The following is a 67,444-nucleotide window of genomic DNA, read 5'->3' on the forward strand; positions in this document are numbered from 1 at the left end:
AGGTATTTCTATTCAAATAACATGACATCATGCTCCTCATACAATATTATAGAAGGTATTGAAATGAAATTCATAATAATTCCAGTTCGCCCATGTCATTCTCCCACTGCTGTGTTGCTGCTTTCAACATCTTAATACTGTGGTCTTGATTTAAAATTCAATCATTAAGCACGAGATGTGTATGCACTGCTAAAATCCAAAAAGGAACTTTTCTGGATTTCTTATCATTTAAATATATAATTGCATGTTGAAGCGGGAACCTCAAGGGCCTAAAATGGTTTATGTTCATCGCCTGATCATAAATTAATATGCCCAATGTTCATTACGAATTGAAATGAAAGGGTGAACCTCACATCAATACACCAGACGTCTTCATCATATTATGAGCCTCTGAATTTATTTTCGTCCGAAGTTGGAATCTTGCTTTTCCAGAGGCCCCCAGTAGGATTAAGAATGGCGTCGAGAGACCAAAAACAATGGTCGATTTTTCAAATAGATTCTCTTGCCAATGCATTTTTTTGGGTCATGGGGCAATAGTCAAAAGGGGCTTTGCAACAAAAGAAAAAGGTGTGTTCGGTGTCCTCAAATGAATAGTTTGTTTCAAAATTTTCAATTGTTCAAGGGGACAAGAAATGGAATTTATGGAACCGGGCGGAAATTCACTGAGCGCATGATGCATGGATGCAATGCAACGCTCCCCTGGCCGTAAAGATTTGAGACAAGAATGACTTTATTCGTGACAGGATCAGAAGGTCGTAGAGTTGCATGTATAGGATACAAAAATCTGGAAGCTTGTGACGAGGCATCGCATTGATAACGCAAATGAAGGTTAGGATTTCAGGGATTTTTAATATCTGTGTTTCCCGTATTGGCATGAGCATGGAACGTGCAGGGAAATGATGGCTAGGTGCAAAGGTCGGACAAGTGAAGAAGCTTGCCTTCCAAAAGTATCGGCTTCAGATTCCATCCCATAAAAAAACAAAAAAGTTTAGCTTTAACAGGAAAACGCTACAGCTATTGCGCAATTCTCTCAAAAACATGTGAAGAAAAGCCCTGAATTATCGCGCACGCACTCTCTTTGCATTTAAATGTTAGGGGACATGCTGTATATTCCCTTTGTAATCTGAAGTTAATTTCAACCTTCTTCTTCTGTTACTAATCCGGAGGCTCATCAGCAGCCAAAAAACTGTGACCTGTAACTATCGGAAGCTCGATGTATTATTGAGTTATTTTTTCAAAGGAGAGATTCCAATTTCCAACGGTGGTATGATTTCAGAAATTCATTTCATTTCCATTTTAAAATCAAAAAAGAAAATGGAAGAGACTACAAGAGAAATAGAAGAAATCATAAAATTCATAATATTCAGCGTCATCTGATGAATCAGGATTTGGTCCAGTGTCGCTTTCGAAAAGAAAACGAAGAAGTCACATATATAGTAAAGCCGTGGTCTCTTGAAAAGGAAGGCCGGAGTATGTGTCAGCCTTCGGAGCGTTTGAGTCGTTGACGTTCGGTTGCCAATCACGAAGGGCGGCTTCAATCGGGAGCTGTGTGCAGACTGTGACAGTTAAAATGGGATTGGCGTGAGCAGACGGGTGTCCTCTCTCTTCGCACTCGTGCCTTCATCAGCGAACCCAAATTAAATCCAAAATCCTGAATCTTCTGAGCCCGACTGCGATCCCGATCCCATTCACACTCTGCTATCTAGGTTAATTAAGAAGGTTTTATATTCGAGTAAAAGACTTCACCTTGTGTCGTGCGATGGGTTCGGGTCCCACCACTGCCCGTCTACCAGCTTTGTTTGTAGGGATCTTCCGTCTTTTCTTCGCAATCTAGTGGATTTTAGTGTTACATTAGCGTGTTTGGTCTGTGCCGCTGAATCTGGGATATTTGGGGAATGGGCTCCAAGCCATGGCTGTACCCGGCTCCGACTTATCGAACTCTAAGTGCCCACTGGGATACCGATGAAGATGCCCCCGGTCCCCGAACCGGCCACACACTCACCGCCGTTGCCGCCACCAAGACGCACGGCCCCCGCCTTATCTTATTCGGGGGCGCCACCGCCATTGAAGGAGGCTCTTCCTCAACTCCCGGCATTCGTACTAATACTAATTCTACTGCAAACCCTTCTCTCCCCCCCCCCAATCCGCTCATACCTAAATTCTGCTTCTTTTTGTTTGTTTGCTATGTCCTGTAGGATTAGCGGGAGTCACAAATTCAGTTCATTCCTACGACGTTGCCACGAAAAAATGGACGAGGTGATTCCCATTTTCAATCTTAAATTTTTGAACTTTGCTTCTCCTATGTCATTTCTCGTTGGTGGTTGAATTGTTATTGAAGTGACGGTTTTTGCTGTTTCGAATGTTCAGAATAAGACCCGCTGGCGAGCCGCCCTCTCCTCGGGCTGCCCATGCTGCTGCTGCTGTTGGAACTATGGTTGTTTTCCAGGTAACGTAGAACTGAATCGGGGGACTTCTGTTGTGGAAAATTCGATGATGGTGGGTTTTGGATAGTATAATGATCTAATTAATTGATGGTGCATGGCTAGGGCGGGATAGGTCCCGCGGGGCATTCAACCGATGATCTCTATGTGCTTGACTTGACCAATGATAAATTCAAGTGGCACAGGTGAGCTTGATTAACCAAGCTTTTTCCTTCATAATGTTCCCAGTTTGGCGAAATTGTAGTTTTAGTCAATCTTGCCATTGACGTTAATGTAGAGTCGTTGTGCAAGGGCAAGGACCTGGGCCTCGCTACGGTCATGTGATGGACTTGGTTGCTCAAAGATATCTTGTCACTGTCACCGGAAATGACGGTGAGTGCTACTCAGACTTGATTATCATCTTGGCTGTTTATATTTTCTTATTGAAAATTAAAATTGGAAATTACTGTTAAACCATTGAATAGACAAAAATGCAAGATGTTGTAACTTAGATATGAATGGCAGACACTATTGCTTGTGAGAGATCAGCTTGTAGGTTGCCCGTTGTTCAGGGTTCTTTTTGTTAACATTAAAGAGTTCTGATAGCAGAATCAGTTTCTGATTCAGTCTATCAAAGTTCTAATATTTTTAATCCTGTTCTCTTTATACAATTTTGATTTCGTGTTGAAAGGATAAAAATAAAAGCTACTCCCTCCGGACCTTAATTGAGTAGCTGGATAATTGATTTGCAAAGATGAAAGAAATTAGTTAAGTTAGTTATTTATTTAAAAATGTGTGTTGGTTTCCTAAAATATTCTCTTTAAATTTGGAATACAAAGTGGATTGAAGTCTCTTATTAGTACATGGTCGTGTCATTGTGAATATGTTGTTATTCACGGCTCTTGCAATATAACAACATTTTTTATATTTAATCATTTCATAGGCAAAAGAGTTCTGTCTGACGCTTGGGCTTTGGATACTGCTCAAAAACCTTACGTGTGGCAGAAGTTGAACCCAGAAGGTGACAGACCTTCTGCTAGAATGTAAGTCCGTTCTGTCTCTTGATAAATGAAGGTCTATTATGTTTTTCAACATAATCAGACTGAAAATTTTCCATTATGCTTCCTCATTAAACAGGTATGCAACTGCTAGTGCCCGCTCAGATGGTATGTTTCTGCTGTGTGGTGGAAGAGACTCTTATGGAGCAGTATGTTCTACGTACTTTTTTCAGCTGCTTATTATGATGGTTACTTTTAGTGAACTAGGAGAGTGATAGATTTGTTATGCTCTCTTGGATTTTTGACCTCATTTTGTGTGTTTTAAGGTCAGTGTCTGATGAATAATGATTGATTTTAGCGAAGATAGTTCATAAAATTCATATCCATAGCAATCTTGCTTGTGACACATGCATTAACTATATGTATCCTTCTTAGGCACTGGGAGATGCTTATGGACTGCTCATGCATAGGAATGGTCAATGGGAATGGACTCTTGCACCTGGAGTTTCTCCTTCCCCTAGGTATCAACATGCTGCGGTAAGTTAAATGCATACTATAACAAATTTGGAATTACGGTGTTTGGGAATTTTAGCACCTTTTCTTCTATTCTTAAGTTTTACCTTTCTTTTTGTTTTGTTTTTTTTTTTTTGGGTTAAATTGAATCTTTTGTTGGATGCTCAGGTTTTTGTAGGTGCACGATTGCATGTCACAGGAGGTGTTCTTAAGGGTGGACGTTCAGTAGAAGGTGAAGCTGCCATTGCAGGTAATTAAGGCTTATCATATTGTATCATTACATGTATTAATAACAATGTTGTTTTTGCCATTTCCTATGGTGAAATCTATATCTTGTTTTTCATTTGACAGTATTGGACACTGCTGCTGGCGTTTGGCTGGACAGAAATGGCCTTGTGACCACCCCCTCACGTACAAGCAAAGGTCATGATTATGACCCTTCTTTGGATCTTATGCGTCGCTGTCGTCATGCAGCAGCTGCTGTTGATGCTCGCATATATATTTATGGTGGTCTCAGAGGAGGTAAACACTCAAACTGCACAGTTGAGAAGTGTTCTCATTGTTGATTGAGAGCTTATTTTCATACTGAAAACCAAGTGTGGCGCATTGAATTGCCAGCCTGACTTAGCATATGTAAATTAGATTTGGTGAAATGTGCGTTCTTTGTCTACCATATCTAATGTATCCAAGCATCTTATCCATTGCAGATACTCTGCTGGATGATTTCTTAGTGGCTGAAAATTCACCACATCAGTCTGAAATTAACTCTCCTGTTTTAACGGCCGAGAGAACCTCCCCTATTACAAGCCCCAACAGGAACCAATCTAACTTAAATTATGACGTGAAAACACCGGGTTTGGGTGACGGATCAGACATACACTCATCTGGTGGCATGGGGTATTTTATTTATTGCTTCTTCATCTGAAAGTCGTTGCTTCTACCTCAATGTCAATCCTTGGCTGTTTCATATTTATGACTTATTTGAAATATTTATCTTCAGCACCATGGATAAAAACTCCATGGAGAAACTGAGGGAAGCATCTGCTGCTGAGGCTGAGGCAGCAAGTGCTGTCTGGCAAGCTGTGCAATCTGTATCAAGCAGTCAAGCTGAAGAAACATCTGTGTCAGATGACAACTCACCAGCTGCAGAAACTGCTTCGGATGGCAGTGATGTAGAGGGGGATGTTCGCCTTCATCCAAGAGCTGTATGGGCCTGGATTTCTCATCTATAACTGATAATTCCTTTCATGGCTGCAAAATCATATGAAACTTGTTGCAGGTTGTAGTTGCTAAAGAGGCTGTGGGTAACCTGGGTGGAATGGTGAGACAGTTATCACTGGATCAATTTGAAAATGAGAGCAGAAGGATGATTCCCATAAATAATGATTTGCCATATTCTGCGAAGAGGTTCACCAGGCAGAAATCCCCTCAGGGCTTACATAAAAAGGCAAGAATTGTGGCTGGCTTTGACTTGTCATTCTAAACTCTTCAATTCATCATATTAGTAGTCAAGCTCACTTGTTTTTATCACCTTCCCAGATAATTTCAACTCTGCTCAGGCCTCGCAACTGGAAAGCTCCTGCAAACAGGCGATTCTTCTTGGATTCTTACGAAGTGGGGGAGCTGTGTTATGCTGCTGAACAGATATTTATGCATGAACCAACTGTTCTACAGCTGAAAGCCCCTGTCAAAGTATTTGGTGATCTTCATGGGCAGTTTGGTGACTTGATGCGGCTATTTGATGAATATGGATTTCCTTCAACTGCTGGAGACATAACGTAAGTTTGGCATCTTCACTCATTATAGAACTGCTTTTCTGTCAAAAATAGTTGAAGAAGAGATTCAGTAACACAGTTCTCTCTCCCAACAGTTTTGTTGATCTTCCTTCTTTCTTTCTGATGGTCTATCCAAGTGTGAACTGTCTGTTACTATGAAGCATAGTTTAATCGGCCATTTGACCTGATTCATTCTTCTTCTTCTTCTTCTTCTTCTTCTTTTTTTTTTGGGTCAGAACATATTTGTCTAGCTAATGGTTAAGTGAGGACATGTTCAAGGCATCCAGTCTCTCGCTTTGCTTTTCACATAAACTAGGCACAGAAAAGTTGTTTGAGATGTTTTAGCCACTCATTTGATATTTCAGGTATATCGACTACCTATTTTTGGGGGATTATGTTGATCGAGGACAGCACAGCTTGGAAACCATCACCTTGCTTCTTGCTCTCAAGGCAAGCTACCGTCTATTCTATTGTTTGTAGCTTGCCACTTGCTGTTTACTTGTACTTTTTAATTGACCGTGTACTGCCTTTTGACTATGCAGATTGAATATCCTGAGAATGTCCATTTGATACGTGGAAACCATGAAGCAGCTGACATAAATGCTCTATTTGGTTTCCGCATTGAATGCATTGAGAGAATGGTAGGGATGAATGCACTAGCTGTGCTTCAATTTTTTTGGTTCAACTTCGCATCTAACTATGTTTTTGCAGGGAGAAAACGATGGAATATGGGCATGGACACGGTTCAATCAACTCTTTAACTATCTTCCTCTTGCTGCCCTCATTGAAAAGAAAATCATCTGTATGCATGGTGGTATAGGAAGGTCTATCCATTCGGTAGAACAGATAGAAAAGCTTGAAAGGCCCATAACAATGGATGCGGGATCTATTATTTTGATGGACCTTTTATGGTTTGATCTCATTTCCTCTCTGAAAGTCATATATATGTTTGTGTTGCTTTTTCTAAGTAGTTTTAAAATTTCACATGTAGGTCTGATCCCACTGAGAATGATAGCGTAGAGGGTTTGAGACCAAATGCCAGAGGGCCAGGGCTTGTCACATTTGGGGTATGTGTGCTATCATTCATTCCATGCGTGATTCTGTTATGTGGAATTCATTCTTCCGTCCGTCCTCTCATGGCATGTGAAGATGTAATCTCATGCTTACAGCTTAGTCTGCCGATAATTTAATGAAGTTATTGGTATTGATTGATGATTGTGTTACCATTAGCATTGTGTGGAGGACTAGCTTGTCCCTCGTCCTCTGGAAGAGAACATTTGTGTTGACTCATTTCCTTAGTTCCACCCAACCCCCCCCCAGCGCGGCTGTGTCCGAACCCTAAGTGTGAACCCTATGGCATCCTGTAGCATGTATGCAGCCTCAATTTTTTTGGCCGCATCCATGTGATCATAGATGGAATTACTATGTGGCCTCCTTCTATTTGGACATAATAATCATTCTGCTACCCTTAAAATCAGAGTGATGGAATCGCAATCTCATGTATGATTTAGCCCTATAAAAACTTTTGAATAATTTAAATTTTAGGAGACATCCTTTTGCTGTTATTGGGTGACCAAAAGGTTTGAGAGTTACTGTTGTAGAGGTGCCATTTAAGATCCTAAAATGTCACACACACACACACACACACAAAATGAATATTATTTCTTGAGGAAATAGAGTGTTCCTAAATGTGTTCTTGGACCAGTATACAATAATACAACTGAATGGTGATTCGATGGCCAAACATTCTAGGATTTAAATTTTTTTAATTATTTTGGTACTCATTTAAACCCATTTGTTTAATTCTTATAATATGCAGCCGGATCGCGTCACTGAATTCTGCAAGAAAAATAAATTACAGCTCATTATACGAGCCCACGAGTGTGTCATGGATGGTTTTGAGCGATTTGCCCAGGGACAGTTGATCACTCTTTTTTCTGCCACTAACTATTGTGGTAAGTCCATTTTTCATCAGTGTTTTTTGTTTTGCATGTGATAATCATCACAGGTTCACTTGTACGTAATTGCATATAGGGACGGCTAATAACGCTGGAGCCATACTGGTAATTGGAAGGGGCTTGGTTGTGGTTCCAAAATTAATCCATCCCTTGCCCCCTCCCCTTCAGTCTCCCGAGACATCTCCTGAGCGTGTCATGGAGGAGACATGGATGCAGGTGAGCTTTTCTCATGATCAGACTTCAAAACTACCCGGCAGGTGATTTTGTTGAGTGACTGATTCTTTTCTTCTCTTTCTCAGGAGCTCAATATTCAGAGGCCCCCAACCCCTACTCGGGGTCGACCCCAGCCGGACCATGATCGTGGTTCACTGGCATACATATGAGTGACATTATTGATGACTTAGGCTCTCGCAGCAACCGGGGACTTTTATGGGCAAGGCTTGATCCAATGTTCCGCTACTCCTATATAGTCACTGGTGACTATACATTATACAGCGTAATTTTGTATTGTTCTTTGTTTTTGGCTTTGTAGTGGCGAAGGAATCAATTCCGGCCGCTTAGTGTACAAAAAGCTTTAGAGTGCCACTTGAAGTATGGGTGATGATATTCTTCAGATTGATTAGTGCACATCGGGCTTGGGGGTGGAAGAAATGGGATCTATCTTCTGCTCAACACAGCCTTGACGACATAGTGAGGGAATATGGTTGATTGGCTTGTAAATTGCAATACAAATGATTGTATACAACTCTGCCTTCGCACGGTGTTTGTAACATCTGATCAAAGCGTCTTTCGAGTTGGAATTGCTTTATTCACAGTCCAAGAAAGGGAACGAGACGGCAATTAATAGACTCGGCAAATAAGCATGCCTCTTTAATTTTAACCCGAAAAATTGACACCTCTCTCTTCGGATGAGTTTCCGTCCGCGGGCATGAGTAATTTGTAACTAATGCTGTGCATCAAACGTGCCTTAGATTTTTCCCTTGCCCACCTCATGATTTCTTCTAGAAACTTGATCATGTTCGGTGTCTGAATAAATGGTAATAGAAAAATATTGACTCGATTAATAGAAGTAGTCAATAAAATGTCCTCACGTTCCCTGCGGCACCAGATCAAAATTCTGAATGGGGCCGACGATAGCATTTAATTGGCACAAAGCCTAATGTGAGCTGATGATGGCAGCTCACTGTTCACAATTTCACCGGCTCGAAGGATTTAGTGATACAACGAATTGAATATTACTATAGATTTATTTATTTACGGCTCGAGAGAACGTCATCCACGAGATCATAAATTTTGTCCGGTGAAGATGATTGTTGGCTGACTTGGTTGGATCACCCAACAATTGACGATTCAACCGTACCATGTGCACCGGTCCTGGTGGGACCCCTACATCATTCTGTGATCAAGTTTCTTCCAATCTCTAACTGGGTCTCAGTTCACGGCCATCTCCTCTCATCATTTTTAATCAAGTGTACATGTACCACGTAGTACCTCAAGTCTCATTATTTTCTTCATCAGGGTAAAAAAATTCCTCGCTGGATAAGGGATAGCAGAACTCTTCGAAACAAATTAATTAATTAATGTAATATCACCTGAAGTTGAACGGTATGTTCACGGCAGCATCCATTTACTATCATCACTTAAAAAACAACAAAAAGAAAATCACATCATCCACAAACTTCCATAAACTTTACATTTACCCTGGTGCCCATTTATTCATCGCCAAATAGACCACACATCATCCACAAGTCCATTATGATAGCCTTTATTCAAGAACGAATCCGGTGGATATTAATTATATATAGTTCACACCCATGAAAGGCGAAAAGGAAGAGAGAAGCTTGAGCAAATTTACGAATTAACAAGCCCACAAACTGTCCTAATTTCGCCATCTTCGCCTGTGAGGACCTCGACGGCTGCCAACCTGCGCATCGACACTGCGAACGCTCTCAGGAATTGGCGTTGTCGAACCAAGTGGTGACGAAGTTTCTTGAATCCTCGTCGGTGAGAAGTGCAGCATCGGACGTGAACAGACCCTTGTTCTGAAGAAGGATCGAATAGTAGTTGGTGTCCAAGGTGGTAGAACTTCCGGGATCCATCTCCACACTTGTGGTGAAGTCATTGAGGCCCCGGCATTGAGTCTTCAAGAATTCGGCATAGTCGGAGTTCAACGAAGGATCCTGATCGCCATTCCCACTGAAGTTGAACAACCTCTTACTGAACAAGTTGCAATGCCCTCTTCCGATCGTGTGTGCACCTGCATTTCCAACCTTCCATTGTTATATATGTAAAAGCTCAATTAATTCATTTGTACGTAGTATACATATATTACCGATGATTGTCATGTTTGTATTACCTGACAAGACAACTAAATCACGGACTGTAAGCTTCTTACTGGCGAAGTTCTGTTTGAGTTGAGTGAAGTTGAAGAAGGGGGAGGGGAGATTGGCCGAGGCTTCTGCGCTGCTGGAGACTGTGCCATCTCTTCTACCGGTGAAAACTTGCCACAGCGGCTCATCGAACTGCACTTAATTATTGTCAACAATATTGTTGTGAAGCGTCAAACAAAGATCATTGCTACCAAAAGTCCCTAATGTTATATATTTGACCTGAGAAACAGAAGCATGAATTGTAGAAATGGAGAAGAAAGCATGGTGGAACTCACGGAGGAGGAAACGGCGTCCCTAGCGGCTAACGCAAGTATGTCGGCACAAGAAACCACTCCGGGACATTGGGCCTCCATTTCGGTTTTAATTTCGTCAATGACATCGAAGCCTGCCAGACTCAGATTAGGACGTGCGTCCCTCTCTGCAGTATTGCTGGCTGTGGAGTTCAACAGCACCGACCCATCACAACCCTGACATGTTTTTTCATCCCCCGACAAGTTAAACACACACACATATAATCATGCATATGTATATTGTACGAGGTGTTAGGTTTAATATATAAATACCCTGACAAAGCAGTCATGAAAATGCAGTCTCAGCAACTTGGCAGGCAAATCAGGCCTTTCGGACACACGCTTCTGTGTTATGCTCTTCACAATCTGCTCAGCGTCAGGACACGTCTTCTTGTAAAAGTTCATGCTAAGTCCCCTTCCTTCACACACCGCAATAACACCAATTACTATTACACAGGCTAATATAATTTTGTTGGTCTCCATCTTTAAACTGTGGGAATGGAATACACTATATACGTGCCACAATAATAATGCATTTGGCTACGAGGCCACTGCTTCCATTTATAGGCATTCTGTGTCATCCTTCCGAAGCAATTACAGTTCAGCCTTGCATAATTTATTTGAGATGATGGATTCTAATTTTCCAGTTCATTGCTTGCAAAGTGTTGTTAGTGGCCGGGATAAAGATAATTGACCTCATGCCATGACATTATATATGTTAGAAAGGATATCTATGCTATAAATTTAATACCAGTCAAATGAAAAATTCAATTAATAAAATAATCTAACTTCTCCTTTCAATAAACTAATTGATTTCGTTTTACATTAGGTGTGCTGCCATTCCGTCATAGGAAGGATATCTATCCAAAGAATTGCATATACATGGTTGAAGTGAAGAATGTTTGTGCGCGCGCGCGCGTAAATGATGTACATGTACGTAAAATAAAAACTTTTAAAAAAACTGCATTATTGATACATAAATGAGACAACTCGTTTCTCATGCTCAATGTAATTAACATACACATAAATGTAAAGAATTCCATCAATAAAACAGTTTACGTAAATCATAACGCTCCTGACTTAACAGAAATTAATTTCAAACCTAAAATGATTTGAGAAAATTTCGAGTTATATAAAAAAACAGCTTACATAATTAAACTATGTCTATTTTGCATTGATTGAATACGTATATGTATTATTTGGTTCATTTATCCAAATGTATGTGAGTTCTCTTCTTCTTATCCATTAATTGATGACTACTTTTCCTTCTTTCTTTTTTTTTGGTCACTGTGTGTGTATTCTCTTCATAGCCACATGCGTAACTCAAAATGCTGTTTACCTACACGTCAGGTTGATTTAAAATAGTTGAGAGATCTTGGCCATTGTCTTCAACTCATCACTATGAACACCTCCTGTTTCTCCCCTTCCTAGACTTGCCCTCGTGTTTTTTCTTTTCTGATTTAGAACGGCCCCAACCCGGACTATTCCGTTCAAGGGGGAATCAATGTTACCGGACCAGTCGAGTTCATGTTCAATCACTTAAATTTTTTTTTTTTAATTTGTGTAAATAAAGAAATCAAAACAAGTTCATTCAACGAGCCTCAGATTTTGGACGGACCTAAATTATAGGTGGGAGATATTCAAATGCGGAAACCTGTCGCAAAGCTCTTAGATAGCTTCGTCAACAATCAAAGTAACCAAGTTGCATTAGTTATAATAATGTAATTCAGTTTCTAATTACACGTAAAAGCCATAATCAACACCAAAGCAGGTCGTTGAATTGTCGGACCGGTTATTGATTATGATCTTTTCGAAAGACCAAGATTATGCCGTATATGGGTTGGGCAGAAGTAATGGACATGGAAAAGGGAAAATAAATAGATTGGAATTTAAGTTTTTTATTCAAAAATATGTCTAGTATGCAGAAAGAGATAGAAGCAGTTGGTTATAAACCTTTTTATGTGTACGTTCAAAAAATAAAAGGGAAGTTTTAAGATATTAAAAAGACACACATGACATGCCCTTGATTAAAAAAATAATTTTGCATCATAAAATTAAAAATGAAAAAACATTACCTGCATTTTCCTCTATTTTCTCCTCAGCCGTCGTCGGAACCTTGGAATCCAATCTGTCATTTGCCGTCTGCCAGCTTTTGCACCGTCAAGCTAACATCTGTTGTTTGCCCTTCAAGCCTCTATGCCTCGATCACAGTGGCCATGTTGACTTTTGGAGCTTAAGAATGACTTGGGAGTTGTGAATATTAGGAAGGCACAATTTTGTCCCAAACGACATAGGCCACGCTTATTCTCGTCACTGAAAAAATAGCTCCCAAAACAGGATCAATTTTCCTTTGGCATGTTGCCTAAACCCGGCCATGTGCCATATAATATATATAAAACTAGTTTAACTTTTAATTTGATCTTAAATATAAGACTCAATTCATTTTGTTTCTTATATTTATTTATTTTTTTCAAAGCAATCCTTATACTAATTGCATATGTTTAAAGTTTCATTAAATGTAGTTAATACATGTGATTATCAAGGATATTTTAAGAAAGGCAATGCCTATTTATTACAAGTAACTAATTTAATAATTTTTTAATCTATTTAAATTAGTCAACTAGCTCTTGTATTAAGAATTAGAGGTCATATTTCAATAACTAAGTTTGGGTATTTGATCTTAAATGAGTTAGTAAAAAAAACATCTTTCAAATATATGAAAGAATGTGAAATGAAAAATAAGCATGCATACGAAATTTTCTCTTCGTTTTTTTCTTAAAAAAAAAATGCTTCTCTATATATAATCACATAAGATATGAAAACTACTGCCTAAGCCGAGAAAATGGGCCGATGTTGGCCCATTCGATGGCTGCCCGTTACACATCATTTTCGACAGATAGTCTCACGACCAATGCTGCCTTTCTCTATTTGCATTTTGGAAATGAAATCGGTAACGGTTGTTGAATATCTCTCCGGCAACGGGCAACCGATTAAAGAGCGGGGGGAAATATAAATTTCTTTTTTTTTTTTTTCCGGCGGGGAAAAAGATAAATTCTATTTTATATCATATTAAGCATTTTGCTAATGTAATTTCTTACATTGTTAATTTGATCTTTAGTGATGGCTAGGGAAAAAAAATTGCGAGAAAATTTTTTATTTACTTTTTATTTTGTGGACGTATTAAGAGCAAATGAAATGCGAGGAGAGTTGAGTGAAATTTTTTGCAAAGTTAGAAGAAAAATATGATGGAAAAAAAAAAAAAAAAAAGATTTCTAATAAGAAGGCGTTAAAATAACAGGCCCACCAACCCCCAACATGGCTTTTTGGCAACGGTCTTCCTCAAAATTCAAACCTGTACTTTTCATATATTTCAGAACTTGCCCTCTTCCCAGTGACCACGCCGTTCAAGGGATAGCTTACTACAAACTTCTCTTTATTCAGTCAACTTGATGGTTTCCTTAAAAAAATTGTTGCCCCATGTAATTCACTTAGATAACAAGTCATTTCGTTTAAATTCTTTGGCCTAAACAAAACACGAAACCGATATTGATAATAAAATCAAATATATGCCCGACTAAAATGAATTATTTGAGTCCATGGTGCCTTATTGAAATTATTGGGAAAAAAAGCTCAAGTGTGTTTTAAGTATCGGATTTCCTCCAAAGAAACAAGCTAAGTTTCGAAGATTTTTTTTTCCCCTTTGAATAGATAAATTTGAATTTTGGTACAGATGGTAAATTTAAATAAATTGGCATGTCCAATGTTATTAAATTAATTCAGACAAAAAAGGAATAAAAATAATGGACAACATGGCATAGTAATTTAAACAGCTATAAAAGTTGGTGGATTTTGCCTACTCATAGGAATCGAGTCCGGGGATAATAATAATACTGATGATTATAATAATAAAAATAAAAGGAGTCAAATCCCTGAAGCAAAGCCAAACAAAAAATCTCTTCACCAAATAATAATAATAATAATGTTAATTATCCTAAAACAATGATGATTAAAAGGCTAACGTCAGTGGATATGCAAAATAAAGGGCTGATCTTAACCCCTCTTTCAATGGAGACTAATTAACCTATTTCCTTAGCCAGCAATCATTAAAACATCCTAGTAGCACTTGAGATTAAAGAATCCCGCGTTTTGTTGAGCCAGCCAAGGCTTTTTTAAGAAGTCAACTGAAAATCAACCTTAATAATGCATTAATTTTACTGGCAAAAAACAAAAATGCATTAATTACTAAGTGAAACAAAATGGGGAATTTAAAAGACGAACATTAATTTTTACGGGAAAAAAAGAGGAATAATAATAAATGGAGGAGCCGGTGTGGTAACATAAAATAAAAGATGACGAGGGACTACGGACAAAAGGGCGATCCGAACAGAATTTGAAAGAGTGACCGTTGGGAGTGGAGAAGGCAACAAAACCAGAGGAGCAGTATCCAGAGGGGGTGCGAAAGATTTGTGAAGCGAAGCAGAGCGAGCAGCTAAGATGACCCAACAAGACAGAGACCAAGCCAGCTCCCTCGTCCCGTCCCTGTTGAGTGCTTTGAGAAAATCAATGGTCTCTTGCCGGATGCATCCCCCCGACGATGTAATCTCGGCCGTCGCTCATGACTTCGAAACTGGATGGCCCACTAACGTTCAGCACATCGCTCACGTCACTTTCGATCGCTTCAATGGCTTCCTGGGTCTGCCTGCCGAGCTCCAGCTCGAGATTCCGGGTCGGGTTCCCAGCGCCAGGTCCTTGCTTCTTTCCTTTCTCTCCATTTGTTAAACTTCCCCCGTCATTTCATTATCAGCTTCAATCGTACATGTTTATTCATCTGATGCGGAGCCACAGCGTTTATTGATGCTAGGTCTCGTTCTGTCTGTTTGTTTGAGAGGGAGAAGAATGAGAAGAAACAGAGCGATTTTCATTGTTATTAACTGATTAGCTTCCCGAAGGGCAGTGAACAGGCTCTTGTGAATTTGTCATGACTGGGTTAAGTGAGGAATGCATCGGGCACGAGCATTCTGAGGAATTTTTTTAAAACTGTGACCCTGTACATGGTATTCTTAGTAAACTCCAAATGAACTCAGATTAGTATAAATGTTACTTCAGAATCAAATATGTACAAAATAGAGTTGACTGAAATGTGTTTTCGAGCTTCGATATTATGATAAGCCATTTAAACACCCCAGCTATCACTAAACCTGTAAAACCCGGCCGATTATATCTTCTCTGAATCTCATTTTCCCTAAATGAGCTCATCTATGTTTAATTGATGCATTATTCTAAATTTAGTAATCTATAATTGCAGTGCAAGTGTGTTTGGTGTCTCACCAGAATCAATGCAGTGTTCTTATGATTCAAAAGGGAATAGTATCCCAACCATCCTGTTGTTAATGCAGGAGCGTTTGTACTCACGGGGAGGCCTAAAGGTACCGACTTTATTAATTACAGTTACAAAGTACGTGTGTGTGTATATATATATATGTTGTTGACTATTAAAAAAAGATGTGGTTGGAAGGAAATGAGTTACAGATTAACAAATTTCTTTTTTATTTAATGATTTTCAGGCTGAAGGAATTTTTCGCATAAACCCAGAGAACAGTGAAGAGGAGAATGTGAGGGAGCAGCTGAACAGGGGGATCGTGCCGGACGACATTGATGTACATTGTTTGGCGGGCCTAATTAAGGCCTGGTTCCGAGAGCTCCCTTCGGGAATTCTGGATGGACTTTCTCCAGAGCAAGTTCTTCAGTGCAACACAGAGGAAGAATACGTTGAACTTGTAAAGCAGTTAAAGCCCACCGAAGCTGCCTTGCTCAACTGGTCTGTCAATCTCATGGCTGATGTCGTTGAACACGAAGAACACAACAAGATGAACGCAAGAAACATTGCCATGGTTTTTGCTCCAAACATGACTCAGGTTTGTCATTAATACATCCGCCTGATGCACTCACCGATCTATCGTGCAATTCTTCATCTCCGCTCACATGAAAGAACCCGGAACACTTATTATCTCTTCTCAAACTCGTGCTTTCCCTGAAACAGATGTCTGATCCACTTACTGCTCTGATGCATGCTGTCCAAGTGATGAACTTGCTTATGACTCTTATAATGAAGACGCTCGCAGAACGAGAAGAAGCGGCAGGTTCGCCCGCGTCGTTTCATTCATCTGAGGAAGAATATGAAAGTGAAGAAGAAATGGATACTAGTGATGGCGAAGAGGAAGGGGAAGAAGAGGAAGAGGAAGCCGAACCATTAAGTGACATTGAGGAATATGCTATGTCATTTACTGAAAGCGAAGCTGGGAAATCCAATTCCAGTTCTTCATGCCAAGAAAAGTCCGAGACATCTAGTATTGACACGAGTAGTCCGGCGATTTCATATGAAGGCACCAATAACGTGGAAATAATTACTAAATTAACTGACTCTTTGCCCGGTGCCACCGTTTGCGTCTAGTGAAGCACTTTTTTCTTTGTTTTTTTTCCCACTAATTCAGATGATGTCTCTAGGAGGAAGTGTTCATTGTGTAAATTAGTAGACAGAGTAGGAAATGTTTGCTTGTGGTGGACTATGTTCAGTTTAGGGCTGACATTGATCCAGTTATTTTCTAGAAGTGAAAATTTTCGCTCTAGACACGACAGACGGGGATGTACTACCATATAGGAGTAGCTTCGCGAGCGTATTTCACATGGGTGAAATTCATAGGCATTCAGTCTTCCGGGCTTGCTTGGTATTTGTTGTGCATGTTATTGTTGATCGGCTTTAATGGATTTCAGATTTCGTGTCGATGCTGAATTTTTTCCCCCTCGTTCCCAAAGAAGAAATGAGTATATTATTAGTTTCCGGAAAAGAATTTAATACTATAAATCAAATAATGAACGAGCTGCATATATTTTGAGGGAAACCTCGTGCTTGTGGTGGTTGGTGGCGGCATGTGTTTACCTGTATTTCAAAGGATATTGAAAGAAAAGACACCAAATCTTCTAGAGCAGCTAAATTTAGAATGAAGACACAATAATCCGTCATCTGTTACAATCGAAACTTGAGAAATTATGACTTAAAAACTAACAGGAAAGAAAAAAGTAAGGAAAGTGCAGAAATGGGTTGCGCATCGATGACGAATCTTCAAGAGAGGTGAGCAGTCACCGCATCAGTTTAAGCAACTATGTACAATTAATTAAATGCTACTTCATTAAACCACCACCCCATTCTCTCTTTGAACACAGTGGGGGGAAATTACATATCGAATTCGGGTAACAAAGCCTAAATTACATAGGAAAGACGACCGAGCGTGTGTGGAGACTCAGAAAATGAAGACAGAATCAAGATGCCAAGCAAGCTTCCCAGAATCGCCTGTTCTTTTCCATCTCGTCCATCAACTGCTGCCCTGAGTCCACCGACAAACTCGATCGGTGCTTGTGTTTCTGAATCTCATCATCATCACAATACGACGTTCCGTGTACACCAGTTTCTTCTCCATCGTTTTCCTGCCCGTCACGATGCTCAAACTCAGCATCGGCAAAACGAGATGCATGCCCATTGAGATGTTGATCACCCAGATCCCAGTTGTGACTCTCAGATCCCTCGTGGCAGCAAGACTGAGCATCATCGTCGTCGTCGTCGTCGTCTTCTTCACCGACGGCTCCGGCAAATTGTTCATCCATGATGATGTCAGCGTCACCGTCAGCCTCGGAATCCCCGGTGGCTTCAAAAAGCATGAACCGAGACACATCCATTCGCTTCATGTCCATCAAACCACAACCCCGCACAGACGGCTTCAGTCGAGTCTGGAGGCTGATGTCTTCCGAAAAGCTGCCAGTGTTGTATTAGAAATGAAAAGAGAATATCTGGTAAACAAAGAGACGAAATAGAAACGGAAGCTGAAATGTGAATAAAAGGGAGGGGCGGGGGGCTGTCTTTGTTTGACAGATTGAGAGCAGGGGAAATAAAAACTAATATTAAAGGAGAAGGACGAGCTTGAAAGTGATGAGGGTGACATTCTTCTAGAAGCTTGACAAGCGAAGCATGCCCCCCGGCCTTTACCCACTCTTCTAGATGGAATGGTAGCAGAGAATGAATCAATGACTCGACAACGTGTGTGGCGTTTCTTTTTTCCCCGTTTATTAGGCCCAACAAATATCTGATTTCTCCACAATCTCCGACTTTTGACGGTGTTTTCAACCCCCATCCACGCCTCGCTTCATTTTTCTTTTCCCAATACGCCGTTCTACTAAAGGGTGCACTGACTTCATCCAACTTGACAGATTAGAATACTCAGTTTAGACGCCTTGTTTCAGAATATTTAATATACGACACATTATATAACATTTTTTCTGGCCAAATACATAGTACTCCCTCCGTTCCTTATTATAAGAGACGAATAACCGAATTACGTTGATAAAAAAACAGTTAAAATTAGTTAAGAACAATTAATGTGTAAAAAGTATAATTTTTTTTTCCAAAAATGCCCTCATTAATAAGGAGAGAGAGCATGAGAGAGAACAATAGTAAATTCTTAAAAGAAAGAGAAGTAGAAAGGAGAGAGAGTGTGAGTTGGAGACAATAAATATAGGTAAAATAGGAAATCAACACAAAAAAGTAGAGACAACTTTTAAGTGTCTCTTATATTTAAGAACATGGTATAAGCATCAAATGTGGAGGGAGTAGTATGTAACATAAAAAGCCACACACGTTAAAAATAATACTTCTACATGTCTTATATCACGAACCTCATGTTTGGATTTTGAATCCTTCCGACGCGAGGAGAGAGAATGGAGGACCCGGGATAATATGATTATATAAGGGAGCCACATCTTATAATTAGGCGTGGCATGAATATAAATATATAGATTCATTTCACTGACCGATGCAATCGCCTCCATCGCCTTGGCAAAGATTACAGATTAGCTGTGCACAATTTTAGTTCGCAACGACTCCTATTCCTTCTTTTTTATTATTCTCATTTGGAAAAAAAAAAAAAGAGCAGAGCGGATATTTAATAAAATTGAAATTAAAATGTAAACGGAGAAACTCATTTTTGGGAGTGAAGGAAAAAAAAAAGGAGGTGAGAAATGAATGTGAAAAATAGAATTAAGTGGGGGAGATGAGTAGGTGAAGGGAAGGAGGGGGGGCGGAGAAGAGAGGCGTGTGGAGGGAGAATTAATGACGAGGAGGCCACACATGAAAATGCTGTCCAAAGTTGCTCTCATGATGGTTGGAATTTGGATTATGAATTGATGACCATTAGCTAACAACACGCTTTACCACTCTCTCTGCCCTTCCTCCCCCGTTCCCTTTTTTTTCCTTTTTTTTTTTTTGTGACAGCTAATTCTCCATTCTTTTATCCCCTTGCGGAGTTATTCCGAATCTGGACACCTCTATTAAGATTGAGATTATGATCTAATGATTTCGATTCTTGAGAGATGGTTGCAATTTTTTTTCCCAAAAAATACACGTCAAGACACTATTAGACTGCAATGTGATTATCAATATATCTCTTTTTATTAGGGGTGTTTTGATGGAAAATAAATCATAGTTTAAAAAATAATTTTACGGTATACGAAATAAATATATAAAAAAATTTATCTCAATTTACAAAAAAAATTTTTAAAAAGGACTCCTCCGGTCCTTAATGTAAGACCCATTTAATTAATTTGATTAGATTAAGGAAGTTAGGTAAGTTAGTTAATTATAAGAAAAGTGACATATTTTTTCTAAAATACCATAATCATCTTTTTTAATACCTTCTCTCCCTTTTCTATTTGATTATGGTTGAGGAAGTATCTATAGGGGTAATTTAGAGAAAATTGATAAATATGATAAATGGATCTTATATTTAGAACTAAAACCAACTCAAGAATTGGGTCCTATATTAAGGACCGGAGAAGTAATTTTAATGATATCCAAATATTTTTAAATTTTAATTGAGGGACACCTTTTGATTATTTATGCATTTGATCAAGCCGCCAGTACCGCATCATAACTGCCCATTGGAAACGGCAAACGACGTAAAAACCCCCCAAAGCAACAAAAGAAGAACAGTGAAAAGAAGATTGCTGATGGGTTTGGTGGGCCTGTAATGTTGAATGACCTGGTCCCTGGATTGGACCTTACGGACTACGGATGTGTAGCGGTTTCAAACTTTGGATATTTTGAGAACCTACAAAATAATTTAAGAAACCGCATACTTGACACGTGTCTCTACGTTTATTTATCAAAATTGATTTACAAATGGGAACACTGTTCCCCCCCCGGGCGGGTAGTCCTCGGTCAGCTCCGCATCACAATTATACACACACATACGTATCTTCTCTAAAACAACACATGGTTGCTGATCCATCAACGCTGTTTAAAACAAGCTAACATGTAATGATTGCGTGACGTACTTTTATTTTGTTCTTTCTTATATTTTTCACTTAATTATAATTCAATTTTTAATCTTCTACGTAATACAATTCAATCTTCATAATTTTACTTTTCATGTAATTTATTCTGTAAATTTGAACTTAATACAGGTCAATCCTGTAATTTTTATCACCTAAAACTTTAATCCCAAGATTTTTTTAAAAAAAAATATATTTTATGAGATTTAAATAATAAAATTTTAAGTAGTTAAAATTATAGATCTGAACTATATCAGGTCAAAGTTAACAAATTGACATCCCCTGAATTGAAATTAAAATTTAGGTTAGCTGTCCGATTTCCTGCCTGTATTAATTCAAAAGACGCCCCACCCGTCCCCAAAAAAAAAAAAAAAAGCAAAGAACCTTCAACATGTTTTGACATAATAATTAAAACGTAGGCCCGTGGACTGTATTTAGCGCCTGAACTAAGTCATATTATGAATGACTTATGAATAGTCTCACTTTTTTATAAATTATATATTCTTATCTTGAAATTATTCTTTTTTCGCCAACATTATTATTATTATTATTATTCTTATTCACCCAGGAGTAAAAGGGAGAAATGTGCATATTTAAATAATCAAACTAAAAATAAAAGAAATCATTAAGAGATTAAAATAGCGTTTGAGTTATTTCCTAAAATACTATTTATTAATATTAATATAATTTGTCGTGACTAATTTAAAAATTTACCAACCACCGCCACGGCCCTACCCACCACAGACCACACTACCGCCCTACTAAAGGGGAGGCTAAAGGCCACCGTCCGTGGTGCCCATCAAATTAAGTCCTCGCCTTCATCACAAGAATGCTCTGAGCTCACTGTTTGGCTTCATTCCCTCTTCGATGACAACCACCCCCCCCCCCCCAAAAAAAAAAGAAAGAAAGAAAATCAACAAAACTTGAAACCACGGGATGCCTAACAGGTTCAACAGGAGGAGTTTGTAGAAAATAGCTGGTGCAAATTGGCAACTACAATACTTTACTTTCTGACTCCACGGTGCCACAAAGCAATCGATATGCCTTATGAAGGAAAAATCATTGACAATTATTACTCCTTGATACATATATGTAAAGGTCTAGACGGAGCTTCAAGTTACAGAAAATACAAATCAGCGAGGGACTGAGGAGCCATACATAAATTATACAGGTCAGCATATCCATGATCGTTCGTTCAGCTTTGTCACTGTCGATGAGGCTTCCTCAGTTTGTTGTCCCTCTTCAGCTCAACATCTATTTTCTATTTTCCTTACCACCTAACTCGCGCGGCGCCCATTCTCCTTCCTAATAGCTGCTTCAGCTTCGCCTCGACACTCTCAGCTCACAAACCCTGCAAATTACCACTTCATCATTCCTAGTCGCACAAGTAAAAGCTGCGCAATTCTAAGAGGGTAAAAAAAATAAAAACCCGTCACATTAACGAATGACTGCAGCTTCGGGTATTGGGCTCGCCAGGATATTTGCTTAGGCTAGTTACTGTGTTAATACAATTTTTAATTCATTTGCTTTCATTTTGTTTTAGTTCCTCCGAGTTTCAAATTATAAATTTTTGTCTATTAAAATTTTTTATTTAAAATATTAGTTTTTATAATTCAATAAAAATCTGAATCATTTTATTCATTAAAACAATAAAATAAAAATATATTTAAGAGATTAAAAATTATATTAACCTTTCACACTCAACTCTACCGCATGGCAGAAAGGATGTTCGAAAGCTCTTCATCTCCAAATTCTTGAGGCATGTGATAAACAAAGAGATTGGCACCAGGCGGTCCTATGTTATGGAAAATGAAACTATGAGCATATTTTCTAACTGGTAACATTTCTAGGGCAAGTTCTTCTTCTGGCCAAAATCTTTCAAGTTCGATTTCAAATTTGGATTTTTGTTTGCGGAATAAATCGCAACGCAAAAATGGCAAACGACTCACAGCTGCCTTCGTAATAAACCTTGCTAAGAACAAGAGGACATTGATGGCGCCACCAAATCCGGTGCCAAGATTTTGTTTTACTGCTGTAGCAAAAAGAACATAGGCATCCCTACGAACCACACTTTCTAACTTCACTCTGAAGGCATTCTTTAAAATTCAAGCAGGAGAAAATGTCGTTGAACTCAACTTTCCACAAAAGTCAATCCTCAAATACACACCTTGATTTGCTACTGAAACACAAGTAACAAGCCGGTTAACAAATAATTTTGCCTGCATGACACGAGAAATAAAGGCGCTCACACCCACCAGTGACATCGATTCAAAAACAGAAATTGGGGCTTTGATCGAGGATCTGTCAAAACCCCTTGATCCCCAACCCAACGCTTAAATAGACTTTCAAATCATAAAATATTTATATTTTTTATTTAAAATTCCTATCTAAATAACTTAATCGTTTAATTTATAGAAAATTACGTAACCTCGTCAATAATCATGTGACGACATCCCCCGAAGTTATACACAGTGCCTGCAGAGGATGGTTGATTTTTTTACTTGACAGATATTTGCATGGAGACAATGGCTCAGCCAGCATTGCTCAACGCATTTGGCGCCATGCATTCAGAACGGTGGTTGGTAAATGGAGATTTCCTCCGGAATCCGCCTTTACCGCCTCCTCCCGATCACAAAGGAATCTAAGAAACTAAACCCATTTGATGAGTGCCCTCCTTATTCATGAATCAATTCTTGACCTCAAAGTACCCTGCTACTAATTTCAGCCAATCAATAACAAGAATTTTACACGAATTCGAAACATCAATTGATTGCACAAGATTTTACAGGAGTTCGTGAGAGATAAAAGTTGACGACACGAATTCCAAACCAGGCAATCAAATCCAATTCAGCCTATTAGACCTGAGTGAGCGCTCAGGTTGACTGGCAGGAGTCTTCGATTCTTTGAGCGATCAGATTGATTGCTGCATTTGCAGATGAGAACGCCCCATGAAAGCTTTCTTGATAGGAAATAGACTCCAGCTCTCTGGCCATCTTCAACAAAATCTCACCCAAGTCTGTTTGCTTCTCTAGCAAAGATTTGTAGTATGATTGGGCGGCAACTTTGCTTATCTCCACGTTAGTCTCCTCCGGACAATATTCGTCATCCAACCATTTATGCAGCGTAACTCTCAGCCACTCTGATTCCTGAAAGAGACGCCAGATCATGTCAGTCTGCACGAAAGTTAGTACTGAAGAGTACAAGCATCCTCGGGCGAATTTGATTACTTTCCACCCCTCAAATTGGACGAGCACAGTCTAAAGATTTTGATTTCTTTTCTGAATAACGGAGGCAAACTTTAAGGGAAAACAGACACCAAAAAAAAAAAAGGAAAGGAAAAGTCAACAAGACAAGGCCACGCCTATCTTCCATGAACAATGCCATGCATCCACAAGAGATTTTGAATTTTTTTTTTTTTGGGTGAACTGAGAGATTTTGATTTCAAATCGCACGTCTGTGACCTATGCACAGGTGTTCGGTTTACACGGAAGCAGGGGCAAAACAAGAAAAAGCAGGCCAATGGGGACTTGAGATAGCACAATAATTGTGCAGAGCAGCCCAAGTTTTGATATCAAATTTCTCAACAAACAATGAGAAGACGTGCAAATAATTCCCCCCCGGGGGAACATATATATGTTACCAGCATAAAATTAAAGGAGCTCGTCTAAGGAGGTGTTTGGATAGAAACCAAACCATGATTTCAGAAGTGTTTTTACAGTTTATGAAGTAAATATATAGAGGAGTTTGTCTCGTTTTACGAAAAAGTACTTCTAAAATCATGGTTTAGAGGTTGCCAAACACCCCCTTAAAAAGACACTGATAAACCCCACTTCTCACACAAGGCTCACTAATGGGAGACTAATAACAATAGACCCTGCTAAAGAGCCGGCAGCTCCACTCGGCTCGGCCTCTTACCGGTCCAGAATTCTCCGAGGGAAACTCTCTGTGAACATCTGCCTCTCAAATTCGAAGGTATAGGTTACAAGCACAAGTTGAAACTTGAAAGGATATAGCCCAAAAAGGCAAAGAATAGCACGATGGGTGAGTGCCCCTGAAATTATAGATCTCGCTTTTCTTGCAAGGGGCTCCTGATATGATACCTATAACAATGCACCCATGCGGGATGGGCTCTCGTTCGCACTTTGGCTTAGTATAATCACGCACCTTGTATTACAGAAAAATGGACACTTGCGGGAGTTAAATAGAAATCGGAGAGAATTAAGTGAGGAAACAGTAACGAAAACGAACAAAGGGGAAGCAATTTGAAGGAATACCTGGAAGGCGTTGGGTGGAAGTAGCCAGTGGAGAGGAACCCTGAGGTCTTCAAGTTGGGCATCATCATCATCAGGATTCTGGGGAAGTTGATGAGAGCGCGGAGAAGATTGGGATCTGAGAAGGGTGAGAGAGGAAGGAGAAGGAGGGCGAATGGAGACAGAAGCGGCTGGGAAAGGAGAGGGAAGCAGAGAAGAGCTAACCACGAGGGAGGAAGCAGCGCGGGTGACGCAGAGCTGACCCAAACCCACGCTTATCATCGTCTTGTCGTCGCCTTTCTCCCACGAGCCTCAACCGCAGCGACTCCGCCCTAACAAATAATTGAATAAAAAAATTTATAACTTCATATTTGAGTCATGAGATATTACCTCAAGTTTTAATTATAAAATTTTATTTAAAAATTATAAATCAGATTTATAATTAAAACTGGAGGTAGAATTTTGTTAACAAAGACAAAATAACACAAATAAACCTGCATAATTTATTTCTTCATCACGCGCTGCTTAAAAGTTTCAAATCCAAAATTTGTTTTGGAATGAAATCCCATTTCACTCAAAAGGAGAAAAACTTAAAAACTAGGCATTTTTCTTCAGATTCATGGAGTCGGAAAAAACTTTCGAGATCTCAGACAAGGAGGCTCTGGATATTTACCATTTTCTCACAGTAGTAAAATTAATCCCATCAATTAAACGTTAGAAAAATGGTGGTCAGTAAATACCGTTATCATGGGATGAATAATAGTTTATAATATCAAGTTTTAGTGTAAACAATTTCCTCTTTGTCTACAAATTTTTAATAGTTTTTTTTTCCCAATCTTATAGCAATTCTCCAAATAAAATATTGATGAATTATAGAGAAGGTGCAGACTGATTGGCAATTAAAAATTTTACAAGGAGAAAAGTGCAGGTAAAATTTAATATACAAAAGGAAGCCACTGGAGCTAAGCAGCGAACTATGCTGGCTGACTCGGAACTTTCTAAACAATCAAGTACTTGTTTTGTGGCTATGGGATTGCAAAAGAGAGGCAATGTCATCGGCTATTTTCTGGGCATCGAGGCCGGCTCCTCTGAAACCCATCTGTGACAATCCAACGCAGTACAGACCATTCCTTCCCTTCCAGTGGTTTGGGTATGCTTGCTTCGCAAGCCCATCCTCCTTCAGAAGATAATCATCCCCCTGTTCACAATCAAATTGTCAGCACTACGTGCCATCTGCTTTGTTCTCGAGGTTTCACACTCATGCAATTTACCTTAAGCCACTTGTGAGTTGATCCCTTGAAGCCTGTGCAGAAGACGATTGAGTCAAATGGAAGTGACTTGCCATCCTTCAACACTACCTCCTTGCCTCTAATCCTCTCAATTTCGGCCTGCAACACCTTCATATACATGCGCACATATCACTACTCCATCATCATCATCATCATTAATGCTCTGTTTGAAAGCAGAATCTAAGCGTAAAATATGTTTTCTTGTTCTATGGGCTAATAGCTAATTTAGAGTTCAGTCCTGAAGCAGAAGTTGAGTGAAATTCATCAACTGGGATTGGGATGTTGTTGGACCTTGAACGAATTGCGTCCAAACAGGGACCATAATAAAGGAGGTATCCCCACACTGAGGGACAGCAGGTATTGGCACTCTGTATATAACAAGTAATATACCTGTATCTCTCCAGACCTGATTTTCTGGACGGTTCCTACATCAATTATAGGGAACTTGCCGTACTTGAGCTTCATGGTGAAAGGACCCTCCCTAGGCCAAGGCAGCCCATACTTGGTGAGATCCCCATACATGATCCTGCTCCACATCACCAACAGATTCTCCACAGTGCTCCGTGACATATATCTTAACAGAAGTGAGGCGTAATGCATCATGTCCCTATTCATAAAATGAACCTGCAAATCATGAGAAATTAACATGTATACCAGCGACATTAACCGGCCAATTGACAAATTCGGGGAGAAAAAAATATCAGCGAATTCAGATTGGCGTTAATTACCGGACTTCGAGCGATAATTGAAGGTCGGGCACCATAATTGGCCAAGTCTAATGCAATTTCCATGCCAGAATTGCCAGATCCAACAACCAAAACACGTTCATCTTTAAACTGCTCTCCATTTTTATACCCAGTTGAATGAAGCACTTTCCCCTTGAAAGTGTCCAAGCCCTCGGTCTCAGGCACGCGAGGCTCCGCGGTCTCACCGCTGGCCACCACCAAGAACCTCCCAGCATAGTGCTCGACCTCACCAGAGTTTCGATTCCTAGCCTGGATTCTCCACAGGTTATGTGCCTCATCGTATTGGGCTAATTCGACGGCTCTCTGGTAGCAAGGGCGGATATGGAAGTGATTGACATAATCATCCAAGTACTGTATGAACTGTTTCCTGGGGACGTAATGAGGATAAGACGGAGGGAAGGGCATATGAGGGAGCTGGCAGACTTGCTTCCTGAGGTGGAGGTGAAGTCGGTCGTAGGTATATTTCTGCCATAGGGCGGCATAACAGTCTTCTCTTTCAAGGAGGATGTAGGGAATGGAGTGTCGGGTTAAGCAGGCGGAGGCGGCGAGGCCGGAAGCGCCAGCTCCGACAACAATGACCGGGGCTTCCTGCATAGTCGGTAAAGAAACGGGACGGCCTGTTTGATAATTATGGAGCTTGGGGAAGAAATTGGGCCCTTGATAAAAGCAGGATATAGAGAGAGACATCGAGGGAGTGCATGACTTCTCCCGATAAATCCTTGCGGGTCCGTAAAATATTGAGTTGGATAAAACAGGTTTTGTTGGTTAGCGGAAAGAATCGATTTTGGTGGTTGGCAGTGGATTTTGGAGCAGAACAGCAGTGAGTATACATCATCCTGCATCTGTCATTTCCCATGCATTTTCGATGTCCCTGTTGTACAATTTCGGACTCTGATAATGTCGACCTCGTCCACTGCAGCAAACACCTTCAACAATGAAAGCAGCTCATCTTCGGTCATAGGCTTCGGGACTCACAAACAGTGTCACTCTTTCCTCGCTAGATTTTTTCTCTTTCTTCTCCTCCGACTTCTTTATTTTTTATTTTTTTGGGCTGAATCCTTCTCCCCCGACTTCAACCCCCAAGCAATCTCTCTTTCTTGCTTCTTCCCTGTGTCAGCGTTTCTCTCCGTCCTGAGATTTGGTATTTTGGTTCATCTCTGTCAATCTTGCTTCGACTCGTCTCATCTCAGGATGGCAAAGTTTGGCTCCTCCATTGGTAAAATTGTAATAAAATTTTTTGACTCCGGACTAATTTTGTAATTTACGAACTTTTTAGCGCAAATGAGTCCCCATAATTTGATCATGATCATAGGTTGACTTTTGATACAAATGCAATTAATGAATTACTAACAACGAGATAAAGAATAATTAGACTAAAATTATCTTTTCTCATTGTTATATATTATTTTTTATTTTTAATATAAAAACTCATTTGACTTTTATTTTGATCATAAATATAAGATTTCAATATACTATATGTTTATATTTATTCATTACATTTGATTAATAAAGATACTTTAGCAAAGACAACATCAAATAATAACTAACTTAACTAATTTTTTTAATCTATTTAATTTAGTCAACCAACTCTCATATTAAGAATTGGATGTGGTATTTTTTTTAATTAAAATATAGTTTAGGAAAACTATCTTACATTCTTTTCATCTGAAAACAATACATAAAATGAAAAAAAGAATAATCTTATTTCCACTTTCCACATGATTGTATTAAATATCTTATTTTAAATTATGAGACCCTGGCAAATACTCCTAAAACATTTTTAAAAATTGAAGATGAAAAAAAAAAGAGTCTGTTTCATCCATCACGTTCCGAAGTCATTTGATCATAATACATATTAAAATCATTTTATAATAATTTCTTACCAAATTATTCCCGCGAGTCATTTTAATTTCAGTAGCATTCAAAAAAGCTTTTAAATTGCTAATTCAGTGGCCTAAATGTTTGTGGCCTTTTTTTCTTCTTCTTGAATTTTTGGCTGTGTTTGGGCGCACTACATTCGTTGTTGTATGGCATTATTTTTTAATGAAATTACACTCAAAAAGGAGGAAAAACTTATTATAAATGAGACATTTTTCTTCAAAGAAAGTAACTAACCTTCAAGAAGGTCTTTCTATATATTTAAGATATACAAGGCATGTTGGCTGACTCAAAAGAGTTGAAACTTCATAATCAATCCAATATCACGATGGAACTAGAGGTGGTGGTTTGGACATGGACACGTAATTCACTATATGTGGCTCCTGTATCTACATCAAACAATATCAACTTGCGGGATGGAAAGTTATTTTGTATGCATTACGTAATCAGTTTACCCAGGCAAAGGAAAACAAAAGAACGACAATCAATGATTTGTTGTGTTGCTCTGGGATTGCAAAAGAGAGGCAATGTCATCGGCTATTTTCTGTGCATCGAAGCTGGCTCCATAGAAACCCCTCTGTGCCAGTCCAACGCAGTACAGACCCTTCTTCCCCTTCCAATGGTTTGGGAATTTTTGCTTCGCAAACCCATCCTCGTTCAGAAGATAATCACCCCCCTGTTCACAACCAAATTGTCAACATCATATCCTACACTCTCTTCTACTTTGTTCACAAACAGGAAACGGACGCCATGTGTTTTCTTCTTGAGGTTTCACATTCATGCATTTACCTTGAGCCACTTGTGAGTTGATCTCTTGAAGCCTGTGCAGAAGATAATTGAGTCAAATGGAAGTGACTTGCCGTCCCTGAACACTACCTCGTTGCCTCTAATCCTATTTATTTCTTCCCGCAACACCTTCACATAGGTGCACACATATCACCACTCCATCATCATTAAGCTTATCTGAGGTTATGCAAGTAGAAACTAATCATAGAACATGTTTTCTTATCCTAATGGCTAATAGCTAACAAGCTCTGCAGATATATAGAGTTCAGTCCTGAGTTTTCCAATGGCAAAACATGCTTGAAATTCATCAGTTGAGATTGAGGTGTTGTTGACCGCATCAAAGGGACTCCAACCGGAGAGCAACCCCTCAGTAAGTGGATCAGTTCATTAATCAAAATGACAAAACCAGATTGAATCCAAATGGGGACACTAATAAAGAAGGTATACCCACAATCAGGTGCCACATGTATTGGCACCATATACATACCTGTATCTCTCCAGACTTGATTTTCTGGACGGTTCCTACATCAATTACAGGGAACTTGCCGTACTTCAACTTCATGGTGAAAGGACCCTCGCTAGGCCAAGGTAATCCATACTTGGTGAGATCCCCAAATACGATCCTGCTCAATATCACCACTAGATTCTCCACAGTGCTCAGCGGCACATGATTTAACAAAACCGAGGCGAAATACATCATGTCCCTAGTGACAAAATGAACCTGCAAATTGTAATATTTTAATATGTACACCAATAAGATTAACCAGCCAATTAACAAATTTGAAAACAAAAACAAAGAAAGAATAAACGAATTCAGATTGACGATAGACACTAGATAGTTAATTACCGGGCTTCGAACGATTATTGAAGGTTGCGCACCGTAGTTGGCCAAGTCTAACGCAATTTCCATGCCAGAATTGCCAGATCCAACAACCAAAACACGCTCATCTTTGAACTCCTTTCCATTTTTATACCCAGTTGAATGAAGCGCTTTCCCCTTAAAAGTGTCCAAACCCTCAATGTCAGGCACGCGAGGCTCCGCGGTCTCGCCACTGGCAACCACCAAAAACCCCCCAGCATAGTCCTCAACCTCACCGGAGCTTCGATTCCTAGCCTGAACTCTCCACAGGTTATGGGCATCATCGTACTGCGCTAATTCGACGGCTCTGTGATAGGAAGGGCGGATATGGAAGTGATTGACATAGTCATTCAAGTACTGCAGGAACTGTTTCCTGGGGACGTAATGAGGATAAGATGGAGGGAAGGGCATATGAGGGAGCTGGCAAACTTGCTTCCGAAGGTGGAGATGAACACGGTCGTAGGTATATTTCTGCCACAGAGAGGCATAACAGTCTTCTCTTTCAAGGAGGATGTAGGGAATGGAGTGTCGGGTTAAGCAGGCGGAGGCAGCAAGGCCGGAAGTGCCGGCTCCCACGACTATGACAGCGGCTTCCTGCATAGTTGGTAAAGAGCCGGGTCGCCGGGGGGGGGGGGGGGAGTCTATGGAGCTTGTCGAGGAAATTTCCTTAATAAAACCAAGATATATTAGAGGGGTCCTGGGAGCGCATGATTTCTCCCGATAAATCCTTGCGTGTCCGCAAATTATTGCGCTGACATGGTAATTTTGTTGGTTAGCGAAAAAACCCAGGTTGCTGGGTTCACATCAATGATATCCTAATGGAATGGCCCTGGGGATGAACTCGTTGGGAGGCTTGGGGCGGTTAAGGTAGGCACCATCTTCACTTCACAGTTCACATCATCATGCCTCTGCCATTTCCCATGCAATTCGATGGGGGCATGGCTTCGAAGCCCAAACGGGTTCTAAAGACGCCTATTAAAATAAATTAATAAAATTTAGCCCCCAGGCTTTTAATTATAAATGATGGGAAAACTGCAGGTGTTTTCCTCCTATGCTAGTAGGCTTTATGAACTTTTCTCTAATCATTCTATCCTAAATCTTTTATGATACGCTTGCTTTTTAGATCATGAATCCTTTTTTTTTTTCCCCCCAACTTACATGGGAGTTTCAGCTGAAAGTGTAAAACCCAGACACGCTATGCACCCATTGCGTCTCAGTGCTGTTGAGTTTCTTATTTGCCCATTTCTTCATTCTCCAGCTTCTGACCATTTCTTTCCAGTTACCAGGGAATATAAATATCCAGCATCCTTGTGGGTTTTCCTCTACATTCTATTTCTCGTTTGGTTTGGCATGGATTGACGATATTCTTTGTATATGTATGAATTGCTTTCTCTTATTTTCTTTTGATTAAAAAATACATATATTACATGGCATTGCAAGAGGAAGCGGTGTAGGCCTTGGTGTCGGGAGTAGGAGACGTGAGCAATTATAACATATTTAGAACCAAACCCTCCACATGTTTGTGATTTATATATAGAGTGTTAATGGAAGAGTGACCCGTGAGGCAGATAACTTGGGCTCTACAGTATGAAGATGGAGAGAAAAGTCTTTTTTTTTTTTTCAGGTCCTTCGATTATTTCCTTTCTCTGGTTCGGCCCCTCTGTAATTTATTTTTTCAATGGTTTGAAGTTTTTTAAAGCCGCATACCGAGGGTGACAAGAAAAGACAAGGACAGTAGGACACCGAGGACTCATGTGATCCAGAAGGAAATCACGTACCAAATTTGTCTTGTAGCACCGAATGCCCTCAAAAGAGTCCCAATAATCAATTTCCACTCGCCAATGGAACCCCACTACCACATCTCAAAGACCCTTTTTAATGCCTCAATCATGAACTCCTCCTTGGTTTCTCCAATCTCAGTTTCCTCTGTGTCTTTCCTTCTCTCTTGCAGACACATTAATTAGAGTACCATCATTAAGTCAATATATATTTGATTCTGTGATCATTTATGGCTTCCTTTGGGTCATTCACTGCGATCTTCCTCGCCTTGATAGCGTCCCATTTTTCATCCTCCTTGGCTTCTCCACCAAGTGTGCGTTTCTCAGCCATATCAGCAGCACCAACAGTATTACCTGGTGCTCCTCTGGCCTCTACTCCTCTCTCCCCAGATATTGAGCCACTCTTCCCCTCTCCTGGTAAAAGTGCTTTCTCACCATCCGATTCTTCGTTGCCCACCATTCCAGCGAGCCCCAGTCCTCCAAATCCAGACGCTTTCGGTACTCCAGGGCCAGTAATGGCGTTTCCTCCATCTGAGTCTGTGACAGCCCATGCCCCTGTTTCACACTCTTCATCTCACCCTGTGAATCTCATCTCATATCTGGCCTCACTGGTAATTTGCCTGATGCTGCAGTTTCATGGCATGTGATTCTGAAAAGATGCTGCTGTTTCTACTTTACTGTTCTTGTCGCTATTAGAGCATTCCCTTTTCTGATCTTGTTTTTGGTACATTGTATGAGGCATGAGGCACTGTCGAATGATGCTTCTAGGTTAATATTAATAATCTTTTAATGTTGGCAAGAGTTATCTTTTAACTATTAACCGTCTGTGTTTATTTTTGTGTGCTGGAAATTTTCTTTTACATGTTTTTTCTTCTCAATGAGAGTAACACCTTCCACCGGCAATTTTGTTATATAGTCGACGATAGAAGGGCCATGTTGGCAAACTTCAATTGTTTTACTTTTTAAAAAATGAGAGTAAAGCTTGTGATACTCTCGTATGAAAAGAACGATGCCGGTGAGGGGAAGGGACCACAGATCACTTTGATGTTGCTCCAAAAGCTTTTTGACGACTCTGGTGCGCGCACTTTACAATAAGAAACAAGAAACATTTAAGAAAAAACAGTCGAGGGGAGAAAAAGAAATGGGGATTAGAGTGGGTAACACTGTAAATAAATAAATCAATTGCAAGGATGGGAATGCATACAATAAGCCCGTGACAAAAGGAAGAACCACTGAAATACTCTATCTGGCTTTTCTCTGCTAGAAGGAACATATGTGAAATTAATTACATAACTGATATCTAGGACGCGGACTACTCAAATGTATATAGATCTTCGACACATATAAATACATGTATAAACGTATTTTCTACTTAGTTTACGCCATATGCCTACTAGTAAATCACATCTAGAGAGCTATAACACTGGGCTGATTCCATGGATATCCATTAAACAGCTTCCCGGACAATGCTCCCATGAGTTTGTTTAGTTCAAAGGGGTGCTTCCATTTCTTGTTGCAGTCCTTAGCGATGAAGTTTCTCATCTTTGAATTCTCCTGCTTTATCACGTCTATTGCCAAACTCAGGTGCTTTATCACCTCTATCTTCTCCTCGTCCTTCTGCCTCAGTTCGTCCTTCTGTGCTCTATTCTCTTCTCTCAGTCTTCCTATCTCTTCCCTCATCTTCGCTGCTTCATCACTCATGGCATCTTTCTTCTTCAGTTGATCCTTCTGTTCCCTATTCTCTTCTCTGAGCCTTTCTATCTCTTCCCTCAAAGTCATCAGTTCATTGCGCATGGCATCTTTCTGCTTCACTTGATCCTTATAAACCTTGTTCTCTTCTTCAAGTCTCTTAATTTCTTCACCTAACCTCTTGGCTTCATCATTCACGGCCACAAAAGGAACTTCCCCCTTTTTGTCAAATTCACTTTCCTCTTCTTGCTCAGGATCGTCGACTTCAGACTCCGCAGACTCCTCCACATCGCAGTTCTCAGAGAAGCTGTCATAACAGGTATCCGTGAAAGTCATGAATTTCTCTGATTGGTACTTGGCCGAGGCAAAAGGAGATCCTCCTGAAATCAGGAGGCGAAACCCAGAATCAGGTTTGACTTGATCATAGCGCTCTGCCAGAGAACGCTGAGTCCGATAGAAGTCTTCAACCATGCGAATAAGCTCTGGTCGCTTTTTGTAATACATCTCTGCACGTTGCGCAAAGGAATCCGCATCTTGTTCAATCAGTTTTAACATTGCCTTTGTCTTCTCGTTTAGCTCTGTCGTCAACATAAAACACAGAAACACGGACAAATATCAACATGTTTTCCACATTCTCTTTTGATCTTATAGATTAGTTCATCCCTAAAATCATTAGCCGTTGTAACACTCTAGTATATGTTCCCAAAGAGGTCCAGACATACGTCTTAGTTCACGAAATTAAAAAGGGGCTATCGCAACGGTTAAATCTAGAGGCAAAAAGTAGAAAAAGAAAAGGACTTCAAAAGGAACAAGCAGGAACCACGATTCTTAAACTAGGCCCACAACCTTTTCTGGTTACCAGCCCTCCTATGATCCTCTTTACTCTTTTGAGAACGTTTGGTTTCAGCCTTCTAAGTGCTTACGTCTATAGATCATATGCCATAAGAAAAATCAATTATCATTCGGGAAGACACCAGTGGGTCCAAAAACTTCAACGTACTAAGAGCACAGCATTTAGGGACAAATTGAAGGCCAAATAACAAAGAGCCAGACAAATGGTTCGTGGGATCCTCATGCAGTTAATGCATCATTAAAATTACATCGGCCATGAACCAATAACCACGAAGACCCGTCACACTGATCAACTTGGCACATGTGCGCCCAATCGAGCGAATTAATTGCTTGCAGATATTTGACCATGAAACTTTCCTACTCTTAAAAAAAAAAAAAACTTTGCACGGGTTCAGAGTAAACAGCAAATAACACAGAGGAAGAGAAATACCAGAGAGAGTGGATTGGAGCCATGGGGTTCTTTTAGAGGCGCTGTGATCGTCAAGCCACCACCAGTGTGAAGGTTGATTCATCCTCATTTGCGCCATCTTCTGTGTCACTCTTCTCTTAATTATCACCAGAGCCTTGTATATGCAAACAGATATTGCAAAACAACAAAAAGGAACCTTGAATTTTTCAGGCAGCAAAATAAGTAGTGCGTTTTATATCTAAAAGATGCCAACAAAAATAAATTGAAAAGGCACCAAATTTATCGTATTTCCCTGAAGGGTCAAAATCAAATGCACCGACCAAGAGATTGATGCCGCTTCTTCGTTGTTAACAAAAACAAGACCATAGAAGCATCGTAAAAGCCATATAGAAGCATTCCCGTTCTTTCAAAACAGACCACAGGAATGCTTCAAAAGAAAACAATCGCTAAGCCTGCGTTAGATTAAAAACACATACTTTGCACCGTATCTCTTCTTTTTTGAAAATCTGAAGCCACAGAGATGGCCATATCAGGATGACAGTTTTTTATAGATTTAGACAGAGGAAAAGGATATTGAACTTATGTCAGTCGGTGAGCCGAAGGAGAGAAAGAAACGAAAGAATAGAGCTCGGCTATGTCCATTCCACAGAATCTAAAACAGAGACGCGAAGAGAAAGAGAAGGGGGAAAATAAGGAGAGACCTGATTCAAATTGTTGCAGAGAGTCGTTTAGCTCGTCTTCTCCGGCTGATGTAGAATGTAGGCTTCGCTTTGCCTGCCTACGGACTCTTTTTTCTCACCCAAACCGAGCTTCACTCTCTACTCTCGGCTCTTCGTTGGGTATATATCATAAGTACAGTGCTTTCTGGTTTTGAATTCTTTTGTCTCTTTCAGGGGGAATTCAAAACTCTCCACTTTTACCGAATTGCAACTGACCAACACCTTTATTACCAGCGGCTACTCCTGAGTGGCTGGCAATTATCTAGTGGCTTGAAGGGTATTGGAGACATTTCGCCCACATCATGTAAATCAGGTGGCACTTGACGGCGGATTTTTGGCAAAACAATATTACCACAATTTTGAATTCTAATTAAAATTAGGGAAAAAAAAGTTTGAAAGGAAAACCCCAAATCAGAAAGTCAATTAATATGAATATGATATGGGGATTGATTAAAAAAACACGAACATGGCTGCTGAGTAGGATGCGATTAGGAACGCGACAGCGTGAAGGAGCGTGAGTCCGAGACCAGGATTTTGCAGCAACGGTCCGAAATGTGGCTCAGAAACTTCTATTTCTATTTATTTGTTGTCCTTTTATATCTATGCACATGGCATTTTGATAGCCTGGCAATCCAAAATCTTGTATCCAAGTAAAACGCTGGGCTTTCGAGTTTCGAATATAATGAATCTCTCAATATTATATTTAAAATTAAGGGTTAATTAATCTACAATCCCTTCTAGTTTCAACCAATTTTAAATTGGATCCTTGTATTTTTTTCTTTTTATTAGGTGTTTATTCTTTCACATGTTTTTAATGAGGTCCCTGTATTTATTTTTCTTTTTATCAAATCCTTATAATTCTACTAAATTTTTAATGAGATCCATGTAGTTTTAGTTTTTATTTATTAATTAAATATAAACTTAATTAAATAGATTAATAATGGAATATAAAATATTAATAATAAAATTAAATTAATAATTATATAATAAAAATAAGTAATATAATTAATTAATTCAGGAAATTTTTTTAGAACAATTAACATTTTCTTGCTGGAAAAAAATAAAATAATTCTAATAATTCATTATTTTTAGAATATTATTGTTTATAAACTAATATTAAATAATATATACTATTTTATGCTTATAGAATACTATTATTAGAATTTATAAAATATAGAATAAAAAATTTCAGGGACTTAATTAAAACTAAGATAAACTTATAAGGATGTGATAAAAAAAAATATAAAGACCTGATTTAAAATTAACTAAAATTATAAGGACTTACAAATTAATTATCTCAGAATTAAAATAAATCCCCCAGTTGAATTTTTATTTACTCTCTTCTGTAATCATGCTGCGCTGACTCTGCATTTTTTTGGAGCCAACATGCAGACAACAGGCGATGGCTAAAAAATGACACCACATTAAATGTTAACAATCGACGTAAACTAAATTACATAAAAGCCACAAGTTGCAATGCTATTGATTGAATATATTTGGATCCATAAACATAATACTTTTATATACCAGGAACATTCCAGTTCATGGTGCTTATCTAGCAAAAAAAATTTCATGATGTTTAACAACAAAATATTGACATGCCTGATAAGTGTTTCGCAAAAACAATACAAAAAATTAATTACAGTTCTCCTTTTGTGCCAAAAATTTGAGTATGGTTCAAGCCTTATAGTAAAAGAAGATATATATGCCCAAATTCAAATCTATAAATAGACAAGTCTATAAAATATTTTTAAGTTTGTTAATCACAAATTTTCTTTAGTTCATTTTAAATGACGTGTTTAAATCCCCATGCTTAATCCTAAAACGATGATTTGATTCTCACCAAATGATCGTCAAGCCCATGAGTTCGCGCTCCGAATACTACAATTCACATAAAATCACTAGAACCCAACCCGATCCATTACGACGACAACCACAAGAAGTCGAAAAGGTGGGCATTTGGATAAAGCCGTTGTGTCCGAACCCGTCTGGTTAGCCCGGATGGTGCGCTCAGATTCCTTAGGAACCCTTTCGCTTTCCTCATTCCTTCCAGTCCCCCAGTACTCTGCTGCTATGTGATCGAGGGGGTCAAATTTATTCTGATTTTTTTTTCTTTTTCTTTCTAGGGCTTCCCTCTATTATTCAATTTATTCTATGTTTGGTGTTTCAATTAGCGCCTTAAACGTGTTTCACTCAACCTCTGATAAAATGGCTTTCGAAGATTTGAAGAAGAGATAGTTTGGAAAGGAGGGGGGGGGCTATGAAGCTCTAGTTTAAGTTCCGTGTTTGATCAATCGGCTCTTATTTTGGTTTTCTGGGTCTTGCTTTTGTGTTGCGTTCAATGTAGGCGGTTTTCGATTTCTAATTGCCATATTGAATCCATATGCCACTCTGTCTGTATGCTTTCAGTAGTTGATTTTTCTTGGAAAGGGAAACCTTGTTGTTATTGTGATGTAAATTTCGTTTGAAAGAAAAAAGATTCAAGCTTTTCATGTTTTGGGGTTTTGTTTATCATTTGGCAACCTGCTTTTTGTAAAAAGATGGGACTTGGAATGGAGGAATTGACCATGACTTTGAATATTTGAAAAGGCGACGATGTCGTTTAGGAGTATCATCCAGGATATAAAGGGCGAATTTGGGAGTATTTCAAGGAAAGGGTTTGAGGTGAAGTTTGGGTATGGGATGAGATCGCGGTCACAGTCATACCGCGATGCTGGGGATCATGTGATGGTTGCTGATGGTTTGAGGCAGAGTTGTTGGGCTAATATGCCTCCAGAGCTTCTGAGGGACGTGTTAATGAGGATCGAGGCCTCTGAAGATACATGGCCAGCCCGAAAACATGTGGTTGCCTGTGCTAGTGTCTGCCGCAGTTGGAGAGAAATCATGAAAGAAATTGTGAAATCTCCTGAATTATCTGGCAAGCTGACACTCCCAATCTCCTTGAAGCAGGTATGACTATTGCGCATGCATTTACTTCCTTCGCAATTTTTGCTGGCATTAGATGCATGTGCGGTGCCTTTCTATACTTATTTTATATTTGGTTATTAATGACTTCACGTAGGTTTTAAGAGTGAGGTTGCGATTTAGCGTTTTCGAGCAAAATAGTCTCATTCCATTTACTTGTGTTCAGTTTCTTCTTCATGTGCTGAAGTATAGTTTGCTTGACAGTAATGTATTTGCACGCAGTAGCATGCCCGTATTCGACAATTGTATATGTTATCTTGATTCCCAATTTTTTATTGAGGCATTATGAAACATCAGACCAGAGGCAGATTGATGAGTGACATAGTTGGACAAGTACATTAATTAATTGCAGTTGCAATGGCTTGATGGTCTCTTTAATTAAACAAGCTACAAGGTTATTTGTGAGATTTAATTACAGCTGAGAAAGCTCATAATTTGTTTATTATGTGATAGGTGAGCATTTTTGAGTGAAGTAACATTACTTTGGCTTTGCTTATTCCTTAATGGTGAGGTGAATTCCTAACCATTTCCTACCCAAAGAAGGGGGGAGAGACTCAGAATGATACAAGGTAGAATAACTCGTGGGTACCTTGTAGGGAAATCATTTTCACTTTGGTACCCATGTCAAAAGGATAGTTGTTAATACGGCATGACATAGTTGTGAATCTCAAAAGGGTAGTTGTAAATGGATGTGTCAATAATTTTCTTATAAGTTACCCAAGTGTCATTCTCCCATGATATAATTAGCGCTATGTACATTTCCTACTGTCATAGGCATGGCTTTTGGTTGAATCTGCTCACGCCTAGCTCGGTAAATTTTTTTTGGCGGCGATCTTATTGTTAGGAAGGTCTCATACCTCTAATTGCATAAAATTTATTTTGATCTCTTACTGTTGATGTGCAGCCTGGTCCAAGGAACTCTCTTCTACAGTGCTATATTAAACGGAATCGCAGTAATCAAACATATTATTTGTACCTCGGTTTAAACCAAGGTAAGCACCACCAGACATTAAATTTAACCCGTGTGGTTGATTGTATATAATATTATGGCATGTAAGTTGGATTAGTGGCAGTCCATTTTTCCCTTGTACTGATGTAATATTCAAAGGAGAAGAGGGAATCGATGATGGCAAGTTCCTTCTTGCTGCACGCAAGTGTCGACGTCCTACCCATACAGACTATATCATTTCTATAAACTGCGATGATGTATCAAGAGGCAGTAGCACTTACATTGGAAAGTTGAGGTAAGTTTAACTGATACTGGTCATGAATGGCCTCAGATATATCTGCTAGGCCTAAAATCGAGTTCTCTTGTTTATTTGTGACAGGTCAAACTTTCTGGGTACCAAATTCACAGTGTATGACGCTCACCCTCCAATTTGTGGTGCCAGAGTGACTAAATCTCGTTCAAGTAGACCAGTTAGTCTCAAGGAAGTGTCTCCAAGAGTCCCTGCTGGCAACTATCCCATTGCGCATGTCTCATATGATCTGAATGTTCTGGGCTCCAGGTATTGATATCGTTATCTAAAGAGTCTCCTGAGAAAAGAGAATTATATGGACAGGAATCATGAAGTCATAATATTCTTTTATCATGGTTATCCGAAATTCCGCTCTTCCTTTGTAGGTGATTCCATTGCTTAGTCATTCTATTGAATTTACATCTAGCATTACTTAGATTCAGATGGGGAAATGTTTACAGGGGCCCAAGGATAATGCATTGTGTTATGGATGCCATTTCAGCTTCAGCTGTTGAGCCAGGAGGCGTGGCCCCTACTCAAACTCAATTCCTGCATCGCAGAATTGATACTTCTCCATCTATTCCTTTCTTTAGGTCAAAATCAACTCGGTTGGAAAACTTCCAATCAGTACCTTTGTCTTCCCAAAACAAGGGAATGCTGGTATTACAAAATAAGTCTCCTAGGTGGCATGAGCAACTCCAATGTTGGTGTCTGAACTTCAATGGGCGAGTGACTGTGGCTTCTGTCAAAAATTTCCAGCTGGTTGCTTCTCCAAAGAGTGGGGTTTCTGAACAGGCTCAAGAAAATGTTATCATTCAGTTTGGAAAAGTGGGGAAAGATTTGTTTACGATGGATTATCAGTATCCCATCTCCGCTTTTGAAGCATTTGCGATATGTCTTAGCAGCTTTGACACCAAGATTGCTTGTGAATGACTGTCACGCAGGTATCATACTCCTAAAAGAATAAACTGTTTTAAGAGGCAACATCTTAACATCCTTAATCGGAACTAGAATCTCTTCAAGCATTTTCACGGGGTTGGTTCAAGTTTCTGGTGGAAAGTTTTTACTGGTGTGCTGAATGTACTGTTTATAACCTAATGTTTTGAGAGTGTCTGACCATTTATTTTTATGAATCCTTTTGTGACTTGTGATGATGTCCTTGCTGTTGCTATTTTGTTCAAAATTATTGGTTTGGGATTGTTTATAAACAATCATGCTGCCATAATATGATCATAATGATGATATTAGAAGTGGCTCTGACTCCTATAAGTGCTTATGACATGTTTAGTTGCTGACTTGTGTTAGCAGATGTGAACCAGCAAAGTGACGCTGGCAGCAGGGTCTCGACTTTTCTCTTTGGTCGAAATTTGAGTATGAAGGTCTACCCCTCCGCCTTTGTATGTGAGTGGAAGATGTTTTTGAGTGGTGTACTTGTCCAAGATTCTAGGTTGTGTTTCCTTGTTCAAGTTTGTGGACAACCTCAGTTACGATTGGTTTGCGATATTTCGAGTTGCTTTCTTTTAATTCTCTTTATTTTTGATGGTTACATTCTTCGCTGCTAGCCTTCAGAGAGATCCTAAACTTTCCCAGTTTGGTCTTGGGCGAAAGTGTGAATGGACATTTCTCCATGAAGAGGGGAGGGGGAGTAGTTGTTGTGACTTATCGGTAAGAAAGAGAGTGGTGATAACAATATCCTGAACTACTTAACTGAAGATGTAATATTGTGTATTTGGCATTATGTATCGTTGGGATTCTGGTGCTATTTATTAACGTTATAATTAACTGCGCCCTGAAAAGATCATCAAGTGAAAAAAGCAGTCTTCAGGCCGCATCATTCCCGGATTGAGTAGTTTGGGTGCTGCCTGATGAGGGTGGAAATAGGCTAGCGGCCATAGGACTATAAAGTCTGGCCGTTCCTATTTACTAAATAGACCAGATTCATATTCAGGCTTATGTCTAGGTCTATTTAAGCAAACAGACTAGGTCTAATTTTGTGAGGTTTAGCATACGAGTCTACAGGCATGACTTTTTTATAAAAAAAAAAAATTTGCGTTATTATATATTATATGATATAAATCAATTTTATAAATTATTTATAAAATTACAAATTTTATTTTGACTTTAAGTTTCAATCATAAGTCTTTTTTTTTTTTTCAATCAGTCATTCACTTCTACTTTTTTTTTTTTGGATAGTTTAATATGACAATGTCAGCTCACTTTCTTTCCATTTTTGTTAAGTTGTAACAATTGTTGTAAGCTTATTTTAGTGATACTTAAATAAAATATTATAATCTCAATGAGAAGAGTTTGTCCAGTTTATGTAGGAAAATCAAACGAAGTAATTCCATTTTACATGTTGTTTAGTCAACAAATGTGATTAGTTTTTTTTATTTTAGAAAATTTATCTATTTAGTCAACAAATGTCATTAGGCTTTTAACTTGATCCAACAATTGTCACTATAAATTCTTTTATGTTTCATGGTAGACTCTTATATTATTAGTGAGAATGGATTATAGACTTTTAAAATATAACATTGGCTTTTAAATAGGTTTAAAGGTTTATGTATGAACTTGAAAGCATTGATTTTTAAATTTATTTAGAGGCCTACATTTTCAATAAGCTTTTAAACAGGCTTCAAGTTTTATAAGACTTTTTGAAGGCTTAGGGTTAGACCTAAAAAAAAAAAAACCCTATATGTAGACTCAAGTTCAAATTTAGGTTCAGGTTTTAGATATCGATTGCAAGTCTAGACTTACTGAGCAAAAGCTTAATCTATTTTCATCCCTAGGTGTTGGGAAGGAGATACAAGCGGATTATTAAAATTTCAATTTTTTATTTTAATTTTTTAAAAATGGTGATTTTAATGGGCATGAAATATAAGATAAAGGTAATTTATTTACTATACTTATAAAAAATAATTTTATTTAAAATAATTCGTTAAAAATTTTAAGTCTAAACCTCAATGGGCAACTGAGCATTGGGCGCTCCCGCCTAAACTGAAACCGGGTCCTTGAATCACGGGGTCTGTGGAGTACACTACTGTACAGTGACTTTTTTTTTGGGGGGGGGGCGCAGGGGAGGGTTTGGATTGGATGGAACAATAAATCTCCGCTCATCCTTTTTATGTCATCACCAATGTCTTTGGTCCGGTTCGTTAGGGCCTAAGATTTGTATGGGCCCAGATGCTGGGTACTGTATCTTCAGCACCGAATTTCAAAAGAAGACCAATGGGGGTTGGGTTTAGCAGAAGAAGTTAATCTCTCATAACATGATGAATCAGGTTTTGAATCTTTATTGGGAGAGGTGTCCACATTTAGTGCTCGATAGTGTTTCAAATAAGATTGCTTTTAACAAACAAAAAATGAATTTGAAAAGGAGGCCCAATCTTCTGGAGATCTAAGGAACCGGGGGCCCAAGTCTTAGAAGATTTTTTTTTTTCTTGGGTTAGAAATGACACTAGACACAATGAGGATGAAAAATCACAGTTTAACTAAAAAAAGAAATGAATGGGGAGAGGACGAGTTTGAGTGCGTATTTGTAGGTGTCCCTAATTAAAATAAATAAATAAAGAAAAGAACCGCTTGATTTGCTTTTTCCCCTGCAGCTGAAGTATTGTGTGAGAGTCGAGAGGGGCAGGATAATTGTTTAAAGCAAATACTCCTCCGGTCCTTATTATAAGATCCAATTTGACTTTTTATTTGGTCCTAATTATAAGACCCAATCCATTTTGTCTCTTATATTTATGCATTTTTTTCCAAGATAATCCTTCTAATAATGATAGTTTTAGCCAATATACTTAATTAGCAAGGATATTTTAGGAATGACAACACTTATTTATTATAAATAACCAACTTAACTTACTTCCTTAATCTCCTCAAATAAGTCAATTGGGTCTTATAATTAGGATCGGAGGAGTATTTTTTAAGAAAGAAAATGTCACGGGGGAGCCTTTACGAAGGTCAGGGATGACTCCCACCTAAAAAAACACAAAAGAAAAGCAAAACAGAAGAGAACTTACTATCTAAGCGGGTTAAGGGACCATTAGATCCCTTCTTACCCCCCGGCACAAGCGGAGGCATTATTAATCAGGACAAATTGTGGGAGATCTGAAGTAATAAATGCATGCTTAAGTGTTAATTAGATTTGAAGATTCAGTCCTTTTCTGGCACAGGAGGGCAGCAGGTGACAGCTCGTGAGTTTGAATATTTTACGGAGGGTGCCGGAGCTGATGAAGCTTGCGCAGAGAGGAAAGCCGAAGGAAACTTCGACATTCCTCTTTCATGCGATTATTATTCATCTCTCAAGTCACGGGCGACACATGCATTTAGTTATGTGCTGGGCACTGAAAACGAACGTACCCCCTTAGTTTCTTAACATTCTTAAATGCCCTTCCCATAATTAAAACCCATTCCTATTATTAACTTTCAATACAACCGACTTGTCCGCCCTGCTTGTCCCCATCACCACCACAACTTGGATTTTAAGGATGGAGAAAGGGATGTCTAAGGACCCTGTTCACTGTAAGCCGCCCCCTCATTATTAAATACGCCAAACCAATCAAACCAGATCCAGAAAACGAAAGCCCTCCTCCCTCCTCACTCCAAATCAATCTGATTCCCCAGGAACGTGAGCTTGCAATCAAACCGGGGCGGGATTATGGACCGGGAATTGAGTGGGGAGTGTGAAGTTGGGCCTAGGCGGGAAGAGGTCAGTGTCAGCAGGGAGGAACTGGTCCCAGAGAGACAAGTGTGAGTGGTCCTGGCCATACGAAGTGGTCCATGGGTCACAGCCATCGGCCATACGCGTCTCCGCCATGGCACTTGCTTTTCTTGAGGGGGTGGTGGGGGAGAATTGGGGGTATACTTAGAAATAAGGTCCTATCAATTTACAATTATAACAGATGATGTTACCCATTAACTAACTTGTGTACCACACACTCGCTGGCAGCAGATATTGAATCCCAATCCTCTCTGCAGATTGCAGAATCAATCTTCTCTCATTTCTCCCAATTATCATCTCCACATAATTGCTGCTAATTTGTTTCTTGTCATCCCGAAAGGGATCGCGCCATAGTTTTCAACCTTTCGCTACTTGCAAGCTGGCCCCAGCACACCCGATAACAACTCGCGCCTTTTAATTCCTCTCTCGTCGTGTCACCCCTTCATGATTTTTCTTCTTCTTTTGTTTTCTTGGAGTTGATACGAACGACGACTTGTGGCACCTTTTTCAAAATAAAAAACTAATCAGATCCATATTACTTTCACGTTTCGACACGCCACTTTTCCTTTTAAACGAGGGGGGTTAAAAAGCTTGTTTTTGTTTTTCTGAAATAAACACGGTGGTGTGAAAACTAAAGTAACAACACCGCGTATTATATTTCCACAGTCTGATAAGATAACAGCATGCGAAGAAAAGATGGTGTGGATGGCGTGCCCGATCCGAATTGTCAAGCAAAATGGGAAAGCAGAGAATGGAAGTGGTAACTGGTGAGCGTGACCAATTAGAATTTGTCTCGTAGTGGGATGAAACTTTTCGATAATGCAGAATTCAAACCGGTTTGAATATTTATTGGTGCCAACCAAGTTTAATAATTCCGCTGCATTATTATAAATCAGCCACAGGAGCTCCGACTTTGAATATATAGCTCAATGAGTAGCCCGACCTTTTGGAAAAGAATATGATTCTGCTTTTAGTTGGATTAGAAATGATGAAACGGAAGGGGGTTGTAGCCTAAGTCTTGGCATGCCCCAGTCTCATGCACCTGTTAGCTGTTACGTTTGACCCCTCGCATATATGACAAATGTCTAAACTAACTACCAATCACGGTGCCTATCTAATTTGGATGCCACCCAAAATACAAAGTCGCTTCTCGTCAAGATTCCTACTCTCTAACCCCGCTGCTTTTGGTGGCCAAACTAAATCTAGCCCACCAGCCAATCTCAAGTATGATTGCCCCACAAATGAATCACGTTTCTTGACGTACGGTGTGCAGGTTTAGATAGATCACGTCTTTAACTTTATTCTCGGCTGGTAGCAATGCATCCAGACTCGAACAGTCCGCAGGGTTGATATGATTCAAGCAACTTGTTAATCTTCACTTCCCCACTGATTCGCTGTGTGATTTGGGCAGCGCTGTCCCTGCGTCGTTTGATTACTTACTGCCTATGAGATCTTCTTCTATACAGTTTATAACACTTCCAACACTTCCAACACTTCCAACAAGCATCCCATCCAACCCCCCCCCCAACGCATTATATAATTTGTGGAAGCTAAAAGGTTGAGCATGTATGACCGTGGTAGGGAAATATCAATGAATGTGATAGATTAATACCTGTTTGGATTGGCATATGTATGTTAAGCGCTTATAAATATTCTATACGCTTCACGTACTTATTTCATATTTTATTAATTGTGTTTTAAACAAGTCCTTAATTGATATGGGGTCATCTTGGGTGATGGGATGGAGAGCACAGTCCAAAAAGCAAGCTCCTTTGTAAATAATCAAACATCCTCAGCCATATTTGGCGACTTGAATATACTATTATTTGTTGTGCAGGGGCGCGCGCACACGAACTAGTTGTTTCTGTTTAAGTAGAGTCATAAATATGAGGATGGCGTGTAGGAGTACGGGAGAGAGGGGTTTGGGATGAAAGGAGGAGGGAGGGGCGAATGAGAAGGAGACACGCAACCCGTGGAAGGGGAAGAGAAGTTGAACGAACGATATATGTCGGTGTCGGTGACGGTGATGGTGACAATTTTGAAAAGCTCGGCTGCTGTGGTGGCTGCAAATCCCAGCTTTTTGGCCATATAAATGATGCCGTCAAAGCCCCCCGTTGCCTTAATTATACGGTGGAAGCTGGCACTGTGCATCCATGTTCCCCCATAACAAAAGAATCAACTCCAATTCCAATCCACAAAGGTGATTAGACACTGTGCTCACTGCCTTCTCTCTCCTTCCTCTTCTCTTGCCCCTCATTTCCCGCCAGCTATTCCTTTTACTGTACGCGGTAGGGTTTGCTTCGCCATCCCCTCTTCCCCTAGGCTCTTGACTCTTCCCGCCTCATCTTTCCTTGGCTCTGTTTGGCGTGTTTTCATCGTGTCAAAGGCAGATTTATTCAACCTAAGTATATTCATTTATATCTAAAATTATATTAAGAAACATGATTATACTGTTTTAGTAAAAACATGTGATATCTCTTATAATTAACTGACTTACTTAATTTTTTTAATCTAATCAAATTAGTTAAATAAATTTTAAATTAATATACTAATTTACCAACATGAATTTACAGAGGTGATTAATTTATCAATTTTTGTTATGAGGTGATGAGAGGAGCATGCGTTTTCTATTTATCACATTCAACTTTGTCATATACTAGTTGATATGGTTTTTATAAATTAAAAAAAATGGATTTAGTGCATGGCATTATGAGTTAAAAAATCCACATGACTCCTCACCCGCCCCCTTAAAAGTCTGGGGTTGGCTGAGGGAACACGAAAATATTGAGACGCGCATTTATCTCTTCCTTCTCACTTTTCAGATGGGGGGCAACAGATTTTCAGTTTCCGCATGCCACGTGTCGCGCTCTTCCTCCCATTTTAATTTGCATTCAGATCTAACATAACAAACTAGCGCTGACTCGCCCCTCCCAGACTCGCCGCCCACCCAATGAGCATGTTCAGTTAATATCTTCATCATAAATAATTATTATAAACCATCACCCCTCTCTTTCTCTGACATGCCAAGATGGACTGTTCTTCTGAGAATTCATCGTGACAGTTGTTTTTAGGCAAAAGTCGTGACGTGAACACGCTTATGCAGATACGTGGTCTACTCTTCCAATTAAAATATTCGCTGATTCCACAATTGCCTGCACAGTCCTGCCCTTTATCAATTCGCGGCGATCATCAGACTTTTTTGTAGTTAAGCAAAGAGGCTGATTAGTGATTTACTGGCGGGGCTTTGTCTCCTCTTTTTTTTTTTTTTTAAAAAAAAAAAGAGTAAGGGATAGGCGAAAGAAAACAAAAGGGAAGGAAAATGATGGGACTGATCTCTAATCCCCTTATCATCATAGGATATTATCTTTAAGGTTGTAATTTTCAAATTGAATGATTGGTAATGAGTCAATGATATGTGATTAGCGGAAAGAATCTGAGGAGTGGGGGTCATGTAATACAGCGGTCAATGATGTTAAAAACCTGGCTAATTGCCATCTGATGCAATCTCCCAAGATAATTAATCGCTCTGATTCGCTTCTCTCTCTCTCTCTCTCTGGTGGGAGATGGCTCTTGGCGGTCAAAAAAAGTTAGGTGCTGGCCTTTGCGTGGATGCTCACGAGAGCCGTTCCTTTTGCCGTGGGTGTGGCCGACTTATTATGAATAAGATAAGATTCAGGTATAGTTTAATTAATGCCCGCTTGGAAAAAAATGGAAGGCGTATGCGTAGGCTTCCACGGAAGATATGTAGGAAAGTGGAGAGGGAGAGAGGGACAATAGAAAGAGATTAAACTTTCAGCAATGATAAGACGGAGACCCTTCCACTAATGAAAAGGTCACTCCACGTTAATTATTAATTAGTTTCATAAACCAACGTAGCTTTCTATCACGTGCACCTGATCTCTCTACTAAAATACTAATTATAACCTCATCACTGCCCCCATTAATTTACCCATCACTATTTCCACGTACCCTCTACCTTTTTTTTCGTTAAAAAAAAAAAAAGGAGATTTCAGGAAACCTCGCATTAACATTCACTCAATCTTTTTAGGCACAAGAATAAATGAAATCACCGTATATTCACTAACGTTTCCATACATCAGGTAAGTATTACGTCCGCTACTTAATATAAAAATTTATTTATTTTTTATTTTAATCCTAAATATAAGACTATAATCCACTTTATCTTTTATATTTATTCATTTTTTAAAAGTAAATATTTTAATAATAGTAGTTTTAACGATACACTTGATTATCACTTGATTATTAAGAATATTTTAGGAAAAACAAAATTTATTTATTATAAATAATTAACTTATTTAATTTTTTAATTTATTTAAATTAGTTAATTAATTTTTATATTAAGCACAGTTAGTGTTTGTTTTTTTTTTTTTTGGAGAAGCGCTCGTCATTATCCATCAGCAGAGCCGACTTTTATTCAGAAGAGAACCGATTCTATTGCCGCATCATTTATGAGTGAATCAAACCGGGGGGGGTTGGCCAGGGGAAAAAGAGGGGGGGGGGGGGGTTTATTGGTAATTAAAGAGCCATTCATTAATGTGGGAATAAATAATAGGAGACGATAATATAAATTTCAAGTGCCGAACAGGGCTAAATATTACTATAGAATATAGGATGTACTGTACTAACGAGACAACTCAGCTGCCTCTAAAAACTAAAATAGAAAATAGGGGTACCTTGTAGTTCGTGAAGATATATAAAAGACTATGATTCTCGAGAAGTATTAAGGATAGATATACTACAAGTATAAATTGCGGGGCATGAGGCGTGCCCATTAAAAGGGACAGCTCCATGGAGTGGATGCACAGGGAGGTCGACCCATCACAGGACGTCCTTTTCCACACTCCCAATACTACCCCTGCCCTGGCGATGGAGTCCCCGGCAATCATGTAGGGCAAATGGGTCAAATCATCGGGAGCTTGGTCATGACGCTGACATGGCGACGCATAAAATAGCAGTGGGGGAAAAGGAAGATCACAGTTTTGGAGGGGTGGCGTACGTGTACGTGCAAAAAAAAATAAATAAACAAGAGACGCAAGGCAAGGGGGATTTAACCATGTGACCGTACGCTGTCAAAGCAACATAAAAGCAGGCCTTTGATTGGGATGCATCGTCCTCCTGGTTCCTCCTTTAATCAATTCCCTCCCTTCCTTCATCTTTTTACCATTCCTCTTTTCCCTCTCCTCTTTCAATTTCCCCCCTTTTCGCCTTGTGCACTTGTACTGTTTAGTATCATTCCAATGAAGTAGATCCGAGTCGAGCCTATGGCTTTAGTGGAACTCAATTATTCCGTATGAATACAATTGGTACCCAATCATGCACCGAACAGGGAGCACGCCCCTTTTTGGAGCTTCGTTTCGCTCGCAAATTGAGAAGATAAGTGTTGGTACAAAAAGTATTGCAAATACGAATGCCGCGTAATTCCGCTGACAATGATATTTGTTTGGGTCCCAAAAAACAAAAATAAATAAAAAGGAAGTGTTTTATCTGTTAAATTCTTCATTTTCAAAGCGAGTAACCTGTGATGTGAAAGAACTCTTCCTTGTACAGGAGTCCTGAATATATTCCACAGATACCAGCATGCGAATGCTAATTAGCCCAGCAATACTTGCCTTGCTAAACACGTTCTTCTCCGTTGTTTATTGGCCGCCGCCTCCTTTTACTAAACCAGCTACTGGGCTCCTCGTAATAGTGGCCCATTTTACCTTAATATTTATGATCTTATATTCTTGTAATGATATCTCGTTGACTAATTTAAATTGATTGAAAGAGTCACTTTTCTAATTCTAAATATTATTTATGATTCTAAATATAAGAGCTGGTTGATTAATTTGACTATATTAGAAAAATAAATTAAATTAGTTATTTATAATAAATATGTACTGTCTTTTTTAAAATATTTTTCCTACTCAAATGTATTGACTATAACTATTATTATTAAAAGGATTATTTTGAGAAAAAATACATAAATATGACAAATATAGTAGATTAAGATATTATATTTAGTATCAAAATAAAAATCAAACAAGATCTTCTATTAAAGATCGGAAGAGTAGTATGAGGTGAGTCTTATATCTAGGACTAGAGAAATACTACCCCGGTCTTCATTATAAGAGCCAGTTGACTAATTTGAGGAGATTAAGAAGGTAAGTTGAGTTAGTTATTTATCTTAAATAGGTGTTGTCTTTTCTAAAATATCCTTGCTAATCAAATATATTGACTAGAACTATCATCGTTAGAAGGGCTGAGACAAAGTGGACTGGGGTCTTATATTTAGGACTAAAATAGAAGTCAAACAGGGTCTTATATTAAGAACCGAAGGTAGTATAAGATTTCATTTGACTTTTATTTTGGTCCTAAATATAAGATACCAATCCACTTTGTCTCTCATATTTATGCATTTTTTTTCTCAAGATAGTCCTTGTAACGATGATAATTCTAGTCAATACACTTGATTAGCAGGAATATTTTAGAAAGACAATATTTATTTATTACAAATAACTACCTTGATTTATTTCCTTAATCTTCTCAAATCAATCAATTAACTCCTATAATTAGGATCGAAAGTAGTATTAAATTAGTCGACCAGGTGTGAAATGAAACGCACAAAAACCCCCTACACAAGCTTATCTTTAAGCTCGTGTGACCCCTCCTCTAAAGAATTTGATATGGTGTCACTAGATCCAAATTTAAATGGGTGCACATAGATCCTTATTTTAAATTTCCTTCAAGATATTGGATTCTGGAATTAACTGGACTTAACTGCAACGTTAACTTGGATCTTGAGATATTCTTGAAAGTAAGTTTAAACAATCTCCTTCCCTTAAAAATCATATAACCTACCCATCACTAGTTTCATCTCAAGGTTTAAAAAAAATCAGATGATAGAGTAAATGTTACGGGAAAAAACAAAAAACATATATAGGGAATTTATCCCAAAAAAAAAAAAGTGCAGGAGCAAAAAGGGAGAGGAACGATGACGGGTGGATTGGAAGTTGATGAGTGTAGGAGGGGAGGGAAGACGGTGGCCGAGACTGACTGCTAGAATGAAACGGGGGCACATGATTGGACGGCCATGATGTCATGATTTCCACACTTGAGTTCATGATTCAATATCATTCCCCAATATTCTAACCCCGACGCTTCCCCTCTCTTACCTCCCTCCCACGTGGTCCCCACTGCATCCTCACATCCGGCCGTGCATTTCGAATCATGAGATTCCCTTCCCCTGCGCATCATACCACTTTATCATAACCCCCCGCCATTTCTCTTGTCGGTATCCCCACTCCGCTCGCGATAATTTCCCCTCAATATACCGTCCTCCCTTCCCTCTCTCCACGTGTCGCCGCTATAATTGCCCATAACTCCCCTCCCAAACTCAACCACCCATTTAACCCTAGTTAAATCCCAGCCTCACCCCCCGCTCAAAAATAAAATCCTTATCCTCTCTTCTGCGCTCCCTCTCCCCTCCCTCCCTCCTTCCCTGCCAACTACAACCTCCTCCTCTGGTGTCTATGGCGTCTCAGATCTAACAGTACCGCCCAGTTGCTTCTGCCCCGCTTCCTTCATCCGCATCTTTTCCCTTAACCGCTTCGCCCTGTGGGAACACTTCTTGCTGTTCCAAATGCGGAGAATCTCTTACTCCTTCCCCGAGGAAGTCCTCGAGCACGTCTTCTCTTTCATTCACTCCGACCAGGACCGCAACGCCATCTCCTTGGTCTGCAAGTCATGGTATGAGATCGAGCGTTGGTGCAGGAGGAGCATTTTCGTCGGCAACTGCTATGCTGTTAGCCCTATGATGGTGGTCAAACGGTTCCCCAAGCTGAGATCCATTTCGCTCAAAGGAAAGCCTCACTTTGCGGACTTCAATTTGGTTCCTGAGGACTGGGGTGGCTATGCCTGCCCTTGGATCGAGGCCATGGCTAGTGCCTATCCGTGGCTAGAGGAGATCAGGCTCAAGAGGATGGTCATAACGGACGAGAGCTTGGAGCTGATTGCTAAATCATTCAAGGACTTCCAAGTCTTGGTATTGTCCTCTTGTGAGGGATTTAGTACCGATGGACTGGCTGCCATTGCTGCCAATTGCAGGTGATTTCATCCTTTCTTGGGCTTTTGCTACTTCAGCCTTTCGAACTTTATAACTTCGGGCTTTGTTGGAATGAGAGGGAGGGAAGAGAAAGAATTAATTAAAGCAGTTATTTTCGGCGCAGGAGTTTGTAGATTTTAACCAATACCAGGCCTCTGCCTTATTCTTTCGTCACTGACAAACATTAAGTTTAGAAAAAGCTATTGGGTAGTTGTAGTTCTACTTTCTTTGGAATAATGATGAGGCTTCTTCCGATACTGGGCAGACTTATTTTTCATTCGAGTCTGGCAAAGCGACGGATATTGTTGAATATTGTCGCCTCTAGCCGCATTCTTCAAGAATACTGCTGGAAAATTTCTTATCGCGCTTCATGTCGAACTTGGAATAGCAATTATATCCATCATGCTCTTTAATGGCTTCTTATATTTGAAAGTCCTGGTGAATATGGCAAACATATCGTTCTCTTCATTTGTATTCACCAGTTCAACGCCGCTTAGGGCGGAACTATCACCCGCGCATACCAGCGATGTTGTATTCGGCTCGTTTCGCAGCGATGTCCCCTTGTCCCATTCGAGTTGGATGCATAATATATTTTTTCAGCATTATTTCCATTTTGCTGCTATTCTAGCGACAATTCGTTGACATTTACCATCTCTGTACTTATTGCGCTTCTTGGTGCGGGTTTATAGCTTATGCAATAGTTCTGGCTTTCTGTTTTTCTTCCGATGTAGATCTAGGGACGTACTTTTAATTCTTAAATAGCTATTGTAGCCAAGACCTTGAGCTGTTACTTTATACTTTTTGTTAATCAATAATTGTTTGATAATTATTAGATCGACTGCGCCACTAGAGAAAGAACTAGTTTTCAGTTATTGTGGTCTTTGCTCTAGCAAGTTATATAATAGTCTTGAATATGGCAGGGTTGTCATCAGTGGCATTGACCATAAATTTTGCTTGTGTGATTCTGTTCACTTCTTTCTTTATCTACCATAAACTTAAGGATTGCTGGTTTGTGAAGCATCTTGATAGACTGGCTCCTAATGCATTGCAGGAATTTAAGGGAGTTGGACTTGCGGGAGAGCGAAGTGGATGACCTTAGCGGGCATTGGCTAAGCCAGTTTCCTGATTCATTTACATCGTTAGTTTCCCTTAACATCTCGTGCTTAGGTTCTGAGGTGAGTATATGTGCCCTAGAGCGCCTGCTGGCTAGGTGTCCCAACTTGCAGTCTCTTCGCCTCAACCGTGCTGTGCCCCTTGAAAGGCTAGTCAACCTAATTGGCCGGTCACCCAACTTGGTTGAGTTAGGCACAGGAACTTACTCAAGTGAGATGCAACCTGATGTCTTCTCAGACCTATCAAGAGCTTTTGTAGGGTGTAAACAACTGAAGAGCTTATCTGGCTTTTGGGATGCAATACCCTACTACCTTCCGGCCGTCTATCCTATCTCTTCCAGGCTTACTTCACTAAACTTGAGTTATGCTACTACTGAGAGTCCCTATCTCATCAAGCTTCTCAGTGAATGCCGGAATTTGCAGCGCTTATGGGTAAGTCATTAAATTTACGCGCTATTAATTCCATGTTTATGTTAAATATAATATTCTGAGTCCTACTGTAAGTTCCTGTACTTAATTTAAGTTTGATCCGTTAGGTGCTGGATTACATAGAAGATTCTGGCCTGGAAGCCCTTGCGGCATCATGCAAGGATTTGAGGGAGTTGAGGGTGTTTCCATCTGATCCATTTGGGCTAGAACCAAATGTTGCATTAACGGAAAGGGGCCTTGTTTCTGTGTCTGAAGGCTGCCCCAAGCTTCAGTCGGTTCTCTATTTCTGTCGCCAAATGTCTAATGCTGCCCTCACTACGATTGCCAGGAACCGGCCTAACATGACTCGGTTTCGCCTTTGTATTATTGAGCCTCAAAAGCCTGACTACCTTACTCTTCAACCACTGGATGCGGGCTTTGGAGCAATTGTAGAGCATTGCAAGAACCTTCAGCGCCTATCCCTTTCTGGTCTTCTTACGGATCGTGTTTTTGAGTACATTGGAAGACATGGGAAGAAACTTGAGATGCTTTCTGTGGCATTTGCTGGAGATAGTGATCTGGGGCTTCATTATGTACTGTCTGGGTGTGACAACCTGAGGAAGCTGGAGGTCAGGGACTGCCCCTTTGGTGATAAGGCCCTCCTGGCGAATGCTGCAAAGCTGGAGACAATGCGATCCCTTTGGATGTCCTCTTGCAATGTGAGCTTTGGAGCATGTAAGCTGTTGGGTCAGAAAATGCCTAGACTTAATGTTGAAGTCATTGATGAAAGGGGCCATCCGGATTCAAGGCCAGAGAGTTGTCCCGTGGAGAAACTCTATGTATACAGGACCATAGCAGGACCGAGAACGGACATGCCTGGCTTTGTTTGGCGAATGGAATATGATTCCGCATTAAGGTTTTCTTGAGTGGTTGTAGCGTAGATTGAGTGAACAAATGGCACACTACAGGCGCATCTGGTGAGGATCGTCAATGGCAGGTACATGCATACTCTCAGTAAGCTGGTCACATGATGAGATTTACTGTTGCCTGGCTTAGACAAGTGCAGTTATGGATATGGTTGGTGTTTGAGCTATGTACCGGATGATATGGAGGCTCGTGCTCCTTTGCCATTCATTTTACGCTTTGGGGCTGCGCTACGGGATCTTGAGTAGTTATGAATAAGTTAATAAATAGACTGAATTTTTGCAAGTGCATGTGATGGAGTCATATAATTCTTCTTTCGAGGTATATTCTACGGACTTGCGCGTAGTTCATGCTCGCTGCCTTTATATGGTGCAGTAAGATATTGTGGAATCGTTTGTGATTCAGTCAATAAAATTCAGATTCAAATGCACAGGCCAGTGGGTGTCCCTACGATGTTGTTGTCAGAATAGTATTGTGCATTCTCGTTCACCCCCGTGATGGCATTGTCGAATGTCTCATTTTAGCGGGCATGTGACTTGCTATGGAAGTTTACTGTTGTTTAAACAAATTTTAATGTTAGTAAAATTTTAAGTGAAGGTGTGATATTGAATTCTTAACTATTTTTTTAAAGACGATTGAGTTATTCGACCCCGAGATTAGCCCGGTGCATCTGTGCGCGCAGTACTTGTTTTAACATCTTACATGAATACGAAAAATGCGACTATAATTACAAATAAATTGTATTGCCTTGCCTGTAAAGTTGATGACAATGACATCGAGGGGAAAAAGTGATTTGGTCTTTTGGCCTCAGGTGTGACATGTGGTCTTCTTTCATTCAATTGGTCTCTATGCTCAGTTGTACCTTGGAGTGATGAACCACGTGATTGATTCCGTTCGGAGAAATTATGATTCTTTACTTTTGGATCGGATTTTGATTTACTAATTTTAACGCTAAATAAATTTATTCAAAATTTCTCATATTTGATTTACAGCTGACACTGTGAATATCGGAATCTTATTGGTAAGAGGGATCGGTGCCAAATGATCACTATCAGCCGACAGGTGTGGAAGGCCATGGCATTGTACTCGGAGAAATTTAAGTTTGAAATGAAACGACGTTTAACTTGGCAGAATTTACAGCAAGAGATTTTTCTAATTATATTCTTTTGCCTACAGGTATTATTATTTCATCAAATAAACAAAGGAGAACATATAGAGCGCATTACCGTCGCACATGGAGCCCGCCTCTTCCGTTTCTTTTGTAATTTTTTTAAAGTTAATATGTTTTTCCAGTTTATTGTACATGATTTTTTCATAAAACATGATTGATAAGAAGAAATAAAATAACATTTAGGAAGATATATGTACGTAGCAAAAAATATATTTATATGCAAAAAAAAATAGATACATTTATTTATGTCAATCCCTTGGGAGAGAATTTCGGTCCCCACGACTGCCAGTCTGGATCCGACCCTGCCCGACATTTAACCATTTTCAATTTAACCCGAAGTTCAATCAATTATATCAACACTACATGCTGAAAATTATGTACTCTTTGTGATTTATTATTTTATTTCTTTCTAAAATTGGAAGAGTTGGGTGACGGGGGAAGCTGATTAGTTGCATTTAATTATGGCTGATTGGCTTGGTAACTCGTAAGAAATAATTAGTGGCCTGGACGCAATGACCATTCCACTGATATAAAGGACACCCTCTTGTAATGGAAAAGAATACCGTGCAAGGAATATATATATATATATATATATATTATTTTAAGTGAAAATGGAAGAATTTCATTTCATTTAGCTGTTTGCTTGATGGATACTTGACTCAAGGGTCTGAGCTAACGGGTACATAAATTTTGAAAATTAAATTAGTTAATGATTTTGATTACTTTTGTGATGATTTTGGCCGCAAGTCAATGTGTTAAAATTATTTTTCCAATCAATCGGCAGTTCTAAATTATCGTTTTCCTGGCGTCTTATTAACTTGTATCATTTAATTATCATTTTTTTTCTCTCAGTTGGGCCTTAAAAAAAACCCTGAGGATTGGATTGTCTGCGCCACTTGACAAAATAGCGTGAAATACACGGAAGCATGCCCCATGTTTTCCCATTCCCCCGGATTGTCAGTCTGTGATCTCTACCTCACAAGTCTAAAAGAACATGGCAGGTGGATACCCCACAACTAATTTTGTTCTTTTTTAAAAAAATAAAAATAAAAGAGAAGACCGTAAGCATTGACCACAAACCTTGATAGGAAATAGTAAGAGCGGTTTGAAATCACATTCTTAAGTACTTATAACGTTTCATGTAGTTGAGATAAAACTTCTCTCATACATATTTTTTATATTATGTAAATTATGATTTAAAAATTATTTATAAGTCATTTAAAACTGTTCTAAGAAGAAGAAGAAAGGAGGAGGGCATTGCCCACAATAGCATTGACGTGTTCACGGCACGCAGAGGGTATCATACACACACATATGTGAGGATTCTTGTGGTGATGCTTAGCTTGAGCTTGAGAAGGAACTAAGAAGGGAAAGTAATCCGCACAGAATCGTGCGATGAGTATTCGTATTATTTAACGAAACCGCCGATGCTTCTGCTCATTTCTCTCACTCTTATGGTCCTCCACAAGGGTCGTGGCTGTATATCTCTGTCCTTGTTTAATTCCCTTTTCTTTAATCTTCTTCTTCTCATCTGTCTCGCCCTCTTTATCATTCAAAGCTTCATTTCACTTACCAAGCTTAATTGAGGCCCTCCATCACACATGCGTCTTTATTAATTATGAGCATTACGTGTTTACGACTTTAATTTGGCTCAAACTCTCCTGAGCATTTCATGGCATCTAAAATCAAATATATGTTGGTCTCTTTAAATTAGGGACCCTTTCTCGTTGTGATGATCATAATGAATTTTCAAACTACACTGATGATGCTTATAGCTAATGTGATGTGACCTCATATGGACCGAGAAGAGAAGGCCATTCAGAGATTAGTACGAAAAATGATGAAAAGGGTGATGAACAGGTGAGATCTTTGGGCTCAAGAGTAAATGGGAAAAATGTAGAGGCCGTGAGGGCAACATCGAAGTTAAAAATCCATATTTAAGAGAGCGCTAGCTTGCAACAGCTTATATTCTTCAAGTGCAGCATAATCAGTTATCAGCGTGATTTAAAACCATTAACTGTTTACAGCATTTATTTGAGACTATATCTTAATTAATGGCAATGTCATGAACAATTATCGCTGCCTGAAGAGTTTGTTGTTTGAACGCTGGAGACGCTGTACTGCCTTGTCGCCTGGTTGGTGTTAGGTGGATTAATTTTTTTCAATATTGGTCTATTGCTTAATTGTGTAGAAATTATGCATATTATTGCTGGCTAGCTGGAATATTCCCAACATACTTATCTTTTAACTCTCCATTTCATAATTGCGGAAAAAACAGAGCTAGCATTTACATCAACCCGGAACTGAAGTGCCACCTTTTTTCTTTTTCCCGTGGGATGCAACGGGTTTCAAACTTTGTTAATTAATTAATTAATGTGAAGATTGTAACTGGCATTTGGCAACTTGTAAATAATTGAGCAAATAATGCTTCCTGGCACGATATGCTCCTCATCTTCTGATTGGTAAGAAATATATATAAAGATAATTAGGCCACTAGAAAAGAAGTTACGGCGATTTGCTTGTGTATGAAATAGTATAGGCTTAGTATAAGTAAACAAATCGCCTGTCCTCTAGCTAGCATCCAGAATAGACAAATCCCGTTCCGGTCCAGCGTCATGCAGCAGATCACCGATGCATCCATTCTATTTCATGTACAGGCCTTTCAATGAATATATATAATTAAACACAACCACGAATAAAAAGTATGATTAAGTTGCACCTAGCACTCTAAATTATTTTCCAAGGTACATTTAGCATCTAAAAAATTTAGTGGTGCAATTTTACCCATAAACAAATAAAAATAGAGCAATTTTGACCCCAAGTTAACATAATATTAACCTCCGTTATTTCTCATGTTAAGTGCTACCGTTCATCGTTTGAGATGCGACCTCAGCCTTCCTCCTCTTTCAACGGAAGACCATCCTGATCACTAACGAATGAATTTCTTCTCTAATTGCTGGCACAGAGCTATGCAATGTACATGTGATTTATTAGCTCCATAAACCATAGCAAGCCTCTATATATGAAATTTCTCACGAAAAAAATAGAAAAACACAACTCACTTTGTTTTGCTCATTAAATAAAGAGCATTAGAAGCAACAATCAACTAACATCACCCCCGAACAATGGAGGTCTGGGAATAATCATAAGTGCGCCTTTAAGAAACTCTATGGAACGTCCATGCATACCCTTCCTATAAGCTTTCTTACCCAATTCAAACATCAGCAGAGCTGTGGCCCTCCTCTCTCCACTGCTTGTTCCTTGGTCATTAGCCACATAAATCATCAAATCCATGAACAAGTCAAGGCTGATTCTAGTTTAATTACTTAATGTTTGTACAGTCTAATAATTTTTAGATAATCAAATCAAGAAAAATAAAACTTTTTTCAAGCTCTTTTCTAACTCTGATCCTCCTCTGCCTTAATTCCCAATGGCACCTTTGGTCCTCCCTTGAAGAAGGTAATGAATTGTGTCCAGTAGAGTTGCCCCTCCTCTGGTTCAGACCTCCATATGTAGCTCATTGGTTCAACTCATCCTCTCTCTCTCTCTCAGAGAGGAAGACGATAAACCCCCTTTCTTCTCGTACAGTTCGTCATACTTCTATTTCAGTGAAAATAATGATGACTCAAGGTCGTGACTCTAGCATGATGAAAACGATGAACAATAGCAATCACGGTGAGACAGATGACAGTTATATTAGTTTGGGGTGTGAATTGCACCATTTTTAACATAGTACGGACAAAATTGTACGATTAAATATTTTATAGTGCTGACTACACTTTCAAAAATTTACCTTAACCCTAGAGAGTATTCTCAGCAGTTTAGCCAAAAGTAAATAAATTATAATAAGTACAGAAACAAAATCATGTCTAGATTGTTTTGCAAATCATAATATCGAATATGTATAATTGTACAAAGCGAAAAAAAGGATGATTGTGGGAGAAGTTTATGACATCGTAGCAAAGCAGCTCTTTACGTTTTTTTTTTTTTGTAATGTGAAAATAATTAAAGAGGATCACTAGTGAACCAATAGCAAGAGTTAAATTTCAAATTTATGCTTCGGTCTTGATGTGGGGCTGAAGATGGCGATCCTGAAACAAGCAAAGAAGTATGACTAAAAGTTTTGGGTATGAGTCATTTTTGGTAGCTCATCAAAAACTGCTCACGAACAAGAATGGAAATACTGATCTCGTCAATAGCTGGATCCCATTTCAGCTTTATTTCGCACACTCTTGCCTTCACTATAAAAGTAGCTTCTCTTCGTTGCAATCCTCCTGACAGCACTCTCTCTCCCAGCCCATGGCTTCCATGACACTGACCATGCCGTCTCTTCTTCTTCTTCTGGCATACCTGCCAGCTTCCCACAGTAGCATCAATATAATGGCTTCTCACTGGAGCTCATTCCTTCCTTCTCACCAAAATCACCTCTCTTCAAATTCACAAAGCAGAGTGCAGACCAATCATCCCATGCAAGCACCGAATCCGTAGCTCCTCCATCAGAACCTTCCATTAATGCTTCACACATCCTTACTCCTCCCATTCAGCAACTATTCGAATCATCGTTCGTTGGTCAAGTTGGTCTCGGAACGTTCGACGCGAAAACTCCTTCTGCGTCTCACAAATCCTACTACTTCATCATGGACACCGGAAGTTCCCTCACCTGGACTCACTGTGAGGATTGCAAGCTCCCCGGTAACTCCTGTTACAGGCAGAAGGAACAAGTCTTCCCGAAAAAGAACTCCAAATCCTTCGACCCTCTGCCATGCAGCAAACACCCTCTTTTTAAGCCAAACAAGTGCATTGGAGGCCGTTGTTCCTATTCTGTAAAATATACGGATGGAGTTAGCCTATATATTCATCTGGCATTCTCGCCAAAGAGGCATTCGATTTCCCCTCCACTTCTTCTACCCCCCGAACCGAGGCTATCCCAGGCGTGGTATTTGGATGTGAACTGAGGAACATAGACCCAAAAGAGAGTGCACATTATGAAATAGCGGGCGTGTTTGGTTTAGGTCAGGGACATCGTTCTTTCGTGAAGCAAATACAAAAACAAAGCGACGGGAAATTCTCCTACTGTCCGACAAACATCGTGCAAACTCTGAATCCCCTGCCGAGAATGTATCTGAGGTTCGGAGCAGAAATAATAAAGCCGCCGAGAGATTTGAGAATGATCCAATTCTTCAAAAACGGGGGATATGAGGCGTACTTTTTGAGGTTACTTGACCTAGGGGTAAATGGGGAACCGCTTGGTATTATCCAAGGGTGTTCCAAGTACGTAGGAGCTAAGGGGAAGGGCGGGGTGCGTGGTGGATTCAGGCTCATCACATTCCTTCGTGATAGAAAAAGCTTATAAAGCATTGGAGAGGAAGATGAAGCCGTACTTTTCAAGGTTGCCGGAATTCGAGAGGTACAGGAGAGAGGAAGGGAGGTTGTGTTACAGAAGGAAGAAGGTGGAAGGATTCAACAAGATACCGGGTGTGAACTGGTATTTTGAAGGGGGAAGCATGGATGTGAGTGGGGAAGGCACCTTCAGGAGGGAAGGAGGAGGAGGAAAAGAGGGGTTCTGTATGATGACAGAGGCAGATGAAAGCATGACAACGTTGGGCGCATATCAGCAAGTGAATCACAAGTTCATTTACGATACGGTCTAGAACAAGCTGCATTTTGGCCCCCAAGATTGTGCCACAGACGGTTTAAAAATAAATAAATAAATAAATAAATTTTTTCCTATGAAAAATATATATATATGCATTTTTGTCTCGTTTATAAGAATTATAAAATAAGTATATCACCATAAAAAAATCATAGATTAAGTAATTTGTTGGGCATCAAATCTGCAATTAATGATGGATGTCAAAGTAATTAAGGGAATCCGGTAAGAAATCAGAAAATCCATGCAATGATCAATACGATGGGATCTTTATTATTTAGGAGAATCCGAATCCTTTAATTATAGATACGGATTTGTATTTGTTGATTGATGTGGAGATAAATTTTAATCAGCTGACGTTCTCAATTGCTGCCAATCAAATTTCTGTTACGTTGCGTTTAATAATGGGAGTTTGACCATACGTTGACGATTTGGACTCTTGAGGCTTGAGGGTCAAGTTAAGGGGCTGCTTTTCTTTCCTATCTGGTTTTCACGTTATGGATTTAACTCTGCATAGACTTTTATAAACATTTTCTTTTTGCAAAATGATGTAAAAATAGATGCGTAACCGTGCCTTGCACTTGAGCAGAATCTATCTATCTACCTATCTACCTATATATTATATTGATGGTATTGATAATTTTACAAGAATATAAATAAAAACAATTTAGTTGAACTTTCTTTCAATTTAGTTGCCATAATTTACCAATTTATATTAGAGCATATAAAATTGATGAAATTTTTAATTATCTTTTATTAAACTTTTGGTAAAATTATATTAAATTTTGTCGATGTAGCTAATTATATAAGAGTGTGTGCGTGTATATAATTTATCCAATACAAGATAGGATTTTGCACGCAAGTAAGTAATACATAAAAGTTGCTGGATAGGTTGGCTGTTTGTGATTATCATAATTATAATTCAGATTTCTGATTCAAGACCCTCAAGTTCAACACACTATCTTCACACTTGTTCTTCTTGCTAAGGCAATGCTGGAGACAAGAATTGATCCTCATCCATCATCCGTAAGCATTATTGCGAGCTTAGATTTCTTCTCTGCTTTGATTCATTGTTTATATCGCGGCATTACTGGTGAGTCTTGTGCCTTCCCCAGATATTGTGTCATTCTTTTTTTCTTTTGAATTCAGGGCAGTCAACAATATTCTTGTGTACGTAAGATTGACGCCGGAATGGTTCGGACAGATAATCACCAAACAACAAGACCCCAAGAAAAGAGGAGCGTCGTCATTGCTCTTCCAGTAACTTTCTTCCTACCTCGCTTTCTTTCTTTAATTGATATTTAAACCTACTCCATCGCACTGAAAATAGGAGTCAGGGGATTATGAGTTTAGATGCCTTGATGAGTTACAGATTGTGCTAATTTGCAGGCGAGTAATAGGAATCAGCAGATAAAGAATGAAAAGAAGAGGAAAAGGAGAGAGGAAACAGAGAGTGAGAAGAGGGAAGAGGTGGAAAGTCAGAGTGGTCAAGAAAGCGACGAGGAAGAGCAATGGCGGCACTGGTCTCATGATTTCGCGAAGCAGTTGATAGACTTGAACGAAGGAGGCGTGCCCACTCCGGACGAACAGATCACCATGATTCCCAATCTTTTCTTCAAGGACTTGTTACAACTCTGATCCTCTTCGACTTTTATTTATTCTCATGCCACGCGAACCATTCCGTCTAAATTTTGTGCACCTTCAGTTTTATATGAACTTTATTTTATATCCAAATGATATTCTTTAAATTTAAATGGTATCAATAAATATCCATGAAATACATCAATGATCAACTCTTGCGACAATATCTATATGTTTAACTCTCTCATGATCTTCTGGCCAAAAAGAATGAAAAAGAACCCTCATGAATATCAAGAACCAAAGTCCGTAGATCAGGCAGTCTATAGCTGCATCCAGTGATCGGCCTTTAAGATTGTATTTATATCTAACCTTAATTACTCAATACATAAATCCTCTCATTTTTTCTAAATTAAAAGATCAATTTTATAAGGTGAAAAGAGTTATACAACTAAGTTTGACATTGAAGAGATTAGAGAATGAGAAATTAATAAAACATTAGTTTTGTAAAAAGAATAACTAGACAAAGATCGTAATAACATATTGACATTCTTTTCCAAGATATGATTGAGATGAGACCGACTGAGTTGATCATTAAGCAAATTCTTCTTACAAGAGACAATATTAATGTGATTCAATGATGCAGAGAAAGTTAGTGCAACTTTAGTAATCCAACACAAGTCTTAGGCAGCAGATGCCAAAAAAAAAAAAGATCAAAAGATTGTCGTTTCATCAACTTGAAGGTTTGAGTTTCATCATGACCCAAGAAAACAATAGCAACATAAGAGGTATGCCTTCGAATTTTAACTTTTTTTAAGAATATTATCTAACTCTGCGAAGTTAAGAATGTTGTAAATATCGCAAATGGGCAAAGTGGGAATAGTAGCTGGATTTGAAATATTAGTAATGCATGAAAAGCTCTGCCAATTACAAGGCCCCATGAGGTAGTTAAAAGGGGAGCATTCCGCCTTAGAGGGAAGGACCCGCGCGAGCAGTGATGGACTTTTTCTAGATTACTGATGACAGCTCTGTGAAGTGTCATATTCCGCTTAGTTTAGATGAGGCTCTCATATACTACTCCTATACACATCATAATTATTATTTGAAATTAATTTCCCCACAAATGTGACGACTGAGGAGCGATTTCTAGTTTTGCAATAGAAGAGATACCTAATCCGGGCAAAAGTTCACGTGTAATTCACAGCGAGGGAAAGAATTTGCACCAATTTACATGACAAAGTAAGATGATAGTGATGCAATTTTAACTGGATTCTGGAAAGCGAAAACACTAGTCATGTGTTAGAAATCAAAGCCATTAAATCCGAAGAGAAATTTGGACCTTCTAAACTCCTTAGTCCTTTCTTTGAACAAGAAATAAAAAGCCTCCCAAGTCCTTGGTCCTTCCAGTACCCCAGTCAATGCGGGGAAAGCACTTGGTCAATGCTTAATTATAACCAGAGTCGAGCGGAAACGCAGACAAGGAACAACAAAACGACGTGGAGACTGCCGAACAAGAAAATTGTGAATAAATAACCGCCACAATACCTTCGAACAAAAGAAGGCATGAGCAACGAAATAAATTAGAATGCGAATTTTTATGTAAATAATATAAAGAAAGAGAATGAATTTTTCAAATTAAAATTGAAAAAAAAAATGGTCGAACAGGAGAGGTTGTGGAGGATCTAGTCTACGATCCCAGCTCCACATGATGGGAACTATCTCGCGAGAGAGGGGCAGCAGCCCAAGTGCCCAACTTCCACTTCCAAGCAATAAGCAATCGCGCTTTCAACGCTGATAAATTCCTATAGGGATGCCCGTGAGAGCATGTTTTAACCACCAAATTAACCCCATTAATTTGATAGAATCACATTCCTGTAGCCCCTTCTCCACATCAACTCCGAACCCCTGCGCTTAGCACCCCGCCAACCCCTTGTTCCCGTAAAATCCCTTCATCCAATAAACTATTTCTATTTCTTTGTTATCTTCTCATTTTCCACCCAATGAAATATTACCTCATAACGTCTCACACAACACATGAAATATTACCTCATGATGTCTCACACAACACGTGTCTGCACCAAATTCTAACTTTTCATGTTCTATTCGTTCAATACATGTACATCTATATGTCTCTGTGTGTGTGTTTTAAACTTGAAAAGCAAAAAAAAAAAAAATGATGCACACTTTACGAAGTAAAGGTCTGCATGGTTTGTGGCCCTCAAGACTCTAATTTGTGTTTGTTGAGATCCAAGTATTACAATGCAAATATCTGATTTCTTTCCAAAGACATTGACCAGAAAATAAATCGAAACTAAATGGAAGCAAGGAAAACGGTTTGGTACGGCCAAACATCTGTTTTGTGCTGAACAGCTCGGTGCCTTCCGATCAAGCTTATGCTACCAAAAATGCCATGTTATATATTCAAATGCAGCCACAAGGTATTTGTGCTTCATAATCTAAAGGATAGTACATGAACATGGATTCATCTTTTGATTGTCCTCCTGATTATTATCTGCATGGTAATGCAAGGGGAAAATGAGTGTGATTAACAGATGCACGCATATAAACTTCCAAACAAATCTCGGGTGAATTCACGAAACTCACAAAATTTAGCTTACTTCATTTAAAGCACATTGAACAAACCTTTCTTATCCTTAGTTACAGGGGGCTGCACTACAACGTGCATGGTAATAACCCCCCCAGGAACATCACCGAGAGTTATTCTGCAATCAGCTAGAGTTTTGTTGTTTTCCAGAACTTTACCAGCATGAATAAGCTTTACATCGCCAGCTGACTTTGGCGAAAATGTTTTTCCTGTAAATGCAAAGACTCCATTAGAAGATGAGGAAGACATACAGTATCTATGGAGAGTTCTTAAATTTCACAAGGTTGGCATGCTGTCAAATATATCAATTCCGTAATTGCAAGACAAACAAAGTGCCAGTTCTATGCATGTATATAAATATTTCAAATGTAGCAGGCCCAAAATGCAAGGACATTTAGCAGCTCAAGCATTTTTATTTAGAAACCCTGATACGGAGAATTCAAGCTTTCCGGTCAACGGATATGTGTTTCAAGATTTGTGTATGGCAAGAAATATTACTTATTACCGATCATGAACCCCTTTATTGACAAACACATGAGCTCAGTATACTAAATAAAATGAGTTATTCAATGCAATAGTTCTCATAACATGAACTGATGTAAATCTTCCGAAGGTACTCTAAAGATGCACCAGTTTTTATTTTGTAAGATTTCGGCCCCGTATAAACTAAATTCCTTCCCCACTTTTATGATTGGAAAACAACCTCAAATCCATGATCAAATTTAACGATATATACTTAATTAATACTTCCATTTTCTTCATTAGCTAGAGAACTACACTCCCTAGCTCTATATGGATTACAAAGATCATCCCCAACACGGTAATATGCATTATAAGGGATTAAAGTAATTGGAAAGCAATCCAGAACGACATGTTACAAAACCAAATATCATGTGATTCTATAAATTTCAGCAGTACAGATATGCAAACATAATAGAGTATGATGTTTCTAATCTTGTGTACCATTTGGCGACATCTATAAGCTATAACTTTA

General features: G+C 39.2%; 11 protein-coding genes and 1 pseudogene across 26 annotated transcripts in view; 5 read left to right on the plus strand and 7 right to left on the minus strand.

The window, feature by feature from the left end:
* The first annotated feature begins 1,396 nt into the window (after positions 1-1,396).
* LOC114759237 (serine/threonine-protein phosphatase BSL1) lies at positions 1,397-8,484 on the plus strand. Of its 2 annotated transcripts, XM_028948364.1 has the most exons (21): positions 1,397-2,097; positions 2,196-2,256; positions 2,368-2,446; positions 2,547-2,626; positions 2,719-2,813; positions 3,364-3,463; positions 3,558-3,627; positions 3,854-3,955; positions 4,100-4,181; positions 4,283-4,453; positions 4,639-4,828; positions 4,932-5,136; positions 5,211-5,378; positions 5,471-5,709; positions 6,072-6,156; positions 6,249-6,347; positions 6,418-6,617; positions 6,698-6,773; positions 7,526-7,661; positions 7,741-7,880; positions 7,964-8,484. In XM_028948364.1, the coding sequence occupies exons 1-21, from the start codon at positions 1,896-1,898 to the stop codon at positions 8,045-8,047; spliced, it is 2,664 nt and encodes an 887-aa protein (XP_028804197.1). In that variant the 5' UTR covers positions 1,397-1,895; the 3' UTR covers positions 8,048-8,484. The 2 variants fall into 2 exon arrangements, with proteins under 2 accessions (XP_028804197.1, XP_028804199.1); XM_028948366.1 differs by lacking the exons at positions 1,397-2,097; positions 2,196-2,256 and having other exon boundaries at positions 2,733-2,813.
* Positions 8,485-9,515: 1,031 nt separating this feature from the next.
* On the minus strand, positions 9,516-10,827 carry LOC114759162 (peroxidase 39-like; annotated as a pseudogene).
* Positions 10,828-14,800: 3,973 nt separating this feature from the next.
* LOC114759263 (rho GTPase-activating protein 2-like) lies at positions 14,801-17,125 on the plus strand. Its single transcript, XM_028948417.1, has 4 exons — positions 14,801-15,089; positions 15,650-15,770; positions 15,909-16,259; positions 16,385-17,125. Exons 1-4 carry the CDS (start codon positions 14,839-14,841, stop codon positions 16,793-16,795), a joined length of 1,134 nt encoding a protein of 377 aa, XP_028804250.1. The 5' UTR covers positions 14,801-14,838; the 3' UTR covers positions 16,796-17,125.
* A 195-nt stretch (positions 17,126-17,320) lies between these two features.
* Positions 17,321-18,304, minus strand: LOC114759262 (uncharacterized). Its single transcript, XM_028948416.1, has one exon. The coding sequence runs from the start codon at positions 18,088-18,090 to the stop codon at positions 17,662-17,664; it is 429 nt and encodes a 142-aa protein (XP_028804249.1). The 5' UTR covers positions 18,091-18,304; the 3' UTR covers positions 17,321-17,661.
* A 5,240-nt stretch (positions 18,305-23,544) lies between these two features.
* On the minus strand, positions 23,545-25,730 carry LOC114759215 (uncharacterized). Of its 3 annotated transcripts, XM_028948341.1 has the most exons (3): positions 24,996-25,730; positions 24,087-24,182; positions 23,545-23,867 (listed from the first exon to the last, which is right to left on the minus strand). In XM_028948341.1, exons 1-3 carry the CDS (start codon positions 25,251-25,253, stop codon positions 23,595-23,597), a joined length of 627 nt encoding a protein of 208 aa, XP_028804174.1. In that variant the 5' UTR covers positions 25,254-25,730; the 3' UTR covers positions 23,545-23,594. The 3 variants fall into 3 exon arrangements, with proteins under 3 accessions (XP_028804174.1, XP_028804175.1, XP_028804176.1); XM_028948342.1 differs by lacking the exon at positions 24,087-24,182; XM_028948343.1 differs by lacking the exons at positions 23,545-23,867; positions 24,087-24,182 and adding an exon at positions 24,536-24,885.
* A 111-nt stretch (positions 25,731-25,841) lies between these two features.
* LOC114759213 (probable indole-3-pyruvate monooxygenase YUCCA10) lies at positions 25,842-29,181 on the minus strand. 3 transcript variants are annotated; one of them, XM_028948338.1, is made up of 5 exons: positions 29,122-29,181; positions 26,989-27,919; positions 26,651-26,884; positions 26,243-26,368; positions 25,842-26,169 (listed from the first exon to the last, which is right to left on the minus strand). In XM_028948338.1, the coding sequence occupies exons 2-5, from the start codon at positions 27,691-27,693 to the stop codon at positions 25,978-25,980; spliced, it is 1,257 nt and encodes a 418-aa protein (XP_028804171.1). In that variant the 5' UTR covers positions 27,694-27,919; positions 29,122-29,181; the 3' UTR covers positions 25,842-25,977. The 3 variants fall into 3 exon arrangements, 2 of the variants coding, with proteins under 2 accessions (XP_028804171.1, XP_028804170.1); XM_028948337.1 differs by lacking the exon at positions 29,122-29,181 and adding an exon at positions 27,982-28,122; XR_003741894.1 differs by lacking the exon at positions 29,122-29,181 and adding an exon at positions 27,982-28,122 and having other exon boundaries at positions 26,084-26,169; positions 26,243-26,423.
* Positions 29,088-31,278, minus strand: LOC114759214 (probable indole-3-pyruvate monooxygenase YUCCA10). Its single transcript, XM_028948339.1, has 4 exons — positions 30,518-31,278; positions 30,158-30,391; positions 29,674-29,799; positions 29,088-29,560 (listed from the first exon to the last, which is right to left on the minus strand). The coding sequence occupies exons 1-4, from the start codon at positions 31,127-31,129 to the stop codon at positions 29,369-29,371; spliced, it is 1,164 nt and encodes a 387-aa protein (XP_028804172.1). The 5' UTR covers positions 31,130-31,278; the 3' UTR covers positions 29,088-29,368.
* Positions 31,279-32,371: 1,093 nt separating this feature from the next.
* LOC114759256 (classical arabinogalactan protein 26-like) lies at positions 32,372-33,210 on the plus strand. The gene has a single exon (XM_028948408.1). The coding sequence runs from the start codon at positions 32,538-32,540 to the stop codon at positions 32,952-32,954; it is 417 nt and encodes a 138-aa protein (XP_028804241.1). The 5' UTR covers positions 32,372-32,537; the 3' UTR covers positions 32,955-33,210.
* A 255-nt stretch (positions 33,211-33,465) lies between these two features.
* Positions 33,466-36,086, minus strand: LOC114759243 (protein NETWORKED 3A). Of its 2 annotated transcripts, none has more exons than XM_028948383.1 (3): positions 35,959-36,086; positions 35,279-35,411; positions 33,466-34,574 (listed from the first exon to the last, which is right to left on the minus strand). In XM_028948383.1, the coding sequence occupies exons 2-3, from the start codon at positions 35,373-35,375 to the stop codon at positions 33,715-33,717; spliced, it is 957 nt and encodes a 318-aa protein (XP_028804216.1). In that variant the 5' UTR covers positions 35,376-35,411; positions 35,959-36,086; the 3' UTR covers positions 33,466-33,714. The 2 variants fall into 2 exon arrangements, with proteins under 2 accessions (XP_028804216.1, XP_028804218.1); XM_028948385.1 differs by having other exon boundaries at positions 35,279-35,453.
* Positions 36,087-37,959: 1,873 nt separating this feature from the next.
* On the plus strand, positions 37,960-41,940 carry LOC114759238 (tubby-like F-box protein 3). 8 transcript variants are annotated; one of them, XM_028948368.1, is made up of 7 exons: positions 37,960-37,980; positions 38,566-38,925; positions 39,845-39,932; positions 40,049-40,184; positions 40,269-40,448; positions 40,622-41,122; positions 41,467-41,940. In XM_028948368.1, exons 1-6 carry the CDS (start codon positions 37,978-37,980, stop codon positions 41,109-41,111), a joined length of 1,257 nt encoding a protein of 418 aa, XP_028804201.1. In that variant the 5' UTR covers positions 37,960-37,977; the 3' UTR covers positions 41,112-41,122; positions 41,467-41,940. The 8 variants fall into 8 exon arrangements, with proteins under 8 accessions (XP_028804201.1, XP_028804200.1, XP_028804205.1 ...); XM_028948367.1 differs by having other exon boundaries at positions 41,487-41,940; XM_028948372.1 differs by having other exon boundaries at positions 40,640-41,122; positions 41,487-41,940.
* A 10,426-nt stretch (positions 41,941-52,366) lies between these two features.
* LOC114759216 (protein TRANSPORT INHIBITOR RESPONSE 1) lies at positions 52,367-56,256 on the plus strand. Its single transcript, XM_028948344.1, has 3 exons — positions 52,367-53,004; positions 54,054-54,546; positions 54,651-56,256. Exons 1-3 carry the CDS (start codon positions 52,541-52,543, stop codon positions 55,446-55,448), a joined length of 1,755 nt encoding a protein of 584 aa, XP_028804177.1. The 5' UTR covers positions 52,367-52,540; the 3' UTR covers positions 55,449-56,256.
* Positions 56,257-65,918: 9,662 nt separating this feature from the next.
* The window catches only part of LOC114759178 (membrane-anchored ubiquitin-fold protein 3), a 3,073-nt gene continuing 1,547 nt past the window's right edge, over positions 65,919-67,444 (minus strand). For all 3 annotated transcript variants that reach the window (XM_028948292.1, XM_028948290.1, XM_028948291.1), the window contains 2 exons: positions 66,489-66,659; positions 65,919-66,357 (listed from right to left, as the gene is read on the minus strand). In XM_028948292.1, coding sequence (XP_028804125.1) covers positions 66,302-66,357; positions 66,489-66,659 — 227 coding nt within the window. In that variant the 3' untranslated portion in view covers positions 65,919-66,301. The remainder of the gene's footprint in view (positions 66,358-66,488; positions 66,660-67,444) is intronic.

Source organism: Neltuma alba, unplaced genomic scaffold (genome assembly GCF_004799145.2).
Source record: "Neltuma alba isolate B1F8T4 unplaced genomic scaffold, ASM479914v2 tig00010802_pilon, whole genome shotgun sequence".
In the NCBI taxonomy this organism is placed as follows: Eukaryota; Viridiplantae; Streptophyta; class Magnoliopsida; order Fabales; family Fabaceae; genus Neltuma; species Neltuma alba.

Bases quoted from the DNA above. Each gene is read 5' to 3' on its own strand.
- LOC114759263 (XM_028948417.1), top strand. From the start codon at position 14,839: ATGACCCAACAAGACAGAGACCAAGCCAGCTCCCTCGTCCCGTCCCTG. The intron at 15,090-15,649 runs GTCCTTGCTTCT...CTATAATTGCAG, and splicing joins GGTCGGGTTCCCAGCGCCAG to TGCAAGTGTGTTTGGTGTCT. The intron at 15,771-15,908 runs GTACCGACTTTA...AATGATTTTCAG, and splicing joins ACTCACGGGGAGGCCTAAAG to GCTGAAGGAATTTTTCGCAT.
- LOC114759262 (XM_028948416.1), bottom strand. From the start codon at position 18,090: ATGGACATGAAGCGAATGGATGTGTCTCGGTTCATGCTTTTTGAAGCC.
- LOC114759238 (XM_028948368.1), top strand. The intron at 39,933-40,048 runs GTAAGCACCACC...TAATATTCAAAG, and splicing joins GTACCTCGGTTTAAACCAAG to GAGAAGAGGGAATCGATGAT. The intron at 40,185-40,268 runs GTAAGTTTAACT...TATTTGTGACAG, and splicing joins ACTTACATTGGAAAGTTGAG to GTCAAACTTTCTGGGTACCA.
- LOC114759237 (XM_028948364.1), top strand. From the start codon at position 1,896: ATGGGCTCCAAGCCATGGCTGTACCCGGCTCCGACTTATCGAACTCTA. The intron at 2,098-2,195 runs GTACTAATACTA...TATGTCCTGTAG, and splicing joins TTCCTCAACTCCCGGCATTC to GATTAGCGGGAGTCACAAAT. The intron at 6,618-6,697 runs GTTTGATCTCAT...TTTCACATGTAG, and splicing joins ATTTTGATGGACCTTTTATG to GTCTGATCCCACTGAGAATG.
- LOC114759243 (XM_028948383.1), bottom strand. From the start codon at position 35,375: ATGGCGCAAATGAGGATGAATCAACCTTCACACTGGTGGTGGCTTGAC. The intron at 34,575-35,278 runs GTATTTCTCTTC...TGTTGACGACAG, and splicing joins GCTCCAATCCACTCTCTCTG to AGCTAAACGAGAAGACAAAG.
- LOC114759213 (XM_028948338.1), bottom strand. From the start codon at position 27,693: ATGTCTCTCTCTATATCCTGCTTTTATCAAGGGCCCAATTTCTTCCCC. The intron at 26,885-26,988 runs GTAATTAACGCC...CATGATTTGCAG, and splicing joins CAATTATCGCTCGAAGTCCG to GTTCATTTTATGAATAGGGA. The intron at 26,170-26,242 runs GTAAATTGCATG...GATTGTGAACAG, and splicing joins CAACTCACAAGTGGCTTAAG to GGGGATGATTATCTTCTGAA.
- LOC114759214 (XM_028948339.1), bottom strand. From the start codon at position 31,129: ATGCAGGAAGCCGCTGTCATAGTCGTGGGAGCCGGCACTTCCGGCCTT. The intron at 30,392-30,517 runs GTAATTAACTAT...TACAATTTGCAG, and splicing joins CAATAATCGTTCGAAGCCCG to GTTCATTTTGTCACTAGGGA. The intron at 29,561-29,673 runs GTAAATGCATGA...GGTTGTGAACAG, and splicing joins CAACTCACAAGTGGCTCAAG to GGGGGTGATTATCTTCTGAA.
- LOC114759216 (XM_028948344.1), top strand. From the start codon at position 52,541: ATGCGGAGAATCTCTTACTCCTTCCCCGAGGAAGTCCTCGAGCACGTC. The intron at 53,005-54,053 runs GTGATTTCATCC...AATGCATTGCAG, and splicing joins GCCATTGCTGCCAATTGCAG to GAATTTAAGGGAGTTGGACT. The intron at 54,547-54,650 runs GTAAGTCATTAA...TTGATCCGTTAG, and splicing joins GGAATTTGCAGCGCTTATGG to GTGCTGGATTACATAGAAGA.
- LOC114759215 (XM_028948341.1), bottom strand. From the start codon at position 25,253: ATGATAAGCGTGGGTTTGGGTCAGCTCTGCGTCACCCGCGCTGCTTCC. The intron at 24,183-24,995 runs GTATTCCTTCAA...ACCTGTGCATAG, and splicing joins TTCCACCCAACGCCTTCCAG to GTCACAGACGTGCGATTTGA. The intron at 23,868-24,086 runs ATAGGCGTGGCC...CGTCTCTTTCAG, and splicing joins CATGGCATTGTTCATGGAAG to GAATCAGAGTGGCTGAGAGT.
- LOC114759256 (XM_028948408.1), top strand. From the start codon at position 32,538: ATGGCTTCCTTTGGGTCATTCACTGCGATCTTCCTCGCCTTGATAGCG.